General features: G+C 31.3%; 6 protein-coding genes across 11 annotated transcripts; 2 read left to right on the forward strand and 4 right to left on the reverse strand.

Annotated features, from left to right (window-relative positions):
* The first annotated feature begins 3,754 nt into the window (after positions 1-3,754).
* Positions 3,755-8,491, forward strand: AVP1 (Inorganic H pyrophosphatase family protein). Its single transcript, XM_068608314.2, has 8 exons — positions 3,755-4,313; positions 5,395-5,969; positions 6,069-6,448; positions 6,593-6,679; positions 6,770-7,100; positions 7,206-7,616; positions 7,722-7,781; positions 8,006-8,491. Exons 1-8 carry the CDS (start codon positions 4,064-4,066, stop codon positions 8,210-8,212), a joined length of 2,301 nt encoding a protein of 766 aa, XP_068464415.2. The 5' UTR covers positions 3,755-4,063; the 3' UTR covers positions 8,213-8,491.
* Positions 8,492-10,160: 1,669 nt separating this feature from the next.
* LOC137807597 (protein LATERAL BRANCHING OXIDOREDUCTASE 1) lies at positions 10,161-12,063 on the reverse strand. Its single transcript, XM_068608315.2, has 4 exons — positions 11,650-12,063; positions 11,128-11,375; positions 10,721-11,048; positions 10,161-10,552 (listed from the first exon to the last, which is right to left on the reverse strand). The coding sequence occupies exons 1-4, from the start codon at positions 11,878-11,880 to the stop codon at positions 10,307-10,309; spliced, it is 1,053 nt and encodes a 350-aa protein (XP_068464416.1). The 5' UTR covers positions 11,881-12,063; the 3' UTR covers positions 10,161-10,306.
* A 7,641-nt stretch (positions 12,064-19,704) lies between these two features.
* PHT4;5 (phosphate transporter 4;5) lies at positions 19,705-31,156 on the forward strand. Of its 6 annotated transcripts, none has more exons than XM_090299448.1 (16): positions 20,246-20,861; positions 21,055-21,200; positions 23,220-23,335; positions 23,972-24,071; positions 24,329-24,381; positions 24,934-25,008; positions 25,093-25,173; positions 25,304-25,362; positions 26,805-26,866; positions 27,544-27,659; positions 28,421-28,457; positions 29,118-29,213; positions 29,588-29,729; positions 29,814-29,866; positions 30,612-30,698; positions 30,792-31,156. In XM_090299448.1, the coding sequence occupies exons 4-16, from the start codon at positions 24,042-24,044 to the stop codon at positions 30,891-30,893; spliced, it is 993 nt and encodes a 330-aa protein (XP_090155574.1). In that variant the 5' UTR covers positions 20,246-20,861; positions 21,055-21,200; positions 23,220-23,335; positions 23,972-24,041; the 3' UTR covers positions 30,894-31,156. The 6 variants fall into 6 exon arrangements, 3 of the variants coding, with proteins under 3 accessions (XP_068464414.1, XP_090155574.1, XP_090155575.1); XM_090299449.1 differs by having other exon boundaries at positions 20,414-20,861; positions 23,477-24,071; XR_016519085.1 differs by lacking the exon at positions 23,220-23,335 and having other exon boundaries at positions 19,705-20,861; positions 29,455-29,729.
* Positions 31,157-32,416: 1,260 nt separating this feature from the next.
* On the reverse strand, positions 32,417-35,829 carry LOC137807598 (heparanase-like protein 3). The gene is made up of 9 exons (XM_068608316.2): positions 35,130-35,829; positions 34,709-34,745; positions 34,402-34,582; positions 34,180-34,325; positions 33,674-33,904; positions 33,407-33,599; positions 33,198-33,323; positions 32,895-32,994; positions 32,417-32,814 (listed from the first exon to the last, which is right to left on the reverse strand). The coding sequence occupies exons 1-9, from the start codon at positions 35,373-35,375 to the stop codon at positions 32,500-32,502; spliced, it is 1,575 nt and encodes a 524-aa protein (XP_068464417.1). The 5' UTR covers positions 35,376-35,829; the 3' UTR covers positions 32,417-32,499.
* An 11,751-nt stretch (positions 35,830-47,580) lies between these two features.
* LOC137807600 (NAD(P)-binding Rossmann-fold superfamily protein) lies at positions 47,581-51,188 on the reverse strand. The gene is made up of 4 exons (XM_068608317.2): positions 50,968-51,188; positions 50,678-50,883; positions 50,353-50,582; positions 47,581-48,106 (listed from the first exon to the last, which is right to left on the reverse strand). Exons 1-4 carry the CDS (start codon positions 51,057-51,059, stop codon positions 47,828-47,830), a joined length of 807 nt encoding a protein of 268 aa, XP_068464418.1. The 5' UTR covers positions 51,060-51,188; the 3' UTR covers positions 47,581-47,827.
* Positions 51,189-52,765: 1,577 nt separating this feature from the next.
* Positions 52,766-54,735, reverse strand: LOC137807601 (uncharacterized). Its single transcript, XM_068608318.1, has 3 exons — positions 54,527-54,735; positions 53,397-53,449; positions 52,766-53,307 (listed from the first exon to the last, which is right to left on the reverse strand). Exons 1-3 carry the CDS (start codon positions 54,626-54,628, stop codon positions 52,962-52,964), a joined length of 501 nt encoding a protein of 166 aa, XP_068464419.1. The 5' UTR covers positions 54,629-54,735; the 3' UTR covers positions 52,766-52,961.
* Positions 54,736-56,610: the final 1,875 nt, after the last annotated feature.

Here is a 56,610-nt window from a genome sequence, read left to right on the forward strand (position 1 = left end):
TACAAATTTTATATTTCGAATATGGAATACAAAATTATATTGGGGATTATAGAATATGGAATTGATTAATTTTTCAAAGAATAATGGTGTGAGAAGAATTTTCCATAATTTTAAGATATGTGGGTTATGTGAGCCAATCCGCCCTGTCCCATACTTGACCTGTACGGATTGCAGGCTACGTCAAGCCTATGCGAGGAAGCATGTAGTCTACCCCTATATTTTTCTTATCAGCTTCGAGTCGGTCTTGCACAATCCATCATACATTTGTCATCTCTAACTTATAGCCATTTAAGAGTCTCCCCTTGTTCCTCTTAGATTTTTATTATTTTCGTTACAATTTTTAGTTTGTTATTTTTTTTAGGTTAAAGTAAAATTGAGAAAAAATATTGTGTTTTTTTTTTCTTATATACATTTATAAAAAAAATGTTTTTAAACATTTGAATTTTTTAATGAAAAAAATACCATTTTTAGTTTTGTAATATTTATAAAAACAATTTTATTCAAATATTTTTATTTATTTATTTATTTTACTTATTATTATTTGTAAAAAAATAATTTTAATTTTCTAACTTTATCCACCCAAATAAAATTAGTTGATGACAACAATATATTATTAGTCACATTTTATAATTTCATAGTCTCATTTTTAATAATTGCATATTATATCTAAAAAAATTCAAATTAAAGCAACTAAACATAAAGAATTAAATTGTAATTTATTAGATTTTAAAAAACAATAAAATGTCATTTTATTAGTAAGTTAATTACTTAAAAATAATATTTTAGTAAAGTAATGTGCCACCTTATTTAAGTGTCATTTTAACTTTAAAACGATATTTAAGTGTCATTCTAACTTTAAAACGATATTTAAAATGGTTCTAATTGATTTAACATATTCTTTGAGTGATAAATTTGTATTTGAACATTTAATTTTTTATTGAGAATAAAAAACAACTATCCAATTAAATATATTAAAAAGTTAAATCATATAAACTTATATATTTATTATTAATTTTATAATTAAATAGAAACATTTATCAGTTCATAATACTAATAATAACAACAAGTAAGGATAAAAAATTGATGCATTAATTTGTGCTTCCTTATTGGCTTAATCATTAGTTTGTCCTTATGATTAGAGTAATTATCAAAATCATGCAAATTTAAAAAGGAGAAAAGTCCACCTATTAGGGTTTTGTGTGTACTTTCTTCATGTATATATGTCGTGTCGGTGTATGTATCTTCACAATTATTTGTTACGCGTAGTTTCCATGCACGATTCCTTTTTGTTTTTTTTCCTAACAATTAAACAATATATTGTTAAAAAAATTAAGGGACTTGAGGTCATAATAAAAAAAATTAAACTTATGACCCCACAAACTAATTATTAGTTTATCTCTAATCACTTTAGGTGTTCCTCAGTATAAACACACAAAATATTTCCCCTTTTCAATGCATAATGTTTCACCATATTATTTTCTTAAATTTACTTATTTTATTAGATGATTACACAATAAATAAATATATATATATATATATATTAATTTTACTATTATTATTATTTTCCATACTATGTTTGACATATGGCAAATCAAGATGTTTAACTCTATTGATGGATACAAAAGTTATGGAGAGAATTTATGAAATACATAACCAATTCTTATATTGACTTTACAGGTTTCATATGCAACATCATCTTTCAAAATTTTATAATTTTTTTTTTGTCTCAAATAATAGCAGTTATTCAATTTTTAAAAAAAGAATCTCACATTCTTAATAAATATATATTTTTATTTATTATAAATACAAACATGTGGTTTGTTTAGAGATAAATTATGAATTAAAAAATATTGTATCCAAAACATAATTATTGTTTTTTAAATTAAAACTGCAGTCCGTGGAAATATATATATAAATTAGTAAAATAGTCTTATCCTATCATTCTTAAGAAATAAAATAAATAATTAATGTAGTATAAATATTTTTAATAACAATCATTATAAGTGTTCTTAATAACATTAAAAAGTAACCTAGTATAATACTTTATTTTTAATTGAAGTTGTGTAGTAGGGGCATGAGATTCAGATACCGCTTTCAACACATTTAATACCCAGTTTTATCCTTGTCCTCTTAATACATAACACCATTAATATATCAGTAGCATAATTATCTTATTTGGCATCCCTTTCATGGTAAAATACTAATTATAGTTTGGAATTAAATTCATCATTGAAGAGAAAAAAAAAATAGTGATATCTCAAATGTTCATTTTAAAATATTAACATATGGGAGACAGCAAACAACTAATTAATATGCACAAGAAACATACTTTTTAATATAATTAAATTTATAATAATTTAAAATTTAAATATGCCGTTATAAATAGAGTGTTATAAATAGAAAAGCTACCAAGAATGTTTCTGAATAAGTATTTGGATAACTTATAGAAGTTTGTAATATTTATTTAAAATATTTTTTTATGTTTTATTTATTTAAAAGACTACAGTTCTTTTTTCATCTATAAATTTTGGTGGTTATCCTAAAATATAATAAGACAAATTACACTCATATATTTTGATGCTTACAAAATCCCTTAATGAATATTTTAGTTCAGTTTTATACAAAGATTTTCATTAGTGGAGGTGAGAATCTAACATTAAAATATAAAATGTAGAGCAAAAAGTACCATAGTAGTCTTATTAAATAGTTTATTGTGTTAATAAATTATTTGTTTAATACAAATATTTTATTATTTCAAGAAAAATATATGAATATTTTTAGCAATACTGTTTTTACCAAACAAACAAACTTTAGACTTTTTAAGAATTATAATAAAAATCACAATTTCTAAGAATAATAATTTTCAAACATGACAAATTTTCTCTCATATTATGTCAAAGGAGAAAGTAAAATCATATAATATAATTTTTAACATATTAACACATTTATAAATCTTCAAAGTAATTACCATTCAATATAAAATTTCAATAATTTTGTTTATTTATCAAATTTAAAATAGTGATAATTGTGAGATCCAATAAATCTAAATCCACTTTATTCAATTACAGTTCATAGTCAAATTGTATGTAATTTGATAGTGATTCTTATTTGATGATTGATGTATTGAAATTGAATGTGTTGAATTTTAAAGTTTAAGTAATGTTAACGAAGTAAAAAAAAAAGGCAAAATGAACATTCTTTAATTTGCATTTTTAATTGGACTATATTTTTGACTTCTTAAAATAATGAATTGGTCAAAATATAGTTTTGGATTGTTTTCCAACTTGTTACATGATTTATATATATATCTTATTTATGTTTTGAGCTACTGCTCAAGTAAGCTTCAATCTTAAATACATAATATTATTTTTTAAACAATCTTAAATCTTAAATCAGTTAAGTTATAATTATCTTTAATTAAATATTAAAAGAGAGTATCAACTTTCTAAACACTATTTGTTCAAGATAGAAATATTATCTGAATTGCAATTCATATAATATTTTATTAAATAACGAATTTCTTATCTCTTATACATATCATCACATATTACTGTTATAAAATATAATAATAATAATAATATTTTACTGATATTGTGAACGGGTACCAAAAAAGATTGAACTCCTGTAGTGTTGGAACGAAATTAGGGTGTCATTTTGATTTGGTTATAATTTGTAACTTATTTTTGAGCAGTAAATAAAGAGAGATGGTAGAGAGAGAGGAGTTGTTAAAGTGAAGGAAGTGAAGATAATTATTAAATAATAATGATAATAAGAAAAAAGAAAAAAAAAAAAGAGGAGAAAGGAAAGTGAGAGTGTTTGGAAGTGACCTAAAATTGAGATCTGGCATTTAGGTATAGACAAATTACAGATATTGGTAAAATTTTCATATTGTGAGCCACACACCCCTCTTCTGTCTCTCCAGTCACCATACCATTTACACCCCTATCCTCTCTCTCTGTCACATATAAAACCCTCTCCACCTCTTTCCATTCCCTCATTCACTCCTTCCTTCCTTCCTTCCCTCCTTCATTTTCTCCCTCTACACTCTCTCACTCTTTCAGCCATGGGAGCAGTGATTCTCCCAGATCTCGGAACCGAGATTCTCATTCCTGTTTGCGCCGTTATTGGAATCGCCTTTGCCCTCTTCCAGTGGCTTCTCGTCTCCAAGGTCAAACTTTCCGCTGTCAGAGACGTTTCTCCCAACGCCGCTGGCAAAAATGGCTACAACGACTACCTCATCGAAGAGGAGGAAGGCATCAATGACCACAACGTCGTCGCCAAATGCGCCGAAATCCAAAACGCCATTTCCGAAGGTCTTCCTTTCTCTCACTCTCACTCTCTTTTTCACTATTGGGCCTCTGAGATCTATCCTCGATTCTTGGACCTTTCTCTTTCCCTCTCTCTTTTCCAAAAATGTTTTAAAGATTGGAACTTGTTGTGTCGGCGTGGGTTTCAAATTTCTGGGTAGATCTGGATCTTCTCGTGCTTCGCCCTACAACGTTGTTTGGGTTTTTGTTACAACAGCTTTGTTTTAAATTTTTTATTTTTCTATGTTGTTCCTTGTTCGAGTTTTGTTGTTTGTGAACTCTATATTCCGACTCAGAGAGCTTCCATTGTGTGCGTTTTTTAAACCGTGTTATGTCTATTTTCGGGGCTTTATTTCATGGACTCTAAAACGACTATGAGCTGCTTGGTCACCTGGAATATGATTTGAGCCTCGTTTTATTATTTAACTATTAAAAAATCGATTTTTGGTTACGCGATTTGGACCACACATCCAAGTCCTGTGGTAAATTAGTAATTACCCATGTTTAGTGCCGTTTAGTCTTTCTCTGCTCGTTTTATGCGTGTTTTTTTTGCTCTTGAGGACGAAAGTTTGCTTTTTTACGTTCCATGGATAATCGCTTTGATCTTTCGTCTTTAGTAGTATTTATGTTACTTGTTTTTTTTTGTCTGCGGGTTTAGAGTTGATGCTCTATGACCCCTGTCATCTTATATTTCTCAGTATTTGAAGCTTTTGAATAGTAGGAGATGAAAGTATTTCTATGATTAATTTGTAGCCTCGTGGTCCCTCTTTCTAGTTGAGTGCATTACCATGTTTCTCCTCATTCCCTATATTAGTGTTTTAAACTTTAATAAGCTCTATATTGTTTCTTAAGTTGGACCTTGTCAGTGTAGATGATTTCTCTCCAAGAACTCTGTGATCTGTTTTTTTTGACCTGTTATACTTTATATTAGAGTATAGTTGGTTTTTGCTGAAACCATTGCTTGGCAGTAGTTTTGCATTTTATTTGTCCTTTAATTTTGTTGGATATCCTCTCGATTACTTGCCCTTGTTCCGAATTAGTGCTCATTGGTGGATTCTAAAGAATACTTGTGCTTGAACTTGAACAGGAGCAACCTCTTTCCTTTTTACTGAATACAAGTATGTGGGAATCTTCATGGTGGCTTTTGCCGTTTTGATATTCCTCTTCCTTGGTTCTGTGGAAGGATTCAGCACAAGCCACCAGCCTTGCACATACGATAAAACTAAATTGTGTAAGCCAGCACTTGCCACGGCTATTTTCAGCACCATATCTTTTCTGCTTGGTGGCGTCACATCACTCATTTCTGGATTCCTTGGAATGAAAATTGCAACTTACGCCAATGCAAGAACCACTTTGGAGGCAAGAAAGGGTGTTGGGAAGGCCTTCATTACTGCGTTTAGATCTGGTGCTGTTATGGGTTTTCTCCTTGCTGCCAATGGTCTTCTGGTTCTTTACATTGCCATAAACTTATTTAAGATTTATTATGGTGAGGACTGGGGTGGTCTTTTTGAGGCCATAACTGGTTATGGTCTCGGTGGATCTTCTATGGCTTTGTTTGGAAGAGTTGGTGGAGGTATTTATACCAAGGCTGCCGATGTCGGTGCTGATCTCGTTGGCAAGGTTGAAAGAAACATTCCTGAAGATGATCCAAGAAATCCAGCTGTAAGAAATAGAAACCTGAAATTACTTCATTTTATTTTTATATTTAAACATTCTCTTAATCTTTTTTTTATTTGTCTTATTAAATTATTGTGCACTCAGGTGATTGCTGATAATGTTGGTGACAATGTTGGAGATATAGCTGGTATGGGATCTGATCTTTTTGGTTCATACGCGGAGTCATCTTGTGCTGCTCTCGTTGTTGCTTCCATCTCCTCATTTGGGTTGAATCATGAGTTCACTGCGATGCTATACCCTCTCATTGTCAGTTCTGTGGGTATTCTTGTGTGTTTGATCACCACCTTATTTGCAACTGACTTCTTTGAGATCAAGGCGGTGAAGGAGATTGAGCCTGCATTGAAGAAGCAGCTCGTTATTTCCACTGTGCTGATGACTGTTGGGGTTGCAGTTGTTAGTTTTATTGCACTTCCAACTTCCTTCACTATCTTCAATTTTGGGGTGCAGAAAGACGTCAAGAGCTGGTAAGTTTTATATCAACACCTATAAGTAACCATGTTTTTTGGTGAAAAAATTGTTAAAAGATGGATTCTTAAATATTTATACAATAATACATGGTTGCTTTTTATACATGTTGACTCGTAAGACATTTTTATGTTGTCTTGCAGGCAGCTATTTTTGTGTGTTGCTGTTGGTCTTTGGGCAGGACTTATCATCGGATTTGTAACTGAGTACTATACTAGTAATGCATATAGGTAAGTAATTTATGGTAATGCTTTACCTTTTTTACCTTTGTGCAATCATATCATCTGATCTTTAGCTTGACTATTTGTCTGGTTTTGCAGTCCTGTTCAAGACGTAGCTGACTCCTGCAGAACTGGTGCTGCAACAAATGTTATATTTGGCCTTGCCTTGGGATACAAGTCTGTTATTATTCCAATCTTTGCTATAGCGATTAGTATTTTTGTTAGTTTCACCTTTGCTGCCATGTATGGTATTGCCGTTGCTGCACTTGGGATGCTGAGTACCATTGCCACTGGGTTGGCCATAGACGCATATGGTCCAATCAGTGACAATGCTGGAGGTATCGCTGAGATGGCTGGTATGAGTCACAGAATTCGTGAGAGAACTGATGCCCTTGATGCTGCTGGTAACACGACTGCTGCAATTGGGAAGGTGTATATTTTGATTTTTTATACTTTCTTCAATCCCAATTTTGTAAGTTCACGAAAATATCAGTTTTCTTGCTACTTATCTGATATCTGTATTATTCTGTTTTAGGGCTTTGCCATTGGTTCTGCCGCCCTTGTATCTCTGGCCCTTTTTGGTGCCTTTGTGAGCCGAGCATCTATTACAACTGTTGATGTGCTGACTCCAAAGGTTTTCATTGGTTTAATTGTGGGGGCAATGCTTCCTTACTGGTTTTCTGCCATGACCATGAAGAGTGTGGGAAGTGCTGCTCTGAAGATGGTTGAGGAAGTGCGCAGGCAATTCAATACCATTCCAGGGTTGATGGAGGGAACTGCCAAGCCTGACTATGCTACATGTGTTAAGATCTCTACCGATGCTTCCATTAAAGAAATGATACCACCGGGTGCTCTTGTCATGCTTACACCTCTTATTGTGGGGATCCTTTTTGGTGTTGAAACACTTTCTGGTGTCCTCGCTGGATCTTTGGTATCTGGTGTGCAGGTAATGTTTCATCCACCCCTCTTGATTCAGTAGTTTACTCAACAACGTTGTTCTTTGTCCCGTATATTCTTGCATCTAAGACATATTTCCTTGCGATGCTTACAGATTGCTATCTCTGCATCCAACACCGGCGGTGCATGGGATAATGCCAAGAAGTACATTGAGGTAATTATTTATTGACTTTGAGCTGAATAATTAATCGATCCACCCTGCTATTATAATGGTGTCCCGACTCTTAAACTGGTGATTGTAGTTTTTAAGAGTAATCATCCTAATAGAAATCACATGATATGACTTTTAAGGGTAATTATTATGAAATTTGACCTTTTATAACAACAATATCTTGGAGTTGTGTGATGAATATCTGTAATGTCGATTTGATTGTACAGGCTGGTGCTTCTGAGCATGCAAGAACCCTTGGTCCCAAAGGGTCAGATTGTCACAAGGCAGCAGTTATTGGTGACACCATTGGTGACCCCCTCAAGGATACATCCGGTCCATCACTCAACATCCTTATCAAGCTGATGGCAGTTGAGTCTCTTGTGTTTGCCCCCTTCTTTGCTACACATGGTGGTTTACTCTTCAAGATCTTCTAGAGAGTTGAGAGAAAAGAGCGTCGTTCATCAATTTTCTACTATGGCAGAACAAGGAAAATCCGTCCTTTTACCATGCCTTTACTTTTTTTGTTAGTCTTTAACTCATCTGTCGTGTCGACTTCATTGTTTTTGAAACTCATTTGTAGTTTTAAGACACCTCATTAGGTTGAGTCTGCAGCAAAAATTTCCTTGTTACGTGGAGTTTCACGATGATGACGATGATTTTACTATCTTCGCGCGATCATTTCTTAGATGCCTATCAATTGGCCGATTCTATTACATTTCTTCATTTATTTGTATTCTGTTTAGAAGATTTCTGGAAATTGAACTAATTCAATTAAAACTGAATAATGAATTAATTAATAAAAATGAATATATAAAATAAGTAGTTTAATTGTGTTGACTTGAGCTTAAATTTCAGAGTCTAAAATTCAGATAAAACTTTAAAATATCACTCATGGTTTATAATAGAATGAAGAATTAGAACGTTTATTATAAGCAACACCATTTATTATAATTAGAAAGGTGAGAATAATTATATTGGTTGATTGCAAGCAAGATAACTCATGTTTTTCCCCAGTTTTACATTTAAGAAACATGTAATTATGATAAATCAGGTGATATTGAGTTCTTTTTTTTTCACGTATTGCATTTCCTGTTCAGTTAAAAATACCTCAGTCGTTGGGATAAAAGAGTGTAAGCGACTTCAACTTTAGTTAAAGGTTTGGAATGACTGTTACATTAATGTTAAAGAACGAACGTGAATGTGTTTAGCCTTTTTTTTTGGTCTAACCTTTCCAATTAATATTGTTGCCTTTAGCGATGCTATTAGGCCACTACTGTGTGGATACTTGAAGATTCATCACTGGATACAGTTCTTTCTTGCAAACTATTAAAAACTTCAAGAAACAAAACACAATTCTTGGCTCATTTGTGGAAGTTGAATACTGCGTGCTCGCATATACAACTTGTGAGCTGCACTGACTTATTTACTTGATTAAAGATCTACGAATCTCTTGCTACAGACCTATTTTTCATGTTGTAAAGCCTAGTGCCCTGCATATTGCAATCAATCTACTTTTTTATGAGCGAATTAAAACATTTGAAAATTGATTGTTCATGTTGATCCAACAATCTAATAAGACTTCATGAGATTACTTTCTTCCTCCAATCAGTTGGTAGACATGTTTAATCCAATAAACATTCGTTTAGGATAGATTCTAAAGAACTCTGATATCATACTAAAAAAAATGTAAAGATTTACTTTCATTTATATATTATAAAATATTCTAATCAAATCAGAGTTAACATAAGAATATCAGTCCACAAGATCTAACCCAGGACCATCAAGTTGTTGTTTCGAATATGTTCAATGATATTTCTTAGATATATTTGCAATATGCCCTTAGATGTTAATGTACCTCTTTACTGTTATTGCCTTGTCTTTGTACGATTTTCATGTCATTCTTATCATTAGGAGTTGTAAGGAATAGAGCTTTCTATATGTTGTGTCATTAGTGTTCATTCCATATAGAATATGTAATAAAAGAACTCATCTTTGTCCCTTTTCCTCATCTTCCCATTTTTCTGATAATTAAGATTATAATTTTGTAGATGTTTCCATACTGTGATCTTGTCTTAGACACGAGTGTGGATGCTAAGTATGGAAGTAATTTGTTCCTCATGGATATAAAAGATAGTGGGAAAATTGCCATGAATTTTGGTTGAAAAGATGTATTTAACTGGCCTGGTGCATTTTAATGGCGATTTTAATTTACTCTTTCATATTATTTGTGTGGTGAATTTTGAACTGATTTTTAGTGGTAATTCAAAGCTAGGACTCCAGAAGTCAAGTTAGGGACCACTCTTTAATGTCTAGGTTAACCTAGACAGCAAACACACGAAATAACTTTTCTGTTACCATTTTGAAGAATTGCTATAAAACGGATTGAACTTGCTAACATTCTAAACGAAATTTCATTACTAGTTATGGTTTCAAAGCAACCATACATGTTTATCTTTTATAGTCTGATTTAAATAACGAAAACATCAAAGACTTTTCCAACTAATTCAAATTTGAAAGTCTCACCACCTCTAACTATCTGCAATTTTGAGAGTCTCAAGTGGAATCTTTCCCTCTTGATAGCACTTGTAGTTGATATGACCATAATCTTTAACGCTTCTGTATAGCCTGGGCCGTGACTCATCTATAAGACCTTCTGCAGGTCCAATCTCGTTCCCCGGATCTGGCTCATTGAATATTGCCAAAGACATCCTCATCTTTTCAGTGTTTGTCACAACCCTGTGCATTATGCTCTTGAATATTCCATTACTCATGATCTGCAACAGTGTCAAACTTCATTAACATTCATCAACTAAACACCGATTCCACCTCAAAAACTAATTAATGACGCACCAACAACAAGTAAGCAAGTACAAAAATAGTATTTTTTAAGCTTGGTGAATTTTGATAAGTAGAATGATTTTTTGAGACAGAGCCCAGTTTACCTGCATTTGATCGCCCAGATTGACAACAAAGGCATCAGGCATTGTGGGAACACTGACCCAATTGTCATCTATCAGAACTTGAAGACCTTCCACTTCTTTGTCTTGCAATAGGACTGTGATTCCTGATCTATCTGTGTGAGGTTTGACGCCAAGAACCAAATCAGGCCTAGAGCAACGTGGATAGAAATTGAACCTCGCCAGCATCATTGATTCTTCACCAAACTGGTCCAGGAAGCTACCCTCAGGCAAATTCAGTGACCTTGCCATGCATCTCAAGAGATAATCCATCATTGATTTCACTTTCGTCGAAAACTCCTCCAATTTCTCACTGTATTATAAGAAAGTTGAGCTCAATAATTACTTTAGTATGTACTTGAAATTTCTCAGGACTGGTTGAAAGGCAGTACCTAAAATCAGTAGGATTTTTTGGCCAAAGAGAAAGCCTTCGTACTTTTTGTGGAAAAACTCGAAGTGATAAACGATAGGACCAGTCAAGGACCTGCTTGTCTGAAACTACTCTGTCATTCCCATATCCTTCAGATTCATTAACAGCTCGGCCATATTTCTGCTTCTCCTCTTCTGGGAGTGCAAAAAATTGTTTTGCAACTTCACGTATTTTTTCAAGGTATGAGCTTGACATTCCATGCCCAATTGCCTGTTGGTAAAAAGCATGTCAAATATGCTCACTATTTGAAAGATGAAAGCATTAATATCCCTATCACACTCAGAATAATCTGAGAATAGTGGAAGAGTCCCATTTTAGCATCAAGTTAAGAAGTGCATCACATGAAAGTTATCACCTTTTTCATCTTAATAACTCTTAATTAAAAGGGAACTAGAAGTAGAAAATAGAATATGCAACATATGATGACTTATGGTGCTTTAGACACATGCAAGTATGCAGAGATGAAGTTTTTGTAGATCCACACCTGGAAGCATCCAGCTGAACTTAGAGCAGATCTGAGGTTCTCTAGCTCAGCTTCTGATGAGAGGAGACTTACATCAATGACGGGTATTGGAATCAGTGCAGAAGAATCTTTAGATCCAAAGGTATTTCCTTTAACAATATATTGCGATGGTGGTTCATCACCTTCAATGGACATTTGTTGAACGCCCTTGGACACTGATTTCTCCTCCGAAACGAGTAGATTGCCGGCCATATGTCTTTCTTAATTGCTCATCTACCAAGTGATGGTTTTCTACTTTGTCAAATCAGTCATGGGAAATGATATTTGACAAAAATAAAGTCGTATAGAATTTTTGGGGTCAATCTAATTGATTTAGATATAAAAATATATATAATTAATTGTATTGTACGACACTTTTAATTGTTAAAACTCAAATCAAGTTGAATGAAACTAACCTACCTTTTAAAGGTAATGTAATCATAAGTAATCATAAGTAAGGTAAGTAATTAAAATAATATAAATAGTACACATTTCAAGAAACAAGATATGTCATTATTACGGTATATTTACTGAGTGTCGAACATCCTTTTTACTGACTTGAGTGTCGGAGTGCCTTCTGTAGGTACCTTTTCCATTTGACATTCGTCCCAGACTGGGAACCGAAGGAATAGCACGAAGGCGATAAGGATTCCAGTGAAACCCTAGCAACCTGCCCGAAAGAACGAAGAAGACTAAAACTTTAATAGTTCTCTAGGTCTCATCTTCCTATCAGTGTATAAATAATAAATTTATGAAAAATAAAATTCTCAAAATTTCATTTCCCATATTTTATTTCATAAGTTAGTGGTGTCAAGATATAGAAAAACTCTGTATTTAATTTGTTTAATGTAATACAAAACAATGTCAGCAGTTTAGTGCAATGGCTATGGAAGAATATGAGCTGTAATGTTAAACTGTTTTAATGAACATGGACTTTCTATTTGGCAGAAAATTTTGCACCTAATATTTTTAGTAACCACTTTGTGTCAGAGAATAATTCTTTTACGGAATGTTTAAAATGTTTTATAATAGAATATACTGTTTACTAATATAAAATAAAGAATTTGTTGAATTTTTTTAGTAATTGAATTATTTGAAATTTAAAAAAATCAGATTCCATTTTGACACTAAAGTTTAAAATTTCTCGTATTATCAAATTTATATTTCCTTTTTTATATTAATTCAATTTTGGATTTTTTATATCAATCCAATTTTGGTTTGACTGGAACTTTACTAAAATAAATATATTATTAGCATAACTAGATGTTAATTAAGTTTTTTTAATTAATTAATACAATTTTTTTTATTGTTGTGAAATATTTTTGTTCGATATTAACTATTTTTTTTTATTAATGTTAAATAGATTATTTTTTTAAGGATGTGAACTAAACTTTTTATTATTAATATTTGTCGTAATCTTATTTTAATATATGAAATTATTATTTTCTTATTATTAACATTGATATTATTCTTTGTTAGTAGTTTGTTGTTTTTTTTTTATTGATCGAGATAACTTTAACAGATCTTAAGTAAAATTATTTTTTTCAATATCAGTTGGGTCAACTAATATCGATCAAACGGTAAAAAAAAATATTCAACCAACAATAATACTAGTATAATTTTGATGAAGGTTAACTTAAACAATTATATTCGACACCAACTAATAACAATTTTAAAAGAAACAAATTCACCAATTCAAATTGAGATTACATTAATTAGGGTTGTTGTAACTATGTAATCTTACACTATAAGAAAATCATTAAATATAAACTTATTTTAGAAAAAAAATAATTAATTGTTATATTGACAAAATTAGATATTACTTTAGAGACTAAAAAAAATTATTGATATCTAAATTAGTTTTTATTATTGATAAATAGTTTATAAATTGACATCTAATTATATACTAAAGTTTTAGATGTCAACTTTAAAATCTAATTGGTATCTAAAACCTTAGTATCTAATTACATATCAATTTAGAAACTATTTATAAATAATATAAATTAATTTAGATACTAATAATTTTTTTAGTCTCTAAAATAATATCTAATTTTGTCAATATAGCAACTAATTATTTTTTGTCTCCAAAATTAGTTTCTATTTAATGATTTTCTTGTAGTGTTAGTTATGAGATTGCTGATAAAAGTCTCATATGAACCTTTGTTGAGAGGTGACATCATGATATCAATAGTTTCCATTGTGCAACCTTAGTTATGAGATCGTTGATAAATGACCTCATATAAGCCTTTGTTAAAAGATGACACCACGACAACAACAATTCCCATATCCTTATTGGTGAGATGACCTTTATTCTGGATCATGCGTCCGCATTGCTCCATCTCTCCATTGTGGGATAGTTCTGTATGTGTGACGTTAAATTTCACATTAGTGTCATCATATTTGCTCAAGCTTTTTGGAGATTTTGGTCACACCGTAACAAAGTTGAGATCGAGTTGTGGTGCTAGAAGCTAGTTATGCTAGGTGTATGAGGAGTCCATCATACACCATATATTGGAGTTTGCAACTCAAACTTATTTGTTGCATTTGGTTGGATACATAATTTTTTTTCAATAATAGTGTAACATCGGTTAGCGTGTTGTACTTGTCGTTATTTGACAATTTGAGGATGTGTGATGTGTATGCATGGGGAGTTGCCACACTCACCCTAACGTATGACCAATTGAGTAATGCTTACTTTGCACAACCAAAGCAATTAAGAGGTTATATTACGATGTTAGAGATAGATAATATACATAATTTGAATAATTTAGATTTTTTCAATTAAATATATGAATAATATTCAATTCATAATCGATCAGACGTGAATATATGATCACTTTCCAATGATGGGCATCAATGATATCACTCCACATACTGGAAGCTCCTCTCTAGAGTGTATTGTTATGTCGTTAGATGACATATATTCATATGGATGGTCTTACCCATGTTGTGATGCTCTATATTCCTTACGATGACCATCGATCTAGTCAATCATTTGAAGTGATAATCATGTTTTTTAAATATATATGACTCGGTATATGCTCGCAATGCCATTTTCCCAAGCATGTCTTACCCCAATTTGGGTTAGAGTAGACGATTTTTTGACCTTATACACCTTTTCGAAGGAGGTGTATTTGTTGTCATTGATGGCCAACGGTTGTCCTTTACTTACCATCTTGTTATCGATGTGACACTACCTTCATATCTCTTAGCATGCTTAGTCGGATACATGCATTGATTCAGATGAGTGTCTCATTCTATGCGCTTCCTCGGACGACGAAGATCAACCATATGTAGTGTCACGTTGTCGAGCATATAATCTAGATATGGTCAGGACCATCATCACAACATAAATATGCTTGTCCAATGAGTTATATTCATTATTACGTTACCAAATTTTTTTATTTGTTATCTTTTAAGTGCCTAATACACTAGTTCAATAAATATAAGGTATATTTAAGAGGATCATTGACATTTTGTAGTGTACGATTGACTGCCACATGTTCACAAAGTATTTTAGTGAATATTGTTCTTATTAAATAAATTATTTGTTTTAAAATTCAAAAATACTCTTTAAATAAATTAATTTTATTTGAAAAATAATTAAAATAAAATATAAATACATTTTAAAAAAATAAAAAAAAAACGTATTTTAAAATATACAATCCAAACTACATCTTATCTTGTGTGTACAATTCTAAATATATCTTTTGTATTTTAAATTGTATATTTTAAAAGACATCTTTTATATTTCATAATATATAATTTAAAATATACTTTTGAAAGAATAATTTTATTTTGAGATCATTCGATGGTGCAGATCGTAAAACCTTTGCATAAATCAGAGTCACAATTTGAAACCATTCCACGAAGCAAAAGGAGTGACCCAACTACACTGTTGCGGAATGTTAGGCTCACCTTGCATTTTTTTTTTGCCATATTTTTGGGCACATTCTCCGGACTTGTATACCTTCTTCCTACACTTTCATATTTTTTAATTTCAACAGTAGCCTTCTGCCTTCTAAGTATATTTTAGGATTTTTGTTTTGGTGAAGACTTTGAAGAGCGTACCTACTTCCCGATCCGAAAATATCTTTTAAACTGTAGAATCTAGAACGCATTACAATTTTAATTATGTTTATGTTTTTTTAAATAAAACTTAAGTTAATTTTTGATTATTTATTTTTTTAATAATTTTTAATCTTGTGGGTCGGACATTATTCGATTATGGCTAATAAATCCAAAGTATGGACAAATATATATCAAAAAGTAGATAATTTTTTTGATATGGATCAGTAAATTATGAAGATAGTGAAGATGAATTGATTCCAAAAAATTATGTTAGTCATTTTACGATAAATGAAGTAAAACATAGTTTACAATAAATGAGGTAAACCATATTTTATTGATTTGTATTATAAGTTAGAGACGTGATATTTTTTTAGGTTTTTCTTACTCTGATATGGCTTACTCAAATGAGTGTGTAGGGTGACATTTGGACATTACTATTTTTTGTTTCAGAAAGAGTGTTTTGAAATTGTTTTTGTTTCTTCAAGATTTTCTAATATGGGAACACTTTTTTTCTTAGGAAACAACCTCCATTGTGGAATGATTTTTCTGGTTTACAGATTTGTGATTCCAATTTCTTTTTCTCTTTAAAATTACCTATTTTGAAAGTCATTCCTAAAATCTGATTCCCAAAAACCTGCACGTCCTATAACCATCCAAAACGGTTTAACACAATCATTTCTTACCTCCAATAGAGCCTTCCAAAACACACCAACATCTCCATCGTAACTCTGCCGAGCTTAACCTTTTGCTACATCAACTGCAACATGTAAACCAAGCACTATCATGGTAGCCATGGAAGCTGCTTTCAAAAAATAATTTAAATATTTCAAAAGAATGGGGTGAGGAAGGAAAAATGTAAGGGTGCAGGAAGAAACACCCCTTTTAAATTTCATATATTTTTTAAGACCTTTCTTTGAATGTTTTTAGAATAGTTAAAAAAAATATTTCGAAATGAAGATATCAAAACACGTCATAAAAAATATTTTTTAATTATTTTGGATTAGTGATTTCAAACACCCTATACTGTAATTTATTTTTACGACTTAACGTGTGTATAACAATTTTAATATATATCCTATAATTCTGAAAATAAAAAAACTCAAAATGTCTGAGAAACTTTGGGTGAACCAGATTTGGACCTGATGATATGGTACTAGATAATTATTTTTTGCTGCCATGGCTTCTTCCTGCACTTTCATGGAAATATTATGTCTGAAATATCCATTCAGAAATATGTTTAGGACTACACCATCCAAAATATATTTATGTATCTAAAGATACATTTTAAATGACATAATTTGAAATATATTTTTTTTGATTTTTTTTATTATTTGTAGATATTACAGATTATATATTTTAAAATATATTTTAAAATATATTTTAAAATTGTATAATTTAAAATTAAAATATATTTCAAGAATTTATAATATATTTATAAATAGTATAATCTAAAACTTAAAAGTATATTACGACTTGTATAATTTGTATCTTTTTCTGAAAGTGGATTTACAGCTTCAAATCTAAAAGAGTAGAGTTGGAGAAATGCAAGAATTTAAACTTTGTTGTTTGCATTTTGTGCATGTTGAGGAAAGCCCTAATTTTGTCTTGATGGCAGGCAAAGAAAAGAATTCGAAACTCGCACGACATAACTAGGAAAGGCAAGTTGAACTTTGGAGATGAAGAAACAATAATCAAATGTAGACAGCAATTGTCCGAATATACATAAGCTTTTTGGTTCTTACTTCTGTTGTAAGATGCTCTCTTACTAAAATACTAAACTATGCTCCCTTACTTCTGTTGCCGTAAACCCCGTTTTCTTTCAAGATTCCTTCATCATGGCTCAACTCTTTATTATTATTGAGTTTACCCACTTATGTTGGATTGATTGGGTTTCAATGAGGATTATGCATTATACCAATTTCAACCTGCATCCTGCTATTTTTAAAAATTTAATTTTTTTATTTATTTTGAATTTAAAAATATGGAATTCAAAAAATATAATTTGAAAATTAAAATTTCATTACAAAAAAATAAATCTAAAATAAAAATATTTTAGAAAAAAATTTAGAACACAAAATCTGGAAATATATTATTGAAAAGAATTTTCAAATTTCAGAAATATATTGTGGAAATCTAAATTTGGAAATGTATTCTAGAAAAGGGATTGTAGAAGTATTTTTTTTATCTGCACCCTCCTTTAGGGATGGCAAAGCGGGCCAGCCCGTCCCACGTTTGGCCCGCAAAAATGCGGCACGGGTTGGCCCGCCCCGCAAAGTTATTGCAGGCTAAAATTCCCAACCCGTCCCGCATAAGAGCTGGCCCGCTGGTTTGCGGGCCAGCCCGCGTTCTTTTTTTAAAAATTAAAAATTTATTTATTTTACATTTTGTTCTTAAAAAATTGTCAGATTAAACCTATATATTTGTTATTATCAAACCTAATTTTTTTTTCTTCCTTTTCAAATATAGTCAAACATCAAAACATTAAGATAAATATCAAATATCACTATTCTTCCACTTTCAAAACATTAAAAATACCTAATTCCAAAACATTAAACATAAATATTAATTCAAAAACATTAAACATAAACATTATTGACATTCTTCCATTTTCAATAACATTGGATGCCACTTTAGAAGAACTTTCATCCATTTTTTCATAATTATAATATTCCCTGTCATCTACATATATTAAAACAATGACAATTAATTAATTAATTTTTCATAAAAATAATACAATAAAAATAAGATAACTTTTGGCTCAATTGAAGGCTTGGTCATGGGTAACTTCTAAAATACCCTTTGTTTGCTTCTCCTTTTCTGACTGGTGTCTTGCTCCTTTATCGTGTTTGAAATCGATTTAATTGGCATGACCCAGTTTAGGGTGATAGGTATCTTTATTTCAATGGTTGTTGGTTTTTGTGGGCTGTTGGGTTGGTGTCTGGGTTGGTGCGATGCGATGGAGCAGCAGTGGCGTGAGTAAGCGGAGTCGCAACGGTGTTGCCGAGAGCGTTTGTGTGTGAACCGTTTGGGAGCAGCAACTGATCCCCTGTGAGATGTGAGCGCTATTGTGTTGTGTTTCTTTCTTTGAAATTTTGTGAAAACCTAATTATGTTACCCTGCGGCTACTAAGTGCCAATTATTTTCTTGCGGGTTTGCGGGCCAGCCCGCCCCGCCCCGCTACTGGTCCACGCGGGTTGCGGGCTAATGCGGGGCGGGCTAATGCGGGTTAGCGGGTTGAAAAGTTCAGCCCGTCCCGAGTTTTTTAACTGCGGGCCGCGGGTCGGCCCGCACGGCCTGCCCCGCTTTGCTATCCCTTTTAAGATAAATTTTGTCATTTGCAGAAGTATTTTCGTTATTTTATTGAAAAATCTAGTGTAGGTTCAAATCGATTGATATGGTGTAGACAAAAATTTGTGAGTATTATGTACTTATGTATTTACCCCTCCTTTTAGATGGTATAATGAATTACTTAAATCCCTAATGTTTTTTGGACTATAAAATTTAGAAAAGTTAGGTGAATGTTTATATAAACATGAGATATGTTTCAAAAGGTTTGGATCATTTAAATGTTTTTATAATAAATAACGGAAAGGATAAAATAATTATTTTAAAACTATAAGGATGCAGATAGTGATAACAGAGTGCAGAAAACAAAAAGCCCGAAACATTACATGCATTACTATATATGTTTTGGAAAAAAAAATTATAAATATGTAAAAGAGTTTCTTCCTGTACCCTTATGTTTTTCTTCCTGTACCCCATAATTTTTAAAATTCCCAAACTAGTCTTGACTTTTTATTTGAAAAGGCCATCGTGGACGAGTTGCTCACTGTTCTTCTTCTTTCATTGGTGGCTCTGATGGAAGCTCATTTTAGCTGCATAGAACAAGATGGAGAAAGTGGGTTGCGTTGCAGAAGTGTTGATTAGCTTTTAATGGTAAAAATTGAGTTTTTTTTAAGAGGTTGGGTAGTTATGGTGTTTTTAGGTTTATGGAAATCAAGGATTATGCTACGAATGGATCAATCCAGAAGTGAAAATATGATATACGGATTAGTCGTTCCATAAGTAAAGCTTTATGTTTTCTGAATGAAGGGGTGTTCTATAAGTAATTTGTTGACTTACGAATTGCTATATCTGGAATGCAGTTTTTTGACTTACGGATTGGAGAATCCATAATGCATTTCAATCTGGATAACTTTCGGACACACTCATCCAAAAAAATTTAGATAACTCAATTCAGGACTATGTTGCAGAATCACGATTCCAAAAAACAAAAACAATAAGAATAGAATGAAGAGACACCACTAAACCACCACCAAGCGAAACACGCCTTATGGTCATGTGGGATGAGAGGAAGTCGCCGTGCACAGAAAAAGACAAAAGTATAGGAAATCTAGTTCTGTGTCTGAGTGAGGAAAAAAAAGAAGAAGAAAGAGTGTGGGTAGTATGTTTTAGGGTTTTGGGATAATTTTGTCTTTAAATAGTGGTGGGGGTGCAAGAAAAAAACGTAAAGGTCCAGAAAGAAACTCCCAATATGTTATGGAGTATGAGTAAGAGTACGCCTTTGTGCATTCGAAATCTCCATTTTGATGTGAGCCACAAGCAGCACCACTTCCGTGGCCACCTCTTACAGCATCGATATCAATATTACCCACACGCCTCATGTTTTTGTTATGTAATGACACTCCCTAACACCAAAATATTCTTTCTTTATCTTTGTTTTTTTCTTTTTCCTTTGCTTTCTGCAACTTGAATAGGCTATTTTAACCATCATGGCCTGGCTCAAGCCGAGACCAGACCATTCTTGCTTCATCTCACACACTCACAGACCATACTCACACACCCCTTTTATCAGAAAGACATCGTTTCCACCTTTTCACTTCCACCTCTCACCTTCCAACCACACCTTAAGGCTCAGAATAGTTTCTAGCGCTCAACAAAATGCCAAAGAAACCCACAGAGTGGCCAAGGCCAAAGCTCTCACGGACCTTCAAGTGGAAGAAGAGGTGGAGAAGCAGCAAGACAACTTTTCTGGGACCTGGCCACCTTGGAAGAATCTTCCCCAAAGATACAACCTCATCGCCACCACATCTCTCGCCTTCGTTATTTGTAACATGGATAAGGTTCTCACATGCTTTTGCAACCCCACAAAGTAAAATTGCTTCTTGATCACAATTGGATACAACCAAGCAAGCAAATGAAAGCACTTTTTTTGCTTGTTTTTGTTTTTAATTAAAAGAAAGCATTTTTAGAATATAATCAATGAATTGCATCATTAATTATGCATGTGATTTGATTTGATTTAATGGGGTGCAGGTGAACTTGAGTATTGCCATAATTCCAATGTCTCATCAATTTGGGTGGAACTCGACAACTGCCGGATTGGTTCAGTCCTCCTTCTTTTGGGGCTATGCATTGAGTCAATTGCCTGGGGGTTGGCTAGCCAAAATATTTGGTGGCGGGTTAGTTTCCAGTTGCTATACATGTTCTTTAGTTGCTATATTGCTATTTGCTTCCCAAAAGATTTATCTTATGTCTAGACTTTTAAGCACTTGTTGGAGAGAAAATAAGAGAAAAAATAAATGAATTTTTCCATAAGCTTAAATTAGTTTATGTACAAGTAAAACAAATTAGAACAGTTATATAAGAGAATTTCTAAATACTAACTTATACACAAGTTAATTTTAGTTTATGAAGAAGCTTTTGTCCTCTTAGTTTTGTCTCTTACAAGAAGTTTGTCCGAACATAGCTCTATTGTAGTATATAAGGAAATATTTTAGTTTAAAGTGCATTGACATTGTAAATATTCTTTATTCTATTTTTCAATCATGGATTGACATAATAATTTTTTTTTACTTTGTATTATTTTAAAAGTTATATACAAAGCATCGTTCTAAATTGTGGTTTGCAACTGTGGTGTTCTCCACAACCGCAATGACCCTCATTTTCAGTGTGATTTTCGTTCACACAAATTATCACAATATACCTATCTTCAGCATTGGTCTATTTTACTTTTTATCTAAAAAACAAAAATTCAAATTTCAATCTTCTATTCTAACTTCTAAAGTGCCAATGGTAAAATGAATGTGACCATGTGAGATGTTAGGTGAGTACAAATGACACCGCATAGTGATGCATTGGGAAGACATGAGATGTACTAATCCATAATTTGAAAAAATATTGCAACAATTAGAATAATCTATAAAATTCTTATTGCAATCATCTAATAACTTCATGCTGCAGTGGTCACAATCTGTATTGCATCTACAACCGCAATTTATAGCCATGATCCAAAGTGATCCAAATTGTAAAAATCTTTACTCTAACAATGTACTAAAATTAAACTCTCAAAGAAAACTGGAAAAGTACAATACTCCGGGATGATAGGGAGCAGACTTGAGGTCTTTAAATGACTTTTTAAGATGTTATTGGTTTTCTACTTTTCTTTGCCAAAAGAAAATGAAAACACTTGGCATATAAGTTTGAGTGAATACAGAAGAAATCAAGCTGGCCACTTTAATTTGGTCAGTATAGATTTTGTAAAATAATTCTGCTTTATTTTTCTAGTTTACCTCTAATTTTCCCTTCTCTGTTTGTGTACTTAATTTATTACTTTTAAATACGAAAAAAAATGTATACTGATGCATCTGGAAGGAACATGCAAAGCAATTGAAATGCCAAAAGAGTTTAGTGAAGCATCATAAAGTGCAACTATTATGTAGGTTCTTAGTGGCTTGTGATTTCACATTAACTAATAGAGATTATAAAGTTTGGATAGCCCTCATCTTACACATAAATTGTGGGTTTGATTTCGACCAAAGTCTAAATTCTAAGAAAGTGTGGATGTCCATATTAGATCCATTGTTAGTTAGGCCAACTGTATTGCTTTAGGATTCCTGGGTGAGGGGGTGTGGTGTTGAATAGGGCCCTAACTCCAAATGTGAAGATGGTTTATTTTTCAATAGTTAGGCCAGGCCAGCGGCATTGGCATGCTCTAAGGTTCAAATTAAGTTGAACCAAATGTATACCCTTTTGCATATTGCACTGAAGTTTTAGGCACTTTGATCTCAAGTTTTAATGTGTAGGAGTAATAAGATTGGGACTTGCACCAATTTCTGATTATTCTTTTAGGAAGGAAATGGTGGTAAATGATTTGAGTATTATCCAGCAGTATAATGTTGAATTGAAAATGAAACAATGAATCAGTGGTTTGACCGACTTTGAAAAAATCAAATCTTTAAAATGCTTAGCAACAAATATCTTGTCATGTATCTCTTTGTAATCAAGGCTCAGGATAGACATGTTAGAATATACTTGCAAGGCATTGAACTTTAATCTCACATTGGAAATACGAGATTCTTGTATGGAGTTTATAAGGCTTTGGAGTCTCCTACTATCTTTTGTGGTGTAGTTCTCCCTAGGTTCTTACCTATCTGTATCAGAGCTTTTAATCATGTCTCTCAATTGCTAACGAGATGCAGGTGGTGATACCAACGTTGCAATGTTTTCCTAGATTTTCCAAAGGGCTAGTGCATAGCCAGCCCACATGGGCCTTAGGGTTGTGGAGCGTGGTGGGATATTATAATCCAACTGTAAGGTATGAGACTTGAGTCTAACATTGAAGTGTGAGATATTATTGTGGGGTTTATGAGACCTCGTGCTCCTACTAGAATAGCTAGCTTTTGTGGTGTGCTTCTTCTCCCAAGATAATTATTAGGATGTGTCTCTCTCTCTGCAGGTAGGAATTCTCATTTCCATGAAATGGAGGCAGAACTGGAATTATCATTTTTGCATACCAAACCAAGCATTCTCTTAATGATAGTTTCCCAATAACTTTTTATAATTTAATGTCTTTTCTTTTCTAAATCTTTCTTCTTTGTCCTTTAAGTCATCTTAAAGAATACCTTTGTTATTGTGCAATGCATATTCCTCACATTTATATACGTGGTGAAATTATAATTACATTCCAAAGAGAGGTTCAAGATTACACTGAGGTATTTACAAGACGGCATTGACATATATATTGTTAATGAAATAATTTTCTGAGCATTCTTTTATCTATTATTCACAAAGGTATCCATCTATGTCTTCCTTTTATTAAATGGGAGCCAATTGAAAAACTCATGTTCAAGTCCTAAAGAAAGAGATAGTAATTGGACAATTACCTCATTCAGAGTTGGAACTAATATTTCTATTTAGTTTCTGATGTTACACTATTATCTTTCTTTTTCAGAACTGTTCTTGAGGTTGGGGTACTAATATGGTCAGTGGCTACCGCTCTTGTTCCTTCTCTTGCTGGATATATGCCTGGCTTACTATTGTCAAGGGTTTTGGTCAGTAATTTCCTTCAACCACCCAATGCATCTTTCTTTTTTGCCGATTTAAGGTCTACTTACATGCATGATTCCTCGGGTCTTGCGAAATGTTATTGTTTTGATATATTTATCTTTCGACAGGATTTTCTAATCTTCTGTGTGTGTCTATTGTGTTTCTTTTTTTGTACATTTATTGCTATTTAACCTGTACCCTGGTTAACATTTGTTATTCTTTTTCAACACTACTAAGCACTTCTCTTCCATTGCATATCTAGGTTGGGATAGGCGAAGGTGTTTCACCATCTGCTGCTACGGATCTTATTGCCAGGCACGTAAACATCCAAATATGTCAGGATCATTGATTTTCTTCTAATTAGTATTTCTTTTATGATGTGTATTTCTTTACATATTTCTTGTCATTATGTGAAATTTTTTACTATTTGCCTGTTAACTAAAATTATTTATTGTTTTAGTTCCTAGAAAGAAAATTTGGTGGAACTAAATTTTTTGTTTCATTATAAGAATCCTAAGGAACATAAAGATGTAGAACACTAACAGCAATTGTTTGGAGCTGGACAAAAATACTTTAAGTTAATCATTTCATTCACCTAAATCAGCTACCCCCCCAAAAAAAATAAAAATTGATAAAGCATCTTGCTTTATGATTTGAGGGTTAGGTCCTAGGTGAACATACTGTTATTAATTATGAAAAATAAGTCTTTATGCCAACTATGATTTTGAGTGGAAAAAATTCATACTGTTGTAAAATAGTTTGGTTCCTGCCACAGATTTTTGACAAATACTATACATGCCAGCCAATTATAATATTTTTTTTTTATCTTTTCACGTTTTAATTGGTAAGGTTCATTGGCACATGCAGGTCAATACCATTGGAGGAACGCTCACGGGCAGTAGGATTTGTTTTTGGTGGTTTGAGTGTTGGAAGTGTTATGGGGTAGGCATTTTCTAGCTTGTAGTTACGCAGGATTGTAATTTTTTTATTGTCTACTCTCAATTTTAACACTGTAATATCTGTCAGGCTTCTTTTGGCTCCTCCCCTTATCCAAAATCTTGGTTGGGAATCAGTCTTCTATTTATTTGGTCTTTTGGGGATTGCTTGGTAAGTTGAAATGACTGTCTATTCACTTGACTATCTATCAATTTAAAATATTAATTTTCCTATGTCATGCGTTTCAAACATGGTTGTTTGATTCCAATTATGACTTGGTTTATTGACATAATATTTGAAGGTTTTTGGGGTTTCAAGTTCTTGGAGGTGAAACACAATTAAATGCAAAATCTCTTTCATGTGAGATCTTTATCTATTTTAATTTTTTGTGCCTTCTTAATTTGAGCTAAAAAGTATTTTGTTATTAAATCAATGATGATAAATGATGCCTTTCTAGTAAAAGAAGTTTTACGATCTATTAGGATTGATGAGTTGCTGGAATTGATATTTATCAAGTAAATGTTTACTTTATCATCTTATCTGTTGGAAACATTTTTTTCTTTTGAAAAATACTTTGGAGGTCATCCTTACTATGGTACTATCTGCCTGCTTAATCTGGCTTGGTCTCAGTGGAGAGTTGTCACTTTTGCTTTGCTTTTCATCTTCATCAACACTGCTGCAAAATAGAGTTTTTGCATCAACTCATAGCTTGGTTTGCTGTTGTTTTTGTCAATGCTAATCATTTTGTGAATTTGGCTCTTCTAAATTGAAAAAATCACTTTAGAGAGGAAGGTGAGGCAGGCATCTCAGCTATTAATGTTAAAATCAAGGAGTAGTTTCTAACAATCGATAATTTGTTATACATGTGGATGAAATTCTTAATTGATTTTATTGTGGATGTGGAGATCTCTTACTTTTCCTTCCAAAGTGAGAGCTGACTTTAGTGGAGTCAAATTCAATAATAATCATTTAGTAGATGTCCAATGTTACCTGACATAAGATACGAGTTACCTACATATTTACCAGGTTATTCAATAATTAATGTTGAGTAGCCCCCAGATAAGTTCTGAGCTTGCAAGCATTGGTCAGTATATGTTTGGCCCTCAAGATAAAAAAAAAGTGTTAAGATGTAGAAAAAGAGAGAGAATCAAAGAACACCCTAAGGCTTTTTCTGGTAATGGAAGAATCCCCTTTTCAAATGTGAAACAGTTTTATTTCTGTCCCCAAAAAGAATTCCTATTCGTTTGTAAATTATGTACATGACTTTCACCCTCCAAACTCTTCTAACAACTATCTGTTATACCTAATCTAATTTCTAGTATAAGTATATAACCAGTAATCACTTAGGCTGTGTTTGAATAACCGTGTTGAAAGCCAATAAGATGTGAGAGGACAATGTGCTTTGAAAAGTTGGCGATTTTGATAAAACAGACAGTCTAATTGTTATAATCAATCTTCCACCCTCTGCTGTATAACCAGGATCATGTTGCTCCATTTATTCAGTATCTGTCTTCCTTCTAGAATTTACCTTAAGTTTTGGAACCTCTTGCTTCCTAACATCACGTAAGTAGTCTAGTGCTCAGAATCTGTACTTTTAGTTAAGACTTAATAAATTATAAATGAAGATAATATCTTTTACTATTCATTTTTCTTATGTTATGCGTAAAAGGCCGTTTGCATGTTCACATATAAGTTGTCTTTGTTGTTCAGTTCAGGGCTTTCATTCTTTGGTTTACTTATTTGAAGCCTTACGTGGTTAAAGTGGTTGTTTTTAACTTTTGACTTTCACTGTCTCGCTGCAGCCCTAGAACCCGTGACAAACTCATGGAAAACTTCTCTGACAGACTTAAATGGCTCTTTGAAGGTATGAGTAACGAAATTTATGGCAGTTTTGAAGCTCATTCTTTTGTGTCATTTTGAATGACCCTATGAATGATTTGGCAGTTCTGCATAATGGCTCTAGATTTTCTTATATTTTTTTATTGGTTGTTAGTTATTAGAGAGATTGTTCTTGCTTGTTGGACAAACGCCTCTATAAACACCTTAAGGAAGAAAAAATAAGAGGAAAAATTGAAATTAGTTTCTCCATAAACTAAAATTAACTTATACACAAATAATTTGTAAAAGTTCTCTCATATAGTTTATCTAAATTTTTATTTTTAGTGCATGAATAAAATATTTTTAGTTTATAGAGGAGTCAATTTCATTATCTTCTATTTTTTCCCTATAAGTGCTTTTGAAAACCCATCCAAACACGCCCATTATCCTTATCTCATTTAGCTACAATTTAGAATTGTTCAGAATTTTCATGGTAATAATATATATATCTATATGTATGTATATATGTATAGTATGTTTGTTTTTATGAATGGATGGATGTTCATATTTGGAGGTATTTTCTCAAGCAATTCCAAAGTCCAAGTATTCTGAGGAGTTTGATTTTTTTTTTTCCAGTGTGTAAGACTTACACTGGGTTAGATTGAGTGAATGCTTACAATATCTTCTAAGTAACATTGTTTTGTGTCTGTTCTTATAATACAGGATGTACCTTGGAAGGCCTTTTTCCAAAATCGAGCTGTCTGGGCTATGATATATGCTCATTTCTGTGGTAGTTGGGGTCACTATAACTGTCTATCATGGCTTCCCACATATTTTAGGTACCGTGGGAGCATTTAATGCTTCACCTGTTTCCACTTTTTATCTTTCACTGCAACCAAGCCATCAGGGAGTCATTTGTGACCTTTCGCATGAATAATTTGTTTCTTTAATTTTTTTTCATTTTAACATTTACTCATTCGTGAAATTTTGCGTACAGAAATTTAAGTAAATTATCATATCATAAATAAGCTAGAAAGAAGCTGGATTCGCCTTTTATTTACTCTAGTTATATATATATATATATATATATATATATATATATATATATATATATATAGAACTTGAGGAACCAAACTTATTTATTACATTTTAGAATTTTACACTGTCAGGCAATTTCAATTTGAAATTTATGACTTTACTGTTGAGCCCTGTTGCTTTGAGATGATGCCATAGTGCTGATCATACACTTCGACTGCTTTGTTTTTAACAAAAAAGTTCCTAATGTTAAAAGATTGATTAATTTGGGAAAGAAAGTAATTTTATAAATAATTTAGGGTTTAGCAATTAGATCTTCTGCATAAAGAATAGTAAATTCTATAGTTCTCTCACTTGAGGTTCCCCAGTTATGCTCTGGAAATTTTGAAGTTATAATTTCTTAAGTTTATCTTTTTCTTTTTCATTGTTTGGAGAGAAGCAATTTCAGCTTTAGAATTTTCTCAGGTCAAACAAATTCAGTAAAGAGTTTTATGGTACTTTGCTAATATTGCTTACAGTTTTGACCAATGGAGAAACTAATTCTGTTCATCTGTATGCTATGTAGTGAGGAGCTGAATCTAAATCTGACTGAAGCTGCATGGGTAGGACGATTATTTTTTCTTTCTTGTGTTAGTGTTTATTCATTTTATTCATGTCTTGAATAGGGAGAGTAGCAGTTTTCATTCTCTATGTCTGTCATTGACAATGAAGGAAATGTAGCAGTTTTCATTCTCTATGTCTTACCACTATTTAACAGTACTACCAAATTATGCAATGTCTTTTATTTTTCCTAATACAAATCTTCAGTGGCCTCACACCATCTCCTTTAGGTAGCCCAAAACTTGGCCAAAAAAAAAAAATGTCAGTAATGAAATAGCAAATTATATGTTCAATAATATTAAACTATTTAAACTTAATAAGTAAAAGTTTTGAAGAGGAAACAATCATTACTATGTGATATGTTCCAACCTTACTGTTGTGCCCTGGCTTTCCCTCAATGAAAATAACTTTTTTTTCCAATTCAATATGGACTTTTTTTTTTACCAATATAACCTAGTTTTCAATGGCTTTGCAAGTTCTTGACAATGTCTAATTTTAGAGGGGTGACTGGACTAACTAAACACCAGGCTAGTTGAACCTACCAGTTTAGTCCTTTTTTGAAAAAAAAGTTGATTGAAAGTTTTTATTTTTGGAGAGGGATCGTGCCTAATATTCACATACATAGAGACATAGTAACCATTGGGGATTGTTAATCATTTCAGGTGTCTATACTTCCGCCATTGGCCTCAATATTTGTGACTGGTCTTGCAGCACAGTTAGCTGACAACTTGATTTCAAGAGGAGTTGAAACCACTGTGGTATGAGAGGCACTGAAATGTTATTTGTTATTGTTGTTTATTATGTGAATAATTACTACTTATGTTATTACAACAAATGTACTCAATGGTAAAGTTGACATCATATTTTGTTAAAAAATGGAATTTGATGTTCTGTAGCCATGAGTCCTTCTCTAATGCTAAATTTGGCATCCAAACTGAATGTATACACAATGCATATTAGGGTAAAGACCAGACTACTGACTACACTCGCTGGATGTAGGCACAGTAGATGTTGTGGCTGATGACCCAATGAAGACATCTCAATGACAACTGACAAATTATTTGAACATATCTATCTTGACTTTTATTCTTAATTTCTCAGTTGCCTGAATTTCTTTAAAAATTATGTATAGGTTCGAAAGATCTGCCAATCTATTGCATTTTTGTCCCCTGCAATCTGCATGACTCTTTCCTCAGTGGATCTGGGGTTACCGCCTTGGGAGGTTGTGGGGATTCTCACAGCTGGTTTGGCCCTCTCAAGCTTTGCCTTATCAGGTACTGCTTAATCCAGCAAATATACCTGTTTGATTCATATACTTTTCTTTGCCTTCACTTTCTGTATTTTATCTGCTTCTCCAGGACTATATTGTACGCACCAAGACATGTCACCCGAATATGCAAGTATACTTCTGGTATGTGTGCTTGCACTTCTATTCTTTTATATGAAATTGAAGATTGTGAAATGTTTTTGACAAAACACCCTAAAGAACTAAGGGTCTATTTGAATAAATTTTTTCTCAAGTACTTTTAAGAGGAAAAAAATAATAAGAACCATAAATTAACATTAAGTTATGCATAAACTAATTTGTAGAAACTTTCTCATATTAATTTCTCTAAAAGATGATTTTTAACATTATAAATTATTTCATTTCAAATCTACGTCAGTATTTTCATTCTGCAGTTTCTGCACACATCTTTTGTTATTTTTAAGTCCTTCAACACTCACCCTATAAGAATCTTGAAGAAGGTAGCATCATTCACCCATCAAATTTTTGGAAAAAAAAAGAAGGGACACAGTTATTCTCTGCTTATTTAAAACTATATTGCTTTTATTTTTCTGAATAAAGGATTTCAATCTTTAAGTTATCCGGTTCATGTTAAGGTCTAATGTACTGTTAGTTTTAGTTTGTTATTATAAACTTTTGATGGACTTATGCTCCATCCTAAGTGTGAAGAGTATCCAATTTTCCCAACCCAAAAGAAATTTCTCTTCACCTAAGATGTTGTTGAGGACTAACTTGAAAATGCAGAGACTAAATCATACTCACTTTTTGCCGTTAGAGGTTGGATTGGAGCCATATCCATAATTTTTTGTAAATAAAATAAATATCTGATTTAGTTGCATCTGACTTTCTTTCTTGTTCTGTTTTCTCTCAGGGTATAACCAATACTGTTGGGGCTGTTCCTGGAATTGTGGGTGTAGCCCTCACTGGTTATCTTCTTGACATAACTCATTCATGGAGTGTAAGTAGCTGATAATGCTAGTTGTTTTCTCAATGTATATTGTATATCATCTCATCATGTGAATTTGATTTATATTCCATCTCTGGCATGTAGATTTCACTATTTGCACCATCAATCTTCTTCTATGCGACTGGTACCATGGTATGGTTGGTGTTCGCCAGCAGTAAGCCTCAAAGTTTTTCTGAGCACAACTGATTCATGTTCCAATCACTCTGTATTCGTGTGAAGCGGAATTTTGACACGGGGGCACATCCTTTTGATATATACAAATCAGATCATTTAAGTACAAAGAAAGAATTTTATAGTTATTCCTCTGTATGTATGTATTCTTGTTTTCAGTCGTAGGTTATTATAGCATTTGTACATTTTTCATAGATGATGTTATGGTGGTTGGTCACCAAAAAATGTATTGACGAACTTAAATCCTTGAAAGTCAATAATCAGTTTTCCTCTACCAACTTTTGCTGCTATGTTCTTCTCTTGCAAGTTTCAACCAGAAAGTGACCTTTGAACAATGAATAATTTTAACATTTTAAGCTATTACATCTCTCTTCAAACTCTCCATGCATTTTTTTTAATTTTTTTTTTTTTATGTTTTAGGCCATATTACTTGAGCTTTAGCTGTGAGGTCCACTGATCATTATTGATGACCTGCACCTGCCCTTCTGAGTTTTCTCTTAATCTCATTAAAAGATAGTTTTCAATTGATGATAAAAAATAGATACAAATGTAATTGGATGAAATATATTGGAATCTAAGGAAATAAATAAAAAGTCATTTCTTTATTGGATATTCTATAATGAACCAAAACAAATTTATTTCATTGTTCGGAAAAAAAGATGGAATTTTTTTTTTCTTTCAATTTTTAGATTATGTTTGTTTTGAATATAGTACCCTTAAGAGGTAAATTTTTAAGAATAAAATGGTTATTACATAATTTACAAGTTTTATTTATCATGTGCATTTCAAATTGGAGTTAAAGAAAATTTGGACTAAACAATGGAAGATAATTTATGTTCTATTTTAACAAACCAAACAAAAGATTAACTTTTTCTTTCACTTTATCCCTTTCGATTCCATCTTGAACCATTAATCTAAACACTGTCTAGATAATAGTTGAAAAAAGAGAGAAAATATTAGTGATACACTATCTATTATTATTGGAAATTATTAATAATAAGAAATTTTGTAGGTCTTATTTTTTTTATTCAATTAATATCACTTATGACTTTTTAGTTTTATAATATACTATAATTAAGTTAAAAATCGTGTTTAAGATTTTAATAATTAAGAGATAATAAAATAAATTTAATTAAAAATTGCAATGAAAAATTATTAATATAATTAAATGTTGTAGTTTTTAATAAAAAAATGTTTTACAATTAGAAAGTGGTTGTTTAGATTCATCTATAACAAAGTGATTGTTTTCATTCATTTATTACAAAATTATTAGTAATACCGTTGTTAACAAAGGACCATAAAAGAATACCTTTGAAATTATGGTCTCAAATTTAAAAAACAAGCTATGGGTTGGTAAATTAATAAAACTTGAAGCCTTAAATGTCTTATCCACAAGTGGCAAGAGATTAAATGTCATTTTCAATTTACTTGACATTTAAAATTTGTCATAAGAACTGAGTGGTAGGCATTAGAAAACAAACAACCAGTCAAATTCCTGTAGGGCCCCATTAGGGGAAGAAAAGATAAGATATCAGGAGTAAACTCATAACACAATTTTCATGTATTCATTCTATCTCTTATTATATCAAAACCACCAAGTGAAACCAATTTTCGGATTCACCTATCTGCATGCTGAAAGAAGAACATTTGGTATATGAGCAAATACAATAGATAAAGGACCAACAGTTATTGGTTTTGTTGAGTCTACATATACAGGTTCCAAAGGAGGAATTTCACCAGCTGAATTTACACTTAAAGCTTTTCCATTTAGCAACATGATTTGGCTATGTATATTTCTGTCTGGTGCTGTCAAATGGTATTCTCGTCTGGCTGGTTCATCCACTCTATGGTGAGGTAACTTGTTAAATGTTAAGTCCACGTTGACTTGAACAGAGGTGCTGTTGTCCAAGTTGAGCAATAGTATTGTGATCCCTTTCTGTAAGAGAGTGTAAGGTCAGATTTCAAGTATATCACATCTACCATATACAAATACATACACACAACTTCTTCACTTACGGATTCCTTTGCACAGTGTGCATAACTTCTTATCTTCTTTGTACCGTAGAAGGTGGTTGAAAGGACACGCCCTCCCATGAGTCGGTGCCATAGAAGTGCACTGTAAGAAAGAAAGCACATAACCACAAAAATGTACTTCAAATGGGACCCCACTTAATAAAACCCCTTGTTCTCTATAAGAAATAGGTTCCTTAATAAAGTGGCAAGCAATTAATGAAGCAAATATTTCACACATGGGATCACAAAATCTGAATTATTGATGATGATGCTCATTGTTCAACTATTAAAATCAATTTTTAGTACCTATAGTAGTCTGGATTTGGCATGAAAGTACTAGTATTCAGTAAACCATAGTTTCCTCCTATCAAAGTTTGTCTGCAGTATGTTGTGGTGTCATAAACAGCTGACATGCCAAGCTGGTCCAAATACCTGTGTTTAATATGATAGCTTTAGAAAATAAAAATGTAAGGAATCTCTTTTGATATTGACAAAGCAAGGGGAATTACACTGACCAGAAACTGTTGACAAATGCATCAGACACAAGATGATGACCACTATTATAGGCCCCTCCTGACTCACCAACCCATGATTTTACCTTGTGTGATGATGAACTTTGAAGTATACCTTTGAGCCTGTTGAATGTGTTAGCCTCTCCATCCAGATAGAAAGGGTCAAGAATTCTTTCAGTTATGTGGTCATCAACTCCTGTAAGTAGCTTTGAGTTAGAAATGGAGATTAGGAAAACATGATAAATTTAAATCCAGTTTTGGGGAAGATACCTGGCCCAAGGTTATAAATGTGGTGGGTGATCACATCTGCGGATTTATTATATTTGCTTATAAATTCCTTGAACCAATTGAATTCAAAGAAGCCTCCAGGTGCAACAACAAGTGGCTTTGGCTCAATCCCTCTATATGCACTTTGAACTATATTTCTTAAAGCAACTACATCAGAAGCATATTGATCTGCTGTAACACTTACCCCAATTCCATTTCCACACAGTTCATTCCCTGCTCGTAAAAAAAGGCTTTATTCATCAAATTGCTTATACAACAGCACAGTTAATTCTAAAGAAGCAAAGTTGTCATTTTCTTTCTTTCATAAAAAAAATTGACAATTACAACTATTTATATAAAAAACTTAATTTTGTCAGTTTAACTCATGCCGTGTGATAAAAGATAATGATAGCCTTAACCCTTAAGATATATCCATTTTCATGCCTAGTCTTATTGTTCCAGCTGCACTTGCTACTTTTACATTTGTAATGAGCGCAGCATACTCTTACCAAGTTCCCAACCATGAATGTGGTACTTCTTTCTGACAGTGTATCGTATTAAAGATTCAGCATTGGTGTAGTTCCAAGGTCCAACAGCAAAACCAGACTTTATAGATTTTCCAGCAAGAGCATTTAATCCAAAGATAGCCTTAACCCTGAAATATGCCTATCATTGATGTTAAACTTGTTAAAAACACAGTTGCCAAATCAACAAGTGAAAAATGATTTTACCCTGCTTTCTGGAAAAAGCTGTTTAGCTCATCCCACCTAGACATCGGTAAGCACCCTCCAGTGAAACCAAACATTTCATCAGCCTTAACAAAAGGAGTACAGGGTTGCCGATTATCTTCAGTTCCATATATGACCTTGTCTTGCAAAGTGCCACCTAATCTAAGTTTCAAGGATGAAAAGGCTGCAAAACATTCAAAGGCAATGATACCTTAATAAATTCCCAAAACTACAATGAATCATTCAATAAAAGAACTGAAAAACGAAGTAAATTGCTGCGAAAACAACCCAGATGTGAATCCTCTCATACCTTTTATAGCATTCAACAAAGTTTTGCTGTTGAGGTCCTGCAACAGATAAAAATTATAAGATGTAAATTCCCTCTGACATTTAACAACTATATCAGATTCTGAAGTTTGTGACATGACTGAAACCTTTATTGGTGGTAGAGAGGATAATCTCATCATTGCATGATCAGAAAATTATAATTTGCAAAAATAAATAAATGTTTTTGCAGAAATTACTTTTCAGCTGAGCTAAGACAACCTAGACATGCATTCTAGATAGATTCCAGCATCATTCCGAAGAGGGAAAAAAATTAACCGAGCAGAAAATGTTATTTACAAATTAAAAGGAAGAAGATGCAAAAACCATCTTATTATTCTGAAGAAAAAAAAAACTTTTGGCAGATTCAGAAACCGTAAGAAAAAACAATAAAAAATGGAACTAACCAGATTAAGCAGAGAAGCCTGACCCCAACTACATTTTCCATAGTCACATTTCTGAGGAGGCCACCAATCCAGAGTTGCACAGATAAAATCATTATCAATCCTTCCTATAGCACTTTTCCCATGAACTAAAACAATCCCTTTCTCAACTGCTCCTCCTCTTCCATACACAGCACCCACTCCAATGAAGCTTAAGCTTGCCAAGTACATCCATAGACACAGACCCAGAAGCCTTATCTGACAACCCATTTCCAGATTCAGCAAAATTCAAGATCTTTGTGGCTTTTCTCAAATGGGCTGCTAAGAACTCAGGCTTTGCTACAGCAGCAGAGTTTATTTGCTGACCACAGAGACAGAGGAGTTCTGATAATATAATGACATAAAACTTCCTTCACAGGAAAGTTATGTCATGCCTGGCTGTTGCAAATGCTGTTGGAAAGACACTTCATTTCATGTGTACAATGCAGCACTTATAAACTTCAGAATGCCTACTCCATCTCATCTTTTTACACATATCAGTTTCAAAAGAATCTTTATCTCCATAACCCAATTAATAAACACTCAAGGCTTATTTTTAATAATGCATTAATTATAATATAATTATTATTCCCAAATTAGCATTAGAAAAATGCAAAATCTCCTTTTGCATGCCTTCTCCTCCAGCTCTCTATTTTTCTTTTAATTTCAATAATATCCTTAAAAAACTAAAGTTAACAAAATGCATATTAACTTCCTTTTTTATAAAAATATATATAAACAAAAAAATTTAAAAACTCAAGATGTCTCAAATAAATATTTTCTATAAATAAATAAGTTAATAAGATGTCAAGTTTAAATTAAATTATTTAAGTTAATTTGTGTTATATAAATATAAGTTAATATTGATTACATTATTTCTTTTTGAATAATGAAAAACCTGAATAAAATAAAACTAAAAAAACGTATTTAAAAAATATGTTTAATTTTTTATATATATTTTTAGTTATTCTTTCAATATGAAATTAGAAAAACAGTGAGGTGTAAAAGTATAAAACAAAACTAAAAAAAATCTTTTCTCGTCAACTTTTTCACAACTCAAATGATTGAAATTGTTCTCTTAATAATAAAATAGAAAATATGTGGCTGAAAAATATATGAAATACAATTAATATTATTTAAAAATGTGAGATTATCTATCAATTTTTACAATTAATACAGCATGTGAAGAGGGAGGCATGGAGGTAGAGAAAAAAATTGTGTTAGAAAAATTGAAAAACTCATCTCGTATGAAACTGTCCCTTTTATTGAGCCACTTGCTTTGTTAATGATTAATAATGAGCAAAATTCTACTTATTTTAATTAATTTAAAGTGGTTTAATTTGATTATATCTTTATTTTCGAGACACTGTAATTACTAACCAATTGAACTTTATTGTTTACCATAATTACAGTGATTTATTATTTATTAATTATCATAATTAAACCAGTTGTAGACTTCCTAGTTAATCACTGTAATTACTAAACCAAACGAACTCTATTGTTAAAAAAAAATTATAATTTCCTTTTTTGCTTATACTTTACTTATAAATAAACTATGCGAATACCAGTGGAGAAAACCATCATTCCATCCATGTTAGTGGTATTTGACAAAAAAATTATAATGATAGCTATTTCTAAAAGTAAATAATAGTAGTATTTTCATAAAAAAAAATAAGAAAAGAATGGTAGGTCTATGTAATTTAAAGAAAATATCTACTTGTTTTCAAGTGAAGTTTAAATTTCTAATTTGAGAAATTTATAATTGAAGAACAAATAAACGCAACTTTTGTTGCTAGTGGGGTCACGATCAGGAAGAAAGTACAAAGACGGTGAAACTGCGGACAAAGAAAGTTTCTCTGTTTTCAACCCCAGAGAAAACAACATCACCACTTGCATTCAACAAAGATCAAAAATGGTATCACTTATTTCTATTTTGCACTCCGCAACTCGAATATTGCATTTATTCTATGTTTTGCTTTGATAATTTTGATCATATCAACATATTCTTTATAGGTTATATTAAACAGTAATCATAAATTTTAAATCTAAATCAATTTTATAAAATTAATTTATAAGAAGATATACACTCACATATATTATTAAATATTTTTCTATAACTTAACTCTTTCATGATAAATGGTTGTGTAACGTAAAGATATGGATATGATGGTTACGCTTAACCATCTTCATGTGACATATAATTTCATTTTTTATTTATGTTAAAGTGATTGAGAAACTTTTTAAGCTCTGAAATGTTTGTTTGCTAAATCCTTTAATGTCAATATCTGGTAATGACGGGAACTTGGGATGAACTAAGCGAGGAAGGGTTGATTTGGTGGTTGCATTCAGACATTGCTCTCATGGCCACAACTTGTTCTCTTAGATTGCTATTGGATAACGTTTTTGTGTCAAACAATTTTTATGAGGTTTTGATTACAGTTTAAAATAATCATTTTCTGTTTTTGTTTTCTTCTGACACCATCATGTTGAACGCTTGCATCACCTATATCAAAATCTTTGGTCCAAAAAAAATTATCTGATTGAGTTATATTTTGTTTATTGTCATTAAAATGATTAAAAATATAGGACTGCTACAATCTTCACAAGGAATTTTCAAAACAGATTCTTGCTGGTTCTGTGAAAGTAAAATGGTTAGCTGGCATAAGAAAAAAGAGACCAATGGGTGATGCATATACGTAAGGCTTCAAAATATCAACAAGGCTAACACGAAGTCCTGAAATTGGTGGCGTGCCCACCTACTGTTTGTTGTTTTGCATGATGAATGCATAGATGGTATTCATGAAACTAATATTATGAAAATTGAAAGCCTAAAAGTGTTCCAATTTTATGAAGTAGAAAGTGTCTCTCTCAGTTGTATATTGCCGCATTGAAAGTGCAATCATCTACTCCATTATCAGTATCTGGTGGTCTAGAAAAGCATTGATTTGTTGAGCTACTACTATACCTTCTCATATGCATCCTCCAAAAAAAGCATCTACATGGGTAGGGTTGATGGATATAATTGGTTGATTGGGACCATTTTGAAGTTGCCCTTGTCCATGTTGTTTTTAGTTTTAAAGTATATCCTTCGTATTCTCAATTAGACACTTTGGATTAGGATGAATGGGAGCAGGGCCTACACAGTGAACTACACAAACCATTATTCTTTGTTGTTTTGTTTTCCCTTGTTGTAGAGGGAAAGGTATCATTGTTTGGTGAAATATTAGTTCAGTCCAAGCTGGCCTTAAAAGTTACAATTACAATTCAACAAACACAAATGTGTTACTTTTCCTACTTTCAGTTGTCACCCACTGCGCCACATTAATCTTCATAAATTATAATTAACAATATCGACAACTTGGTATCTTGAATCACAACTTTTTGAAGCTGTCTTTTGTTAATAAAAATATTATTTCAACATGAGTTTTTTAAAGTTGAATATTTTATATATAATGGATTTCTTTTGTATAAAACTAATTGGCAGGGTTTCATTATGTGGTATAAGATATTGTACATTTGAATCTATTAGTAGGTGACGTTTTGCGAAATCCGAAATATATGAAAGAGTGAAAAAGTAATGTGGTGCACACCCATTGTTTCCCCCTTTCTCTAGGATTTGCTTTTCAAACCTTTGACCTAAAAGAGGGAACTTTGGGGAACCACCACGAGTTAGCTACCTTAATTACAATTTTATACACACCTGCCCATAACCAATACATTAATACTTTGATGTTTAGAAAAACAAAATGGGTTTTTTTACAATTACATCCCAACAAACGTGTATAGGGTCGTAGGTTTTAATTTCAGTGTGATTATTAAAAAATTATAATAAAAAAAACTTAAAGGATTTTTGTTGGCCCAGTGTGGTTGTCACGGTTCTGTAGCTTTGAGTTGACCAACTTTGAGTTCATGCAAGTGTGGGAGTTTTGAGATTGATGTTAACTCTTCTTGCACAGTAAATGTGTCATTACAAAGGTTGAGACGACATCTTTAAAATTGTGTAATTTTTTATTAGATAGTCTCAGGTACATTTAAGAAATGTGTTATGTGTTTACAGAGGTTCATATGACCTCTTTAAAATTATGTAAATTTTTATTTGATAGTTTCAGGATACTCAGAAGTCTTTCATCTTTATGGACAAACTCTTTGTCTTGATCTGAAAAGAATAAATGTATATAAAGACATTCCAAATACTCAAAACACTATTCAGAGATAATCACCAATGCAATAATAAAGGTATAATAACCCGATATAAACAAAAATCAACCTCTATTTGGAAAATTCTTCACTTTACATTATTTTTATTGGATTTTTACATATATGGATATTTATGGGTGACCTTAAGTCTTATATAATCAAAGTTTTGTCATTGCTTACACTTAATATTTATCTTAATTTAGCTTCAACCATTTTATGTCAATTTTTTTTATAAATGTGGTACAATTTTATATGTTAATTATAAAAATAAACAAAATTTTTAAAAATTATCATAAGTTGTGTTAAAATATACAATTTGAGTTAAAATCTTATTAAACTCAAATTGTGTTACTTTCACATAACTATAATTCAAAAAGTATCACATTAATTTCTTTGTAACAAAGTAGTAAGCATTGACACGATTTATTATTTTAATAAATTTTAATTTTTTATCCATTTTAGTAATTAAAGTGTAACATTTTACCATGTAAGTAAAAAAATATAGAAGTAGAAGTAATCTAATTAATTAAAGGTAGTTTCAATATCCGTTTAATACAAAATAAAAAAATAATAATATCGAATGGTGATAATTTATTAAGAAAAAAATATATCATTGGATATTTACCTTACTAATGGTATAGGTTTTGAAGATAAAAGAAAATGTGGGAAACAACATTGTAATTACTTTTCTAATCACTTATGTGTAATTGTATGTATTTTTGTGAAATTTTCCAAATAAAAAATGAAATTTACGTAATTTATTAGCTTTTCATAGAAAGTTTGTCAAATAAAAAAAAGTGCATAAAAAATAGGGTTAAAATTTGTTAGACAATATTATAACATTGGATACAATATACTTTAGAAAATACAGCACACTGAAATTCTTGACTGAAAAAATAAAAAATAAAAACGTCGCCAAAACGCAAGGGGACTTTCAAGTTTGAAGTAGGATATGCATTACCCATCTTGCCCCCCCAAGTTTGAATTTGATTTTGACAGGATTAAGTTTGTAAAAATTAAATTTGACATTTTTGAGAATGATTTTAAATTATGCCTTGAAATGTCCTAATTCAGTGTTTTATATTATTTTTAAAATAATTTTAAATAATTTTGTACTAAAAAAATTATCAATATTATGTATATATAACATAAATTTATATTTATAACGATATTTTTCATTTTAATATATACTGTAAAATGAATTTTAAATTATAATTTAATTTTTAATATTAAAAGTCATATGTATATAAACATGAAAATTAAATTGACGTGGTTATCTTCATGTATTATAAATAATATATATATATATATATATATATATATATATATATTCCAATGTTTTAGACTTATATTATTTTTAAATTATTCTATATAACTTTTTTATCTATCATTTTATTTTTATCAACAAGTAGAATAGTTTTGATAATTTGTTGAAAGTAAAGTAAAATAATTAAAAATAAGTAAAAAAAAAAAAATCAGATTTTGGTTAAGCAACATTAAAAAAATTGTTTGTGGGTTTTCTTAATTGAGTGGACATAATCTTAGAATGATATATGAAGAACAACCTTTGTTTAAGTGTGTTTCTTCATCTTTTTTTATATATTATAAATATAAAACTAGGAAGAGATTTTACGTAATTTTTTAATAAACAAAATAGATTTGAAATTCTCATTAGCCACAAACTTTCATCATTTGGAAATTGTCTTTATAATAAGACAAAGAATAACTAATTTCAATTTTTATGAGGGTTGGATTAATGAGACTAAATTAATGTAAACATTTTTTCAAAGGTTTATTTCAATTATACTATTCTTCTATGTTCTTAATATTTGTATTAGTTTGATTACTTTTATTCTTTAATTAAATTTGTATATAAGAAAATATTTTTAAATCGGAGAAAACATATAATTAGAATTAATTATTTGAATAAGATCTATTTAAAAACTCTTATTTTATAGAATTAATTATAGGTTATAATTTACAATTAAAATTACAATCAATTAGCTTATTTTAATTTGAAGAATTAGATTTAAATAATTTAATGAATCGATTATATGATTAAAATTTATTAAAATGTTTTTTTTAGTCATTTATATAAGGAGTACTTGTGTGAAATTCCACCATAACATTACATGTCAGTTTATTACATCAAATCCTTTCTTTTCGTGTGTGATTTTTTTTTTCCACTAAGGATTTAACATGTTTAAATTGTGTGTTAATTGTTCAATAACCATTTAATTTATGTATTTTTATTTTTTTAAGATATATAGAAGGATCTAATATTAATTGTGTCTTTTTTAATTATTAATTGTTTCTCCGTATAGAGGTTAATAATTTCAAGTTTAAAAATCAAACCATGAAGTCTTTGTTATTCCTTCCAACATAACCAGATACCATATTAAAAAATGGACTTTAGGTCTAATTCAACCTCATAAAACCGACTTATGAAATGAGATTTGCACCCACTTATATACAATGAAATATTTTCATCTCTAGTTGATGTGAGATCTCCAACACTTTATTTTTATTATGTATAGTTTGATTTTATTTAAAAATAAAATATTTAATTTTTCAAAAAAAATAAAATAATAAACAGGCGTCATATAGTATGAATATTACATTTCTTTAAATTTTAATATTTAGACTTAAAAATGTATTTCACTATTTGTGAATAAAAAGACAAGAATCATAGGTAAGCAAAGTTATTGTGTTTCTGATGAATCCGTTTTTCAAAAACCAATCAGCACATTGATTGGGCTCACAAAAACACATGTTGGAATGACTCCAAAGATGATTATGAAATGGCCTTACATGCTTCATAATTGTAGCATAAGGTTGCGAAAACCCGCATTCCAAGTCAAAATAATTTTATTCAATTTTTGAGTTAGATAAACATAAAAATAACTCATTCAAACTCGTTAAAAAATAAAATTAACCACACCCAAATAACATCATGATACCTAAAATAATTGCTCATGAAGGTTTAATACCAAACTTCTTTTTATATTTATTGAAAAAAATTATGAGAATATTAATTATTGATAGGTATTATGTTTATAATAATTTCAAGATAAATACCTAAATAGTCTCTGACGTAAATTCTGTGTCACGGTTCTTCTTTTCTGTAGATAAAATTATATATTTATTTTTATCAATAAATAAACTTGTATATAACATAATCTTTATACAAAAAATAATCTTATTCAATCTTGATATTTCTCTTTTTAAATTATAAAACTTAAATACATAATTACATATTTACCTTTGAATTCTGGATTTAAGAAATTATAATCCTTGTTACTCGAACCTGTCAATGAAAAATATACTGTTATTTATCTTTCTTTGTAAATAAGAGCCACTTTCATATTATGTAATATTTTTTACACATCCATTTACCTTCATATTGAAATCAGTACAATTTGTCTTGCACCATAGTCATTGTCAAAATTTTATCACTTGTAACTTTGATAAAGTATAGAATATTAGGATTGAATGAAAACTTAATTTAATATCACTTCTTTAAACAAAATAAGTCAACAAACTAACAATGATAACTTTTATAAGAACACATTCATGATTCATCTATGAAATCATCACTAACACACTTTTACATATCATGAGCTAGATATTGCAAAGAAATATTATATTTCTCTTGGAAATAATAAACAAGGAGTTTTTTTTTTCTTTCTATTTTTATAAGAATATCCCTAAACATACAAATAACAAAACGAAAGTCTTAGATTATTCATATTGAGAGTTTGCCCATTTCATATATAAGAATAAAGAAGATTTTTGTAAGTTAGCTCATAAAACAAACTAAATGAGAATGATTCACACATAAATCGTTTTACTACCTAAAATACTATAATTTATGAAGGAAAGAAGGGCAACAACTAAAATGCATAACACAAAAAATTATTTATCCTAGAGACAATCATTTCCTTCATTTAACAATGTAAACGTAAATGAGAACATCGATTAGAATGGAAATCAAAGAAAAAGTTCCTTACATTAAGTCTTCGATGGATTATTTTTAAATTAATTATACACATTTCAATATGTTCAGAGTGAAAACTAATCAAACCATCTTGAGAAAAATTTGGTGACAAAACCTACTCTCAACATATATAGAAGAACTAATTATCATGCATTTAACAACAAATTGTAGCTATATAAGAACAAAAAACCACACAATCTTGAAGAAAAAGAAGAAGTTTGTCATACTCTAGCCATACACTATGTCTAAATTAATTACATACATTTTAATATGTTTAGAGTCAAAACTAATCAAACCATCTTAAGAAAAAATTGGTGGCAGAACCTACCCTTAGCATTATTATGCATTTTAAAGCAAATTGTAGCTAAATAAGAACAAAAAACCATACAATCTTGAAGAAAAAAAGAAGTTTGTCTTACTCTGGACATACACTATTTCTAAATTAATTATATACATTTCAATATGTCCAAGGTGAAAACTAATCCAACCATCTCAACATGGTGACAAAACCTACTCTCAACATATACATAAGAACTTATTATTACGCATTTAAAAGCAAATTGTAGCTAAATAAAAACAAAGAACCACACAATTTTGAAGAAAAAAAGAAAAAGTTTGTCATATTTGCAACAACTCTTTCTATCTTGACACTTTTCATTGACAAAATTGCTATGCTTTTTATTTTATCATTTCCTGCAATTGAACCCATATATAAGACTTAAGGAATCTTTGATAGCGACAAAATTAACTATTTAAAATTAAAATTCAAATATAACCTTGAACTTACAAAATAAAAGAAATAATTAATTAGTATAGAACGTGTAATCTACCCAAAAAAAGATCAACCTCAGGGAAGTTCTGATGGTAGGCAAAGTCGTCCACATACGCTTTCAAATTCAAATTCAATTTAAACAATGGAACAAAAAATCTCCATTAGACAAAAGAACTTATTGATTTGGTCCGACCTTACCAAAATGGAGAAAGACAATGCATAGGGTTTGCATAGTAGAGTTTGTAGCATATAGAAAAGTACTTTGTTCTTGAGATAGAGATAAACATTTAGGCTTTGTTTGGATTAGGGAGTGGAAATGAGGGAGTGAATTTGAGATGATTTGAAGAGAAAGTGTAAAGAAAGTTAGAGTATTTGGATTAAGGTAAATAGAGGGGAAAGTGTATGAAAAATGTATAAAAGTTGGTGAGTGATGTGATGAATGTGATTGAAATTGTATATTTTTTAATTGATAAAAATGTAACTTTACACATTTGTCCTTATATTTAAAAATTGATAAAAAAATTAATTTGATTGATTATTTGTGAAGTTTTTATAAAGTTTTTTACTTGATTTTAGAAAATTTTAAATATTTTGTATACTTATAATTATTTTATAAATTTAAACTGATATTTATAAAGTTTTTTACTTTATTTTTAGAAAAAAAAATATTATACATAAAAATATCAGAAAAAATTTAAATATTAATAAAAAAAATTAACTACCAGAAAACTCATTCAAACTTTCATTAATGAAATTTCATTAATGCTCAATAATATACTCATGTGATTAAGAAAAAACTTTGAAAAATCAAAAGGCAGCAACATTCTATTAACATAAATAAAATAAATTACAAATTCCTTCTTCTCCACATTTCATTCTCAGAATATTACACTGCATGGCACGGGCTGCTATGGCAGGGGTTGTTGGCACATGTTGCTATAGAAAATAGGTAGTAGGTGAGGTATGGGTAATATGGTAAAATCAAAGAGTTTCTCTTTTAATATTCTCAACCCTATTTCACATTCTTCGCTTTTCTTTGCTCTCTATTACCCACAAATTCCCAAATACAAATAAGCTAATTTTTTTCCTTTTCAATCCGGGTGAACAGTAATCACCCGAATACAAACAAAGGTTTAGACTTCTTATAGCATGAATTTGGCAAAGCTTGAGTAGACACAAAAGTGCAGGGTTGTTGCACAGGAGAACAATTAGTCTCTCTGTTTGTATATAAGAAGATAGGAAGATATTGTTTACGCGGATTAAAAAACGAAGATTCTTTGTGTTTGATTCTATTGATTTGCAAGGAAAGAAAAGTGGTGAATGGAAGAAAACGTTACCTTCTACAATGCCAAGAAACAATAAGAAAGACAACTGGCTTTTTTTTTATTACATTTTTATCCTCCTCTACAACAATATAAAAAAATTATCCAAATATATAATATAATATAAATAAAATAGTATTAAATATTCAATAAATTTATATTATTAAAATATTTAATAATATTATTAATATAAATAAAATAATTGTTTATAATAAAAAATAAATTTATATGATAATATTATAATTTAATAAATATATAAATATAAAATAATAGTATTTGTTATATATAGATATATTATGGATTAATTTTGTTTTAATATACTAAAATTTATTGTGTTTCTATTTAGTATGATTTTTACAATTATGAATATTACATTTTGTAATTTAAAAAGAAAAAATTAACTAAAATTTATACAAAATTTTATTTTTTAATTAGTAAGATAAGGGTAAATTTGTAAATTTATATTTTTAACATTTTAAAAAAATAAAAAAATCTCTAAAATCTATCCTATCATTCACAAACTCTAATAAATTTTGTTTACAACCTGACTTTCTTTATATTTTTCTTTTAAATCACTTCAAAAATTCATCCATCAAATCATCACTCTAATCCAAACAAAGCTTTAGAGAAAGTGTGTGGATTGGTGTTTCACAAAGGCAAAGCGTGGATCATAAGCCTTTGGTGTAGGTTGTCGCAGAGGAGAAAAATCATAAAAGTGTGAATTAGTGTTTCAGAAAAAGAAAAGCGTGGATTTGTGTTTCAAAAAAGAAAAGCCTTTGGGTGTAAGTTTCTACAGAGGAGAAAAATCAGAGAAAATGTAAATTAGGGTTTCAAAAATACTATTTATCCTAGTGAAAAATTAACCAAAGAAAGAACCAAAGGTGTTGAGCCAACCACACATCTTTTGTTTTTGTGCCATGTGTCCGTTTTTGGTACATTTTGTTTTTTATTTTTTTGTCCAAAAATCCTACTAATGACATGTGTCAAAAACTTCTGTTTGTGCTCCTCCAATTCTATTATGTATAGATTCCATTTTTTTATTTATTTATAATGATTGGATTTAGCAAAACTAGCATTTCGTCTATTACTTCAAAGAATCCTTTTCTACTTCCTATAGTAATATTCCAGCAGCTTGCACGACAAGAGAAAGATATTCCTTAAGTTGGTGTTTGGCGAGCCCCGTTTCTCACGTTGGTATTTTTGGAATCCTCTTTCACTTTTTGACTTAAGGTAATGGAATGATTGGTGGGCGAAAAACCTCACTTACTTCTTAGCATAATCTTCAGAAATTAACCGACGCACCTGTGACTCTCAATTAAATACCTGTAGATTTATCTCCACATTATTATTTTAATTTACACAATTAAATCCCGTCATAATATTACACAATGAAGGTAATTCTTTTATAAATGGATTTTGTTACAAAATATTGTCATTAAATCCATTTATGTCTCATACAGTCCAAAATACACATCATAATCATATCAACGGGATTACTCTCAACCTTCTCATATTCATTATACTTTCTATACACTATACCTATATTTTATGCAGATGGAGACCTTTTCCTCTTCTTATGATCAATCACTTCATATCGTTGTTTACAGAAAAATCATCCAGTCACCACCTCGGAAATCATACGACTTCATCTTAGAAACAGATGACAATATATTAGAACCAGATTCAAAGAGAGACTTGTGACATAACACGAATTTGAGAATGCTTCATCAATGATTTCGTCTGTGAGAGAGAAAACTTACATGAAAAGAAGGATTGTGACGAGAACTTACATGAAATGTGTTATGTGAGATTACTGAGAGGGGAAAGGAGAGAGCAAGTCTAAAAAAATGGAAGAACAGTCAAGCCGAATGCTTGTGGCCAGAAATATTTTTACTACTTTTAAATGAGTACTACGTTGCATAAATATCCCTATCCCAAATTAACTGAAGTAAAACAGCTTAATGAGTTGTTGTGTAAATTTAGTGTAGTTTTTTACGCATTTTAACTATAAAGAATTGTTAATCCGTTAGCAGATCCCAAATTTTATATATAGACACACTCGAGTATTAATGAATACTTTATATATTTGTTTTTGCCTTTTTGGCATACTACCTGCTACAAGATCGATAGATCCATTGCACACAGTTATACCGTCTCCATAAACTTGGTTAACAAATCTGCAGCATAACATTCACGATATAATTATGGATTAAGCAGTTACATTTTCAACTGCACATACTTATTTTAATATATATTCATGCCCCCTGGATATGATTTTCGGGGTTGAAGGTTTAAAGATTTGGATTGGAAATGTAGTCATTTCCTAAGAGCAATGATGAAACAAATGTGTATGGCGGATCATTCCTTGGAAAAATCCTTTCAGCGCCAGCATGAGTTACATAAAAGAGCGCATGCGAGGCCTGGTTATAGACTGTGCCCCATCTACGTATATGGTTGTTCCAGTCATGTAGCAGGATCCATCACTGATTAGATAGATGACCGTAGAGGCCAGATCATTCTTAACATCAAGCCATCTCTCAAGTGGTGCCGCCTCCTTCACCAATTTCTCTGCTCTTTCCCTTCCCACGGATAATGGGAATTCATCCTGCAGGTGCAGACCTCGGGCAATAGCATTGACTCTGATCTGGTACTTCCCTATCTCCAAAGCCGAAGCCTGAAGAGAAAAAAGTAGTATTAGAGAGGGATAACATCAAAGTGTACCAACCAGCCTGTCTAACATTTCCAAATGTGATATGAAACTGTTGGATTGTGTGGTAGCCTTAGTTTAATTATTCACCAGTAGTAAATATCAGAAGTTCTGTGCAGAAGAACAGGAAATTTTAGCATAGTGTACTACTGGTATGGGCCTTAACTCTAGCCAAAGTGCAACAAGGAAAGTTCATGGTCGACCAAGAACACATAAGCTGAAGTTTATCTTGTCTTGTAGCACTCTATTGTAGCTACATAAATTTGTTAAGCGGCCAAAAGCATTCCAATTTGGCTCACCTCTTTTCTCTTGCTTTCTAAAACAGAGCAAAATAATTCAATAAAACAAGCACCACATTGGAATCGGTGCTTTCATTTTTAAATTTGATCACATCCTTATCATCCAATTCAATAACCAAATCAGATCCTTTATATGCACGAATTTTCTACAGAAGTTTAGAATAAATAGCATATTTGATGTATAAGATAGAAAAAATGAAGGTAAGAGAATTACAAAAATGATGGGGATATATTAAGGTATATGAGACTGAAAGGGGATCAGAAGTTTTTATAGTAGTCATGAGGAGAACATAGGAAGTTGCTCAAGGAAGTGGATTGACTATCTCAAGCTTCAAGGTTAGAATCCATGGTTTGGTTGTAGGGTTTTTATTGGTTCATTCTTGATTGAATCTTGGAAGGTTTCTTGATGCGTTCTTTGTGGGTCTTTGTAAAGGTTAATACGGAAGCTCAAAGTAGAAGATGAGTTCATGAACTCATGGTAGGGAGGGTGTTTAAGGTAGGATTGGTGAAGGGTTTTTGTCGCATGTCAAATCCAAGTAGGTGGTTGGTGTTTTTGGGTGGCCAAAGTATGGCTATATTATGCACACATTCAAACAAAAAGAAAGAAGACAAAGAAAAGGAGAGACTAAGAAGAAAACGAATGAAAAGAATAAGGAAGAAATTACCTTCCGAAGCTAACCAAGATTATGATTCAAAAAGAGGCTAGGAAATAGAAGAGTCTTGCACCACTCCAACTGGAGAGATAAGCAAGTATAATGATCACTATTTAAGACTAAACTCTCAAGATAAGAATGCTAAGGAGAGAAACTCTCTACTTCTCACAAGCTCTCAAGCTTAAGTACAAATGTTCTCAAATTACTTTTTATTCAAACCAAACTAAAAGTATTTACAAAGTGACCTTAAGACACTCGTTATATACGAGGCATGTGGGAAGGGAAGGAGGTCAGACACTTCCTTTCTAATACATGTAACCAAACACAAGGTTATTAACTTAGAAGTCTTTCCTAGCTAACCTTATACCTAAACAAAGAGTTTATTACACGTTTTTATCTACTTTCTTTAAGATTTTTTTCACTATATAGAGCTCTTCCTTTACCTCCTTCTCTTTATCTTCATCCATAGTTAGAAGTGGTCACTCCACATCCATGATCACATCAGATTAATATATTTTTATCCTTCTACAGGGTGAGATAGTGAAGAAGGGATTGCAATTGAATCATCCTTCTGAAAATTCTTATTTTTTGAATAAGCAACTAAGGCATAAAGAGTGATTGGGGTGTAATTAGTTTCAAATTGCATAGAGAACCACGTTCTCTGAACATAATGTCAACAAAATTTTGTAAGAAACTCCATTACACTAGGACACATCGTATCTCTAAGTCATGAGAATCTTACTTCCCTTTTCTTCACACACTAAAATCCTGTTTGCATAAATCTTTCTATAAGAGAAGAATACGAAAAACCAAAATAAATCTAACTTTTCCTGCAAAGTAAAATGCACTTCAAAAGTTAAGCTATATATGTTTATTTGAACTTACGAGAAAAGGTTAAAATTTTTCTCTTTTTTTCTCTCGCTTAATTAATTATCGAAAAACTTATGCAAACAAAACCTAGATATAAAATACACGAAATTCGATACACTATTAGACCATATCAATCACAGGGATAATGATACCTATAACACTTATACCATCACATTACAACCTCCAATTTTATTATTTTAATATTTTTTTATATCATTTAATTACAAATTTATCTTTTATTATATATATATATATATATATTTATATCTAAACCCGTGAGAGAAAGAATTGTATAGAACTCTCTCAAAGGATATCATTTCTCCAATCACAATTACGAGGTGATATGTAGAAGGAAAAACTAAACTAAAAAAAAAGTTATAACTAGTCTTACCCTCACTAACTGCTGCACTCCTGCCAAGACAGAGGCATATGCAGCAGCTCCCGGATACAACCCCCTTTCAGCGCCAAGTATGGAAGTTAAAAAGACGATGGAGCCCCCGGCGTTGAAATCCCGCATCCTTCGGCCAACAGCTTTTAACAAGAACCATGCAGCCATAAAATTTATCTTCACTATTTTCTTAAACTCACTCTCAGCCAACTCAATATGCTCTTGCATTTTTCCTGTCAAGAATTATCAGAAGCCCAATTCAATTAAGCTCAGAGGTCCACGCTACAGTACCTCATTCATCAATAATAATATCACTCTATTAATTTACCTTCGTAACTGTAACAGTTGACAAAAGCATCCAATTTCCCCAAAATCTGGCATGCCTTATCAACAGAGTGATGGAAAACCGATTCGCTTTGGTCTTCCATGTTCAATTCAACGACCTGCACAGTGCCTCTGTCGGATAGGGAGAGGGAATCCATGATTTTGCAGGCGATGCTCCGCAGGCAACTCTCATCTCCCAGCAAAACCAACCTGAACGAATCGATCATGCATTAAGAAAACAGAAATTAATTAAGGGAGAAATAACAAAAAGTGATTGGACGCGGGAGATTTCACCTGCACCCTTGCTTAGCTAAATGGAAAGCGATGCCCTGCGAAACGTCGTCGCCATTTGAGGTCAGAAGCACTTTCTTCCCTGACTTCTCCATTCTTCTTCAACCACCTTCTGCTCCAACTATCTTTCTCAATAAAATCCTAATTAGCACATGAAGACTTGTTGATACCAAACTCATCAAAATTATTAACCGAACAAGTAACTTGCATTGTTAAAAGGTCATGGAAAAATAATTGACAACATGAAAAATGCATATAAAATAATATACAATTTTTAAAAATAAAAGTGAAAATTTTGATAATGATACTTAAGCAGAAAATAAAAAAGAATTCATTTAATTACTACATATTATAGTTATGAATCAAGATTTTCTTATAACGATATTAAAAAAATTCGTTTAATTACCACAAAAATACTCTGATTAACATTGAGAAAAAAATGATGAAAATACATACCATGACAAAAATTTATTCTTTCAAAATGTTAACTTTATTTAGAAAGAAAACATAAAATTAATTACAGACAATAATTAATATCGTAGAAAATATATTTATATTACATTAAAAAAATACCACACAAATGGTATTGAAAACTACATTGGTGCTTTTACAAGTTTATTTAATATTTTGAAATCATTACTTTAAAATACACTTAATGAACAATAGTAACAAAAAATATATTTTATTATTTTTGTATGTTAGGCTTAGATAATCGATTATTATATATTTAAATAGTTCTTATTAATTTTTATTGATAAATATTAATGCATTCATTCTCAAGAAGAGAATGGGAGGGCATTTGAGATAAGACTATTTCGCATAGGAAAAAAATATAACATATAAAGATGTAAAAAGATATAGATTTTTAAGGTGTTATGATCTGATGCCAAGAGAAAGTGTCATTTTGGCTCTAACAACAATGGTAGGGAAGCCCGTGAAGGTTGATATTTAATCCATTGATGATGCCTCCCAAGGTAAGTTCACAACAGTTTGCTTAGTTTCTTAACTATTTGTTCAAGATGACTACCAAGGCTTTTACACTTTGAGCACAGCCATCAAGAATTTGCACCATGATGCACTTGGATAAATGCATGTCTTTGTAATCCTGTGTCCTTTCTCCCTAGGCTTATTTGTGTCACCTCAAGATGCTGCTGTCTCACATTAATCAACCACCATTAGACTTCTTTTCGTTCAAAAACTAGAATCATTCTCAAGAATCCTAGCTCCTATACCAATTGAATATAAATCAGAGTTATAAAAAGAAAATTTTCTGTTAACAATAGTGTTCAAATAGTTCCAAAACTCTAGATCTAGAATCTCTCACAACAATCTAAATTCACTCTTAAATCACTTGATATAATACTTTCTCATTGCCTCTTCGTATTTATATAGATCACAATGCATTACTTACCAACCTCTAACCAATTAACCTATTATAACCTGCTAATAGATGTTACCTAACATGAATATGTTTGTGCAATGAGCAGTTTGGACAAAGTGCTATGCCATGGCAAGCTATGACAGCTGCAATTAACGGCCATGGCTCTAGCAATGTGAAGAGAAGAAATGGCATATTTGAAACTCCGACCAAAAAGAAAGGGAAAAGGAAGTAGGTACCATGACCTATTTCTTTTGGCTCAACTCCTAATTAAGTGATCTACATCTTCAGGAACTTCCATTCTTTGACAACCTTACTCTTGGGGTGAACAAACATTTACTCGTACTTTTTGTTTTCTACTGTGTTTCCTTTTCAAACAGCCTTTACCCCTCATTGTCACTTTTTTATCATGATTCTACCATAGACTGCAATGACATCCACTGTAAATGATAATGATAGTGTAACATGAGAATACATTAATGATAACGTCCATAAATTATAATATTAAACCACAACAACATGGCGGTGACAGGTAAACCTTTGTCCTAATACCTAAATTTCACTAAAATCTAGAAAGCACTAACAAAGGCAGATAACAATTTGTCTACTAGTATAATTCTCATTTCCTCTTCTTAGTAGGTGGTTGAGGAGATTTCTCCTCGTCTTCTTCCTTCTCATCTTCATCATCTTCTTCCTCATCGTCTTCATCAATATCATTATCATCGTCGTCATCATCTTCATCATCCTTGTCATCTTTTTCACCTCCAAGGTTGGCCTCGGGATCATCATCAGAATCATCTTCCTCCCCCGCTTCATCACCAGAGAAATCCTCGTCATCATCATCGTCATCTTCTTCTCCATCATTTATGTCATCTTCATCATCATCATCATCTTCTTCTGTATCACTACCATCCTTATTTTCTTCAGAAATATGTTTTCTCTTGTATGGTTGGTCAAAGGGAAACCTAACCAAGAATTATTAAAAATAAGTATAATTGGACATTCCAAACGAAAACAACCACAACACCATCGAGGAATATATGTTCACTATTACCTTCCATCAATTGGTGACACTAAGTTAATTACAGCCGTAAGAAGAGATCCAGTCTGAGGAAAAAAACAAAGAAATTAAGAATCTTTACATCAGCGCCAACATAACAGATTGTATAGTGAAGAAGTTACAATTATGACATACAAAAAGCATACATGCAAGTATACTTAGATCTCAACATTGCAGTTTGACAATCTGTACACAACTTCAAGCAGATGTGCAATGACACAGAATCAGTACCGTGAATACATGTTGCAATACATTTTTTGGCAGAGCTCTCTACTTTGAAAAGGAGAAGAAGAGGGACCGCAGGACAATCGGTACAGTGAATTACAGAGATTATAAAGAAGCTAAAATTTCACGTTTTGACAAGTTGAAACAGCAAAACCATCAAACATATGGTGCAGACATAATCAAAGCAATACACGATTTAGCCATCCTTCTTGACATCTTGCTTGACAAATTATTGGTGATAAAGACAACATTGGAGATGAAAAAACAGTATATTAGTTATAGCTAATACTAAGACATATCATAAACCACATAAAAACATGTTGAGTAGCAGCAGTACGTAACTTTATGTAAAACATCACGGAAAGCTAACAAAAAATCAGCAGCACGAGTGGTGTCAGAAACACAAAAGAGCTAGCTTCATTCAGCCGTTATTCATTGGAATGAAAAATGTGGTCTAACCCCTTTATAGAATACGAAAGTCTCATTCATGAAATTACACATAACGGACTGTCATCTGTCATTCTCTGACACCCACCACCGAAGAGAATGAAGAAGAATAAGTATATTGAGAGCAGTTTTCCTCCACTGTAACAAAATACTATCTCATTTCACCAACTCTTTTTCTAACAAAAACAAAGTTCTACATTTTACAAAAAAGCAAGCAAAAAGGTTTCGGGAAGAGGTGAACAACCGTATTATTCTTACAAGAGGCTCTAAAAGTATAAGGAACATTTCAGTAAAAGACTTGAACTAGAAACTAAAACACATGGAAAAAATGATGCAATCCCACATAAGCAAACAAAACTTGTACAAAAGTTGTAGCAAATATATATAAGTTGAAGGAATTGTGAACTTCTGATAATGAAATTTGAAAAAAAAAGGTTTTTGAAAAGTAATACCATGGTGAGAATAGTGAACAGAGATTTGACAGTGGTAAGGAGAGTATGAACCATCAAAGCCTCCCCCAACGCATGCTCAAAGGTGACAGTCTGAACCTCCATTGTTTCTGCTACACCTCAAATCTGCTATAGCATTTAACCATGAAACCCAAAATATATAGAGACAGGTGACAAGAACTATCTGCGGGAAATGAGGTTGGTCCCTTTAGGGTTTGAGATTCAAATTGAGGTTGCAATTTTCAATTATTACTTGCCACGTCATCTGTATTACCATTGGATAATTTTAAAGTGATATACAAAAATATATTATAAGAGCAAATTAAATTCAATAAATGCATTCAAATTTTGTATTAATTATTTATAATATTATATAAATATATATATAAAAAAAATATTTCAAATTTACTTTCATTGAGAACTTGATGATAATTTTTTTTATTGTAGTTTTAACAATTTTGATTAGCCATAAAATAATTAAAATCATTTTTCTAAAATAAATAGCATCCAAGATTAAAATAAAATTATAAGTCTTTTAAACACATTTAAAAAATCCAAAAAAAAAGTTATTTTGTTATTAAGGGTTAAGGATATTGTATAAAAAATACAACATGCAATGTGGAAAATTGCACAAGCAAATAAGTTCTTAAATTAATGAATACATAAAATAAATCAGTTATGAACAAACAAATTGTTTCTTTCAAGAAAATAAAAGAACAAATTTAGGGATTTATGAGGAATTTTTTTAAAAGATTGTTTTAATTTTACTGTTATTAATTCAGGAATATACCTAAACCAATAGGTTTATTACGGTAGAAAACAACATTAACAACAGTTAAAAAGAGCATATAAAAAAGGTTTTACAATCATCGTTAATTTGGATGTAATTATAAATCAAGAATTTATAACGACGATTTTAGACCCGTTGTTAATTCATAAAATAATAAAAAATAAATAAAAAGTTGGCGCGGAAATGGAGGGAGGAACTTTGGTGGAGGTGGTTGGGTGCAAAGGTCGTGGTTTGGGTGGTGTCGCATAGAGCTAGACCGCGGAGCTTGTGTGTTTTTGGTGCGGTGCAACTAGAAGTGAGAGTGAAGGTTGCAGTGTCGAGCGAGCTGGCGCTTTTTGGGTGTGGTGCGGGTCGGGTCACGCGGTTGGAGTGATGGAGGTTGCGTGATAACGTTTTTGCGGTGTGGTAGAGGTCACGGTGTCGCGCGGTTGGAGTGAGGGTGAAGGTTGCGGTATCGCGCGACTGGAGTGATAGAGGTTGTGCAACAATCAATTGCACGATGACGATTTCGTGGTGTGATGGAGGTTGCGGCTGGAGTGTGGTGGCAGAGAGACGAGTATATGAGAGTTACAGTGAGAGAAGTGATATTGAGAAGAATGAGCGTGAGACAAACTAAGAGACGGAGACGCGCGATACAACATTTTCATGAATTTTTTTGTTCTTTCCAAAACCATCTTTATATATCTACAAAACAATTTTTAACGACGGTTTTTCAGAACCATCTTTATATGTCTCCAGAACCATTTTTAACGGCGATTCCCCTTAAAACCATCGTTAAAAACACAATATAATTACGAAATGATCATTACCTTTTTTTTACGACAATTTTCTACTAACTGTCTTTATATGATATCGTGGTTTTGATATTTTGTACTTGTGGTTTAAAGAATTATTCAAATCAAGATTAATTGGCTTAATTTTAAAAATTATTTGTCTTGTAATTTATTAATCTCACATATGCATTGAATACATATTTTGATAGCTAATAGAATTATGGTAACGTAGTGTGTATGAATTATCGTATAAATTTTATTTTCAGAATCATTTGATGCAGTGTAATATGTTGAATTTATAGCAAATTGAACAAATAAATTATACATGTAATGATTATTACAAATATTTTATTCAAAATTACAATAATTGTCCTGTTAACTAATATTTAATTTGATCAATAATTAAAATTACAATTGTATAACTTTGAAAATTAAAAGAATTATAAAGAACTTCAAAACCTTGATGAATTTCAACAATTTGCATTTAATTGAACAGGCAATTATAAAGTTAAATATGATAAACA

This window comes from Phaseolus vulgaris, chromosome 3 (assembly GCF_051622355.1).
Source record: "Phaseolus vulgaris cultivar YP4 chromosome 3, ASM5162235v1, whole genome shotgun sequence".
Lineage (NCBI taxonomy): Eukaryota > Viridiplantae > Streptophyta > Magnoliopsida > Fabales > Fabaceae > Phaseolus > Phaseolus vulgaris.

What these genes read in the sequence shown, in the direction of transcription:
- AVP1 (XM_068608314.2), top strand. Translation starts at nt 4,064, where the DNA reads ATGGGAGCAGTGATTCTCCCAGATCTCGGAACCGAGATTCTCATTCCT. An exon ending in ATGATCCAAGAAATCCAGCT is followed by an intron (nt 5,970 to 6,068) that starts GTAAGAAATAGA and finishes TTGTGCACTCAG; the next exon opens with GTGATTGCTGATAATGTTGG. An exon ending in CGACTGCTGCAATTGGGAAG is followed by an intron (nt 7,101 to 7,205) that starts GTGTATATTTTG and finishes ATTCTGTTTTAG; the next exon opens with GGCTTTGCCATTGGTTCTGC.
- LOC137807597 (XM_068608315.2), bottom strand. Translation starts at nt 11,880, where the DNA reads ATGGCCGGCAATCTACTCGTTTCGGAGGAGAAATCAGTGTCCAAGGGC. An exon ending in GTTCAGCTGGATGCTTCCAG is followed by an intron (nt 11,376 to 11,649) that starts GTGTGGATCTAC and finishes TTTTACCAACAG; the next exon opens with GCAATTGGGCATGGAATGTC. An exon ending in AAAAATCCTACTGATTTTAG is followed by an intron (nt 11,049 to 11,127) that starts GTACTGCCTTTC and finishes CTTATAATACAG; the next exon opens with TGAGAAATTGGAGGAGTTTT.
- LOC137807598 (XM_068608316.2), bottom strand. Translation starts at nt 35,375, where the DNA reads ATGGGTTGTCAGATAAGGCTTCTGGGTCTGTGTCTATGGATGTACTTG. An exon ending in AGGCTTCTCTGCTTAATCTG is followed by an intron (nt 34,746 to 35,129) that starts GTTAGTTCCATT and finishes TATCTGTTGCAG; the next exon opens with GACCTCAACAGCAAAACTTT. An exon ending in GCATTTGTCAACAGTTTCTG is followed by an intron (nt 33,324 to 33,406) that starts GTCAGTGTAATT and finishes TATTAAACACAG; the next exon opens with GTATTTGGACCAGCTTGGCA.
- LOC137807600 (XM_068608317.2), bottom strand. Translation starts at nt 51,059, where the DNA reads ATGGAGAAGTCAGGGAAGAAAGTGCTTCTGACCTCAAATGGCGACGAC. An exon ending in CAACTGTTACAGTTACGAAG is followed by an intron (nt 50,583 to 50,677) that starts GTAAATTAATAG and finishes AATTCTTGACAG; the next exon opens with GAAAAATGCAAGAGCATATT. An exon ending in GAGTGCAGCAGTTAGTGAGG is followed by an intron (nt 48,107 to 50,352) that starts GTAAGACTAGTT and finishes TTTTCTCTTCAG; the next exon opens with GCTTCGGCTTTGGAGATAGG.
- LOC137807601 (XM_068608318.1), bottom strand. Translation starts at nt 54,628, where the DNA reads ATGGAGGTTCAGACTGTCACCTTTGAGCATGCGTTGGGGGAGGCTTTG. An exon ending in TGTTCACTATTCTCACCATG is followed by an intron (nt 53,450 to 54,526) that starts GTATTACTTTTC and finishes TTTTTTCCTCAG; the next exon opens with ACTGGATCTCTTCTTACGGC. An exon ending in GTGTCACCAATTGATGGAAG is followed by an intron (nt 53,308 to 53,396) that starts GTAATAGTGAAC and finishes ATTCTTGGTTAG; the next exon opens with GTTTCCCTTTGACCAACCAT.